This window comes from Rutilus rutilus, assembly GCF_951802725.1.
Source record: "Rutilus rutilus genome assembly, chromosome: 1".
Lineage (NCBI taxonomy): Eukaryota > Metazoa > Chordata > Actinopteri > Cypriniformes > Leuciscidae > Rutilus > Rutilus rutilus.
In genome coordinates this window covers 8,442,609-8,514,697 of record NC_140209.1, presented here as the reverse complement: position 1 = coordinate 8,514,697, position 72,089 = coordinate 8,442,609, and the positions used below count along the sequence as shown (strand labels likewise).

At 38.1% G+C, this 72,089-nt stretch overlaps 3 protein-coding genes across 6 annotated transcripts; 1 reads left to right on the top strand and 2 right to left on the bottom strand.

Annotated features, from left to right (window-relative positions):
* Positions 1–3,850: 3,850 nt before the first annotated feature.
* Positions 3,851–14,963, bottom strand: LOC311281479 (galactose-specific lectin nattectin-like). Its single transcript, XM_084394444.1, has 7 exons — positions 14,941–14,963; positions 14,776–14,856; positions 14,348–14,383; positions 12,165–12,244; positions 11,546–11,680; positions 4,246–4,357; positions 3,851–4,153 (listed from the first exon to the last, which is right to left on the bottom strand). Exons 2-7 carry the CDS (start codon positions 14,831–14,833, stop codon positions 4,095–4,097), a joined length of 480 nt encoding a protein of 159 aa, XP_084250570.1. The 5' UTR covers positions 14,834–14,856; positions 14,941–14,963; the 3' UTR covers positions 3,851–4,094.
* Positions 14,964–18,396: 3,433 nt separating this feature from the next.
* LOC311287039 (serine/threonine-protein kinase Nek1-like) lies at positions 18,397–41,198 on the top strand. 4 transcript variants are annotated; one of them, XM_084403608.1, is made up of 10 exons: positions 18,397–18,703; positions 20,106–20,190; positions 22,991–23,115; positions 24,801–24,891; positions 25,104–25,210; positions 25,847–25,930; positions 26,010–26,077; positions 26,174–26,257; positions 27,516–27,570; positions 30,143–31,724. In XM_084403608.1, the coding sequence occupies exons 2-10, from the start codon at positions 20,106–20,108 to the stop codon at positions 31,229–31,231; spliced, it is 1,788 nt and encodes a 595-aa protein (XP_084259734.1). In that variant the 5' UTR covers positions 18,397–18,703; the 3' UTR covers positions 31,232–31,724. The 4 variants fall into 4 exon arrangements, with proteins under 4 accessions (XP_084259734.1, XP_084259736.1, XP_084259737.1 ...); XM_084403610.1 differs by lacking the exon at positions 30,143–31,724 and adding an exon at positions 39,831–41,198 and having other exon boundaries at positions 18,509–18,703; XM_084403611.1 differs by lacking the exon at positions 27,516–27,570 and having other exon boundaries at positions 18,509–18,703.
* On the bottom strand, positions 40,871–68,602 carry LOC311287030 (complement C3-like). The gene is made up of 21 exons (XM_084403595.1): positions 68,397–68,602; positions 67,783–67,812; positions 67,456–67,645; positions 67,175–67,334; positions 64,989–65,059; positions 64,794–64,885; positions 64,225–64,307; positions 64,052–64,139; positions 56,963–57,065; positions 55,447–55,561; positions 54,517–54,632; positions 54,271–54,414; positions 48,982–49,197; positions 48,674–48,871; positions 47,452–47,610; positions 47,222–47,351; positions 46,289–46,366; positions 45,757–46,105; positions 45,506–45,564; positions 45,264–45,349; positions 40,871–41,886 (listed from the first exon to the last, which is right to left on the bottom strand). Exons 1-21 carry the CDS (start codon positions 68,465–68,467, stop codon positions 41,167–41,169), a joined length of 3,258 nt encoding a protein of 1,085 aa, XP_084259721.1. The 5' UTR covers positions 68,468–68,602; the 3' UTR covers positions 40,871–41,166.
* Between the last annotated feature and the right edge of the window lie 3,487 nt (positions 68,603–72,089).

Sequence of the window (72,089 nt, the reverse complement as noted above, 5' to 3'; positions counted from 1 at the left end):
TATTTTTTGGAATATTTGACAAATGTTGATATTAAAAGTTTACAGTTTGTACCTGAATCTTTGTTGTTTTTCATAGTGTGATTTTTGAGGAATTGTATTGAATCCAATTAGGGTCAATTTGACCCGAACCATACGGGGTGTGCCCAGAATTCCAACATAACACAAGGGTTAATCTCATGGCGACAGTCACCATCTGCAGTGATCTTGAAGACCACTGGATGCCATGATCTTAGTTTTATTAATGTTGAGTTTCAAGCCTACTTTTCACAGTATATATTATACAATAAACACATTTCAAATATATGAACAAATATTGGACAACACTCTTAAGTTAAAACTGAATCCTTTATTTTAAATCCGCTTTAGTATATTAGTCAATACATCAAAATAAATGTTCTTCTTTAAATCATTACTAAATTATTAAAAATGCACATTTAAGTTAAACTCAATTATATATCGTTACAAAGTGCATTTTTAAAAAGTGCACTTATGTGTGTTAAACAGTCATGAAAGTGTTTTTTTTTTTCTTTAAGGATACTTTTAATTTTAGTAATATTATATTATCTGCAAGAACCTTTTTTAGTATTATTTAAAAAGTAACTTAAAAAAAAAACATGTTATCTACACGTTTGTACATATACTTAAGCATATATGTCTCCAGCAAACAATGGAATTACAAATATGTGTATATATCCATATATGGCCATATATCAGATTTCCGTATGGGATTATTTAGGCTATTTTGTGATATTGGGGGTAACTTTCTTTGTTCTGATCAATCTTGATTTAAACTTAAACTTGATTTAAACTAAGCATCCCTCAAAATGACTAACCCTAACCCACCAAACACTAAACCTCTGTTAATTCTCAAAAAGAACATAAAGTCAGTCTGGTTAGTAATAAGTGAAGCTGGTAATGCTGTTTGTGGTGTTGTTTAATCCTCCTCTGCTGAGATCTTCACAGATTTAATGTCTTCTTTTCTCTTCAGTTGATTTCATCTTGGGCCTAGTCCACACGTACACGAGTTTTTCCTCCGTTTAAAAAAGAAAAATCTTGTCCACATGAAAACGAGCTTGCCAAACCAACAGGTGGCGATATGACCATAACCGTAAAGCCATGTTGGCCAATCAGAAGCCTGGAAAAAAGGTTATTCTGGTAGGCTTACAGCATGTTGTCATGAGCCGTGAGCGGCGTAGTTTTGCATACTGACACTTCTGTTGCCCAATATAATGAGAACTTTTCCACAGTCAAAAGTTAGCCACAATCCTGCCTCCCACTCTCCTGCCCAGACCCTACACAGGTATTTTTCCTGGAAGTCATGTGATTTACTAGAAAGAAAGAGCAGACACCTGGCATTTCAGTTACATGCAGATCCTGATCCTGTTTTTCCAGAAAATAAAAGTTGATTTAGCTTGTAGTTCAGTGTTAGATGCATTTCTTCAAGAGTCATTTGGTTCCTATCCAGACCACCTTCAGATTGAGCTGAGATATATCCATTACTGACGGCTTTGATGACATTTAGATTGTTTGCTGCTGCTGTCTTGTGTGTCGAAGTGTTTCATTCTTTTCTTAAATGTGAAGGATGAAGATACACTTGATCTTGTGTATTTTATACGATCATACTTCATATTTTCTGTCTCTTTCAGTGATCAAGAGATCCAGTCCAGTTGATCCAGTGATCCGGGTTCTTCTGATGGGCAGAAACGGCTCTGGGAAACGCAGAGGATTCTCAGAAGTACAGCGGAGGTGGAGGTGGAAGTGTACTGACAGTCGAAACCCTCTTATGAAAGATGAAGCTCCTCCTGTTAATCACACAACTCCTCAAAGAAACAGTGAGGTTAAATCTAGTTAAATCTGTGATCAATCGTATTAATAAATTCATTACAATTCACAGTACATGATTGTTTCACGGCTTTAAAACACAGGCAGAGTCCAACACTGACACTTGCTTTCTGTCCATTAATTCATTAGCTGATGATATTGTGTAGTTTGTGTTACTGATGTATAGATCAGTTGTTGTGCCTTTTGGCTCTTGATCGGTCACTAGTGTTTGAGTCAGAGAGAGATCATGGTTTTATGATTGTTAGAAATCAATACTAGCATTGTATAAAAAATTTAAAAATTATGCTGCATTTTCAGTTTAATTTGAGCCAACAGCTCTTGAGCTTCTTCCATTGTCATTTGTACACAATTTCATTATGTTCAGTTCATCTAAATTAGTAAAATGGATGTTCATCTTTTTGCGTTTAGGTTGAATCACTGAAACTGGACATTGGATATAGTTTTTGTGAAAGTGTGTCTAGATGAAAAGTAGAGCATGTTAATAAGGATGTTGTTGTGTGTTCATGTAAGAGTCACTAAATGAGTCAGCTGTGAGAATGCTAGTCATTTCTTCTTTGCTGCATTTGCATGATGGAAAAACATTATATTTAAGCATGTCAGTTTTCTGAGGGCAGTGAAAACAGTGAGTGACCCAAACCGAGAGAAAGAAGAGAGTTTTACTGCATTACTGTAATGTTCATTGCTGTTCTACACATGTGTGTCTCAAAGCTACTGACGCTGAGACACTGATCTCTGTAAAGCTGCTTTGAAACGATATGTACTGTGAAAACATTAAAGGAGAACTCCGGTCAATTTTAACATTGAGCTCATTTTTTTGTAAATTTTGAGTGCTGTCAATACAGAGAACAACGACAAAAATCGGTGTTGCCTACACCGAGTTATCCTCTTTTTAAAATTTGCACCCTGTTGACTTCAATAGGGCAAGTTTTAAACCTGCTTTTAGCCTCTTAATATCCTTGATGTGTCATTACAAGTGCACAGGTCATGTGAGTGATTCCTTCTGAGTGAACACGGGTGAATCTGACTGCAGTAGATGTGAAAGATATGAATAAAAGTGATGTTAATTCAGCCAGCGCACATACCTGTATTTACATCCTGTTTTCGGTCAAAGTCCATAGTAATCGATTGTCGAGTTCACGTGCATTGGTTTAGTACCTATGATCATGCGCGTGAACTCAAGCATTTGAGATGTAAAATTTGCTCTCATCAGAAAAGAGGACTTTGGTCCACTGTGCTTTATTAAATCCAGAGTCAACGCAGCCGTCTACCAGGACATTTTCAGAGCACTTCATGCTTCCTTCATTTTCCAGCTGGATTTGAACCTGCCCACACTGCCAAAATAACCGAAACCTGATTCAATGACCATGGTATCACTGTGTAATTACTGTGTGATTTCATATAATATTCTAATTTTCTGGGTTTTTGATTTCTTGAGTTTCATAAGCTGTAAGCCATAATCATCAAAATGATAACAAATAAAGGCTTGAAATATCTCACTTTGCATGTAATGAGTCTATATAATATATTAGTTTCACCTGTTAAGTTTCTTGAAATAAATCAACTTTTTGATGATATTCTAATTATATGACCAGCACCTGTACATGCAATGTGGAGCCAGGTGCACATTACTAACACACTATTTGTTACACTATTAACAAAAATAATATTGTGCCATTGACTTTAGTGCAGGTTTCAGTTGGTCAGTGGCTATTTTTAGTTCCTCCCCACATAGAAACATTGTGACGTCCCAGATCTGGCCCACATCTGGCACATGTGGAAAGATGATCTGGCCCACATCTGGCACATGTGGAAAGATGATCTGGCCCTCATGCAGCGTGGAATGACGGCCCTTGGGCGAACCGCTGCTGTTTTCCAGATCTGGGCCACAAGCAGGCCATAGCAATGCCACATGTCAGCCAAGAGCAAAGAAATAAACCACAACTGGACCTTATCTGAGCCACAAAACCTGTTTATTATTATTATTATTATTACTCTTAGTGCCATTTTAGGATGCCAAATTAGTTATTCTAAGTTGTGTTAGTGAGAAAAGAGAGACCGTGGAGTGATACCCAAATTATATATAAAAATGGTGTTTAACAGGCGTCAATTAACATAGCATTCACAAAAAAACAATCCAACAACCTAAATTAACCTTTTTTTAAAAGACATTTATTACCTCCATTGAACATTTCTAAAGGAAAGTAAATGAGTTAAAGGTGCTTGTTTCTTCTATTGATTCTTCACATGCTGGTTCAGTTCGCACACACAAAAAACTTTGTTACAGTACATACGTCATCATCCCAGTAGCCATCTGTTGCAAGAAAGAAAAAAAATGTTGTTTTTATCATTTGTATATTATGCAAAACTAAATAATGTTTGTTTGTGAACATTAAAAGCACTTACTTGTATATTTCATCTCAAGGCAGCGCTCATTGTACCAGTCATCATCGGGCTCGTGAGGCGACCAGTATTCAAAGTTCATTTTGGTTCCATCACTCCAGAGCCAAGTTCCCTCCTGTGAACAGAAGAGAAAAAAGAACATTGTGTTTATGTTAATTGTATCTTTATTCATCTAAAAGAAGATTCCTCATGAGCCCTAACCCCATCTCCACTTTAAAAATGTCAGAAATTATTTCAATTAAATTGCTCAATTATCTCTATCAGCCATCTATTTTACATCAAGTTTCACAATAGAAACACTCAAGTATGACATGATCATGGTGAGCGGTGCCCATCTCATGGTTGGCAATGCCCTAAACTAACTATTCCAAAAATTATAAAAGCACATCTATCTTTATGCATTGTGAAAAAAAGATTGAATGTGAATATAACTGTAAATGCCCACACAGTAACATCCCCAGTGTTAAATCATCTCTGCTCATAGCACATATGGTCCCACTCTACACAGTCTTAAGCCCTATTCAAACGGTAATTGTTTCTAATGTGGTCGTGAGGTATTTGCAACATTTACAGGGGTAAGAATCAGAATTAGAATCCAGAATGTCAGTGTTATCCGTACAGGGCTATAATCAGAGTGTAACGACTCAGACAAATCAGACACAATTATTTGTTATATGTAACAAATAATCTTTAAAACTCAATCTGGGATCTATGGTCCCATTCCCCCAACAAGGGCAAGAAGGGTCTTGGTTACCATGCCTACGATCAGATAAGTTGGTTTTATTGCTGTTAAAAATGTGGTCATGAAACAAGACAAAGACCATATAGAAGACAGAAACAGACCTTCAAAACAGACTTTGCTGCATTCATTTATAGACAAACTGATCTATAAATGAACATGCGTCCCAGAAAATTGTGTGAATGATTTACTGTCTTGTGTAGTGTCTTTTAATTCTATTATTTTTTTATACTGTGTATTTTATGATAGAACCAATGGTCAACGTAACCTCACCTATACCATGTTTGGTCTCTATAAATTGGTACTTTGAAGATCAAAATGATTGTATCAAGCAGCATCAAACAAAACTGTTTCAGACTGTTAACCATGCGAGTGTATTATGGAACCCGAAAACAAAACCGAAAGGTGTTTTTGGTGGACATTTGAATATACGCAGCGTTGTATCAAAAACTGAACAATTGGAACATTTGCTAACGGACTCAAACCTTGACTATCTGTGTCTCACTGAAACCTGGCTAACTCCTACAACTCCTTTATCTGTATTTAATATCCCGGGTTATAAGGTGTACAGACGAGACAGAAGTCAAGGGAAAGGCGGTGGGGTTTTAATTTATGTTAAGGAGAGCATTCTAAGCAAACAAATAGATATGAATGAAAACACCCTGGAGTGCATTGGGGTTAGGATTACATTGTCCCCCGAAATGTCTTTTGTTGTTTTTGCAGTTTATCGTCCACCTACTGCCACAAATGATTTTTTTAACTGTTTATCTGCAATCCTTAAACAACATGAAAGAAAAGAAGTTATACTTATGGGTGACTTCAATTTAAACTGGCTTGACAAATCACGCAGAAAAAAGCTTAAGGATGTTGCAAAAACATTTAATATGGTACAAAAGATAAATAAACCTACACGAATAACTAAATCTTCCCAAACATTATTGGATTTAATATTTACAAATACACCAGAAAGGATAACTAAAATATATAACCTTGTTACTGGCCTGTCAGATCATAATCTTACTTTAGCTGCTAGGAAACTGACTAAATCAAGGTACAGGGACCAAACCACAATGAAAGGTAATCTCACTATGTCATTTATTCCAAAGAAAGAGTTAATACAAATTGAGAATGAAATAAAGCAAACAAATTGGAGGGACACTGTTGAAAATAAATCTTGTGAGCAAGCATGCAATGAAATAATGTCAGCCCTTAAAGATATAATAGCAAGATATACAGAAACAAAAACTAGAAAACCTAGAGCTAAACATAGATTGCCTTGGTTTAATAGTAATCTCTGGCAACTAATGAAAAAAAGAGATGCCTCTTTAAAAAGGTTTTTAAAATCGGGTTTAATTACTGATCATTTAATTTATAAAAGTCTGAGAAATAAGGTTATAATGCAGCTTAGAAAGGCTAAAGCATCCTTTTTTCTTGAAATCATTAGAGAAGCAAAAGGGAATAGTAAACAACTATGGAAGACCATTGACAAATTAACTGGCAAGGATAATCCCAAGTATGAAAGCATACAGCTCAAAATAAATAATGATATTCAAAATGATAGCTTAGCTATTGCAATAGAATTTAACGATTATTTTTTTAATTCCGTGGAGAAACTGGGTCAAAATTTTACTAAAAAAACATTTAATTATTCCTTAGTCTGTGATGCTGGTTTTATTATGACACCCACAAACGATATAAAGGTTAGTAAAATACTTTCAACACTAACTAATAGCAAAGCAAAGGACATTTATGGTCTTGATACTGCTTTCTTAAAAACTCATAAAGAATCTTTGACTGTTCCTTTAACTAAAGTATTAAATAAATCTATTAAAGAAAGCATCTTTCCTAGTGCCTTAAAGCTTGCTATTGTGACCCCGGTGTATAAATCTGGTGACAAACAAGAGGTTAGCAATTACCGACCAATTAGCATCCTTCCGGTCATCTCAAAAGTCATTGAAAAGTTGGTAGTAGAACAACTAATTGCTCACCTTGAGTTTAATGGCTTTTTACACCCAATGCAATTTGGATTCAGGAAAAAACACTCAACTGAAACAGCATGCTGCTACTTCCTTGAACAAATTAAAACAAATTTAGATCAAGGTGGAGTGGTTGGAGCAGTTTTTCTTGATTTAAGCAAGGCTTTCGATACGGTTAATCATGAGATACTATTAAGCAAATTGGCACACTACAATATTTCAATAAATACACAAAACTGGTTCAAATCTTACCTGAGTGGACGACATCAGTGCGTGCGAATCAACAACACATTATCTCCCTTGAAAAGCTGTACCATGGGAGTCCCGCAAGGGTCAATCTTAGGGCCACTGCTTTTTAGTATATATATAAATGACCTTCCACTAGTATGTAATGATATTGATATAATAATGTATGCGGATGATACTGTGCTGTACACTCATGGGAAGAATGCTACAGATGTTGCTTTAAAATTAACAAATGTAATGCATAAGGTTGTTGAATGGTTACATAATTCATGTCTCACTTTGAATACTGAAAAGACGGTAACCATGTTTTTTAAAAATAGATGTAAACTGAAGGAATGTCCTGAGGTTTTAGTAAATGGGCATGCAATTAAAAATGTGGATGAATTCAAATATTTGGGTGTTACCCTGGACCCAACTCTTAGTTTTAAAAAACATGTTAAAAGATTGAGTAGTACACTAAAATTTAATCTTATAAATTACAGATATATAAGAAACTCTCTTACCATTGAGGCATCAAATACTTACTTAAGTGCAATGATTGTTCCACATTTTTTGTATTGCATGACAAGTTGGTCACAAGCGGGTAAGACAGTCTTAAGCGCACTTGAATCATTATATAAAACAGCACTTAAGATCCATGATAAAAAAACGCGTCAATATCACCACTGCAAAATAATTACTAAGTATAATATTTTAAATTTTGGAAATTTGATAATGCATTCAAATGTTTGCTTACTTTTTAAAATCATTAATAATGCTGTCGCTCCTCCTTTAAAGGTGAACTAAGTAACTTTTTTTACCTTAACTGAACAGCTTCGGAGTCATTGGAATGGTTATAATACTTATTTCGGGTTGAATGGTGGTCGTTTCGCACCCCCCTGGTGCCCGTGAGCGGAAAAATACGCACTTGCAACTTTGGGGCGGCGGGCCGCCGGCCGCCGCGTCAGGAAGTCTCGCGTGATATCAGGTCTCGCGATGTAAACAACTGCTTTACGGCCAAAAGAAATCTGCTAAAATGCTGTCATTATTGCGCTCCCTCACGCTGTCCGAACCCGAATGAAGAAGACGTTTTAAAGAATCTTTAAAGAGTCCCATCTGCTTTGATGTCGTTGATCTACTAGCCTCTGGTGTCTGAGAATCACCAACGAGTTTTTACAACAGTGTTGTCAAATATCTATTCCGAAGCTGTGGGGGGAGCTCTAGAGAGAAACCTGCGAGCAAAAAGCGAGAATACAGCGAAGAAATCCCGAAGCTACTGAGTGCTGCTTTAAAAAAATTTATTACGCTCAACTCAGAAAAAAAAAGAGCTACTCGGTCAGCCACTAGAGGAGAGTGCAATATTCCCAATCGCAAAACTTCATTTGGCAAAACAACTTTTTCTTTTGTGGCCATAACTCAGTGGAATACTCTTCCTACACACCTTATTACATGTACAAATCCTCTAACCTTTTCGAGTTTGACAAAGGCATGGTTACTGTCACAACAAAATTGTACACATTTATGAAGTGTGTGTGTGTGTGTGTGTGTGTTTTGGTTTAAGGAAGGGGGAACAATTGAGCATATGATAGTTTTAATTGGAAATTAAGTGTGACTGTAGTTGTAAAATTGTATATTTGAATGTTTTGTATTTTACTTTTATGAAATTTTGTCTTATTGTCTTATTGATCTGTCAAGGGACTACGGGCGGAAAATAGCACTTGTGCTATAACCTGGCACAATGCATCTCTCCTTGTTTTGATACAAGGTTAATGTTATTTTGTGCATTGTCCCTGTTTAAATAAAATTAATCTGAATCTGAATTGTGTACATGATATGTTGATAGCTGCGCAACATATTAGCATTACAATAATCTTTACACCAATCCAGCTGCACATGCAAATGAGCACGCTTAGAACAAAGATTCATAAATCCACCACAGAGGAATTTTCCCGCTTGGAAATTCCACCCTTCTCATTGGTCAAGCAAACCCGGAGAGGTGGGGCCTTTCTCATGCTTAATTAGAGACAAATTCACAGTGACCCGCTCTCTCTTCTTCTGGCCTTCACTGCTGCTTCTTCGGGTTGATGTCTGTGGGGACCCCCACCATGGGCCGTGACCACAGCCTGCTATGCCTTCACTCTCCCAACAGAGTCAGACTGTATTTTCTTCAATCCAACTCAGAAGAAAACTGAAACTTTACCATCACTGAACGGGCAACCATCAACTCTTCCGACTTCCTCACTCCTTGGTTGCCTGAGTGGCCTCTCCGGCCCATGGCCGACAGGACACAATCTGCATGTGCTCAGCCATGTGCTCATGGAGAGACAGAAAACCTTCAACCAGAACAGAGTCAAACAAACCACTCAAGTTCACCAACTTTTCTTCATTCAATGGCGAAGAAATCGATTGAGACTCATGGAACCATCGAAATGTTTCCGCTGTAAAGGCCATGCAGGTATACATTTAATGAGGTACTCTAAAAAAATGATAAGCTGATGGTTATTTTCTTTTCATCAGATCTTTCCCATAGTTCCATTTCCTGCTTCTGGTTATGTTTGTGAATTAGTTAATAAAACTTGTGCACAATACGTATTTGGTTCTGATTCTCTGCTTGCAACAGAGTTTACTTTACGATTTAGATTTAGACTACAGGGTCTTAGTAGTACTGTATAGTAAGAAAGACATTTTCCTTCCCCGGAAATGAATAGAATTAATAAACAATTAATGTTAAGTGTTCACGGGATAGACAGGTGGGTTGATTGTAATTGTAATTTTACTACATTAAGTTGTAATTCTATTAACTGATCCAAATATTCATAATCAATTATAACAAGTTATGATTTATTATTAATATTTATTCGAGCTAACTCGTTGCAAGAGTTAAAGTTAATGAGATAATAAAGTGATTAATTAAGTGATGATTGGGCATTAGTGATGAACACCTGCTGTTAACAAGCAGAATCAGTGAAGGAAAAAGAAACACAAGAACTACAACTGACTTCAGCCACAGCTTTAGATGAAATCAACTGAAGATACAAGAAGACATTGAGTCTGTGAAGATCTCAGCAGAGGATGATTAAACAACTCCACAAACATCAAAAATCTGCATGATCTCCACACAAATCTAAATTTAGATTTTTTTTTAATTATGGGGAAAAATCTTCAGTTGTTTTTGTTTCTGCCAACAAATGATGTTTTAGTAAACGCTATTCACCTTATTTTTAACGGAAATACGGACACAGCAAGTTGACGTTTCTTTTGTGCGAGACTTCCGGTCAGGCACTTCCAGTCACTCACTTTTCACCTTAGCGGTTAATCAAACAAGTCTTCGTAACAACTAACTCATCGTTATGGCTTCGAGGAAGACCGGGATTGTTTGTGCAGTTAGAGGTTGTCATAATAACTGGTACAAAAGAAAGGTTAAAAGCTTTAAATTTGAATAAACCACCGAAGCGACCGTATGTTTGTTCTTTTCATTTCGTGAACACAAGACCTGATCTATCAAATAGATGTTTTAGTAATGAAAATTATATAAAAAAAACTTGAGCTCAAACTTGACTTTTGACCACTATTTTTCAGTTACTGTACTCTGCCTTTGTATTGTCAGCAAAAAGTGAGAATTCATGCCAAGGCAAAAGGCAGTAACTTCCACATTATTTGGTTGCTGATCACCATTAACAAAAGCATAAGTAACACCTATAAAATCTAGTGATCATGGCATTTATTTTATATGATTTACAATTATTTATAACCATCTACTTATTGCTATCCTCTGCTTTGGTTGCATTCTGATGGCATTGACAATGACAAAATACCTCTAGATGCATATCCAGGGTTGGCTCGACCGGGCGGGGCTGAAGGCGCCGGCGAAGTTTTGGCACTCTGCCAGCTAGATGCATGAGTGTTTCAACCCCGAACTGGGTGAGGCGGGGCTTTAGTTCTTTGTTGTATTCATCTGCTATGGCATGTGTAACATTTTTCTGTCAAAATACTCTGCATAATCCTTCGCGATCGATATAGTTAGTTAGCCCAGTGAAGCAAGGAAACGGAAGTGCCGCACAAAAAACGGAAACTGGACCCATATTTACTTCCACGTTCGAAAATAAGGTGGATAACAAAGACCACAGACTCGCATGAAAAGCCAAGAGTCAAACTGGCCAACTAGCAAACACTGATCACCATCATGAGAACTTCTGCTGACGTCTGACAGAAATAAAGTCAGTCTGGTCAGTAATAGTCTGGTTTATATAAATAGAACAACCGGCTGAATGTACATTATTCCTTACTTAGCAGTGTTGACTTAACACTGGGGATTTTGCTGTGCAGTAGTACAAAAAGCATAATCAAAATAATATTTGCATACTTGAAGAGCATCATGACCTCCGATCCAGGCACGAGTTACGCTCGGAGCTCCGTATCTAACCAACTTCTGTAGAAAAACGTACTCTTCTTTGCTGTGTGCAGAAGCAAGGTTCCCATCCAAGTCCAAACAAAATTTCTGTAGAGACATAAGCAAACATAAATGTATACAATTAATGTATAGCTTTAAATTAATATTCCAAAATCTGTGACACGCCTTTAATTAACACTGAAATAATTTTTACTCATGTAGTATATTTTTTGCCTTATTCTGTCTTTAGAGGTGAGACTACTTTTCTATAAAAGGTTCTTGTTATATGGTACATAAGATTAGATATAACTTCACATATACTAAGTTTAAAATATATTTAGTGATCCTCTCATGACAATATGAAATGTGTCGTGTCTGTATTCTTATCACAGTGATGTTTGTTCGCCCCCAGAACTCCATTGTAATTTCTTTACTGTGGACATATTTTTGTTTTTAAACTGAGGAACAAGTTGAAATTATTTTCCTGCAATAATTAACAGGTGGCACAGATGTTTACAGAGCTTAAGTTGTATTTAACCAAGAATATACTTATATGATTTGTATGTCATATTACAAGCTGAATGTATCATACCTCTGCATCAATCCATGTTAGACGGTCATAAAAAACCTTGAAGCATCTGCATCCATAGGCAGCCCACCCGTTCATACACGCTGTTAAATGGAAGTTTTATTTGTTTATTTTTTTGTTTGTTTAGTTTTTCATTAATGACCATTTATGCAATTAAATAACTTTCATTTAAAGGTACACAAATCAGACAAATCAGAGCCCATGTTGGTTCTTGTTGTTTTACGATCTCTGTCTCGTTCTCTTTTCTCCAGCAGACTCTCCTCCGTTCACCACTACCTAACCTCTGCCACTAACTAACCTCTGCCACTAACTAACCTCTGCCACTACCTAACCTCTGCCACTGACTAACCTCTGCCACTGACTAACCTCTGCCACTAACTAACCTCTGCCACTGACTAACCTCTGCCACTAACTAACCTCTGCCACTACCTAACCTCTGCCACTACCTAACCTCTGCCACTACCTAACCTCTGCCACTAACTAACCCTGCCGCTAACTAACCTCTGCCACTACCTAACCTCTGCCACTACCTAACCTCTGCCACTGACTAACCTCTGCCACTACCTAACCTCTGCCACTAACTAACCCTGCCGCTAACTAACCACTAACTTACCTCTGCCACTAACTAACCTCTGCCACTGACTAACCTCTGCCACTAACTAACCTCTGCCACTACCTAACCTCTGCCACTAACTAACCTCTGCCACTACCTAACCTCTGCCACTAACTAACCCTGCCGCTAACTAACCACTAACTTACTTCTGCCACTGACTAACCTCTGCCACTAACTTACCACTACCTAACCTCTGCCACTGACTAACCTCTGCCACCAACTAACTACTGACTTAACTCTGCCACTAACTAACCACTACCTAACCTCTGCAACTGACTGACCTCTGCCACTAACTAACCTCTGCCACTGACTAACCTCTGCCACTAACTAACCTCTGCCACTACCTAACCTCTGCCACTACCTAACCTCTGCCACTGACTAACCTCTGCCACTACCTAACCTCTGCCACTAACTAACCCTGCCACTAACTAACCACTAACTTACCTCTGCCACTAACTAACCTCTGCCACTGACTAACCTCTGCCACTAACTAACCTCTGCCACTACCTAACCTCTGCCACTAACTAACCTCTGCCACTACCTAACCTCTGCCACTAACTAACCTCTGCCACTACCTAACCTCTGCCACTGACTAACCTCTGCCACTAACTAACCTCTGCCACTACCTAACCTCTGCCACTACCTAACCTCTGCCACTGACTAACTTCTGCCACTGACTAACCTCTGCCACTACCTAACCTCTGCCACTAACTAACCTCTGACACTACCTAACCGCTACCACTAACTAACTACTGACTTAACTCTGCCACTAATTAACAACTACCTAACCTCTGCCACTGACTAACCACTAGCTAATCTCTGCCACTAATTAACCACTAACTAACATCTGCCACTAATTAACCTCTGCCACTAAGTAACCTCTGCCACTGACATGAATGAAGAATGAGCATGTGAATCTCAATAAAGGTGACATGGTTCATGCCGCAATGCATTCTGGGTGCATCTTACAAAACTCATCAGTGGCTCCCGAAATGCATTGCGTCATAAAGCATGTCACAGTCATTGAGATTCATGTGCTGATTCTTGAATTTTGAGTGTCTCAATGAAAAATATTTGAAATGTAGGCCTATAGTTTTTTTTTTTAATATACAGATTGTTTTATTTAAATACTGTTGAACGTCATTCTGTTGAAATATTAATATAATCAATTATATGAAAATTATAACACATATGAAGGTCTAGAAGAGATCACCTGATCAGAGCACTACATGATGATTTTATAGTTATCGTCATCATCAAGTAGTTGACATCATCTGATCACATTTTCTCTTATTGTTCCTGCCATAACACACAGTTCCAGCAGACAGAGAAAAACTAGCATTAAAACACCAAGACTCAAACTGACCAACTAAAGCAAACACTGATCACCATAATGGCGACACCAAACTTGAAAAAAACTGGGGGGGAAAACGTGCATTGAAAATCATATGGAGAGATCACTGTGAGATCAACGTGTTGACTGGTTAAGGTAGAGAAATGCAAAGGTTTTGGACTTTTGGACTGTACTTTACACACACACTGACAAGAGAAGTAGAAACTACAGAAACCTTACCGCGACAACGTTCATTTCCAATAGGCTTCGTTTCCACTTAAAAAGAAAGAAATACTACATTATTAAAACAGAACTGCTAGTAGCAGCAGCAGTAGTAGTGGAAGTACTATACTATTACTACTACTACTACTACTACTACTACTACCAATAATAATAATATACTACGGATTAACACATACATTTGCTGATGTTTTTGTTGTCAAAATAATATTAATACAAATACATTTATAACAATCTATAACTTTAGCTGATATAATTGTATACATGTTGTTTTTATTGTCTTACTGTTATGATAATAATTAAGAAACAAACTTTATTTTAGGGTACATACTATATTAGACCATTTCTGATTAGTCATTACAGAGTCCCAGGTGTGCTATAGTAGTAAAATATCAGTTATGATGTGAAACGTGGAATAATGCTCTTACCTGAAACATTCAAAGCTGCGAGAAGACCGAGAGATAGATAGACAATCCAGACCGCCATTGTTTCTCAAACAATACTGAACTCTGCACAGAATTTAAAACAGAATTATACATAAATAATTATTAAAAAGGTTAAATGGTTCAATTATGCATTTTCATTACACAAACCAGTTCAGTAGATCAATGTCGATGTCTGGATATTGCGTTGTGCAGCCCCCGTTTATCTTTATATACTGGAGGAGAGTTAGTTTATCATCACCTGCTCATGTTCTCACATCCTGTTCAAACACTGTGTTTCTACTTGACCCATTTCTACACAGTAAGGGTACATTTACACGACAAGTTTTTCCTTTGAGTTTTCTGCATGTAGACGACACCATTGTCAAAACGATCCCCATTCATACGAATCCACAAAAACGACTAAAAACCCTTTATTCTGCTGCCAGGCCAGTAGATGGCGATGAAACACTACAGACTGAACACGTAATATGCGTCATTGTCTGCAGAGATTTTCATTTTTGTTTTCAAAAGCTTGCACTTCGAAAAAAATAAAAACATAAACTAAAACATAAAAATAAAACATTTTCTGGCACCCAAACTGTCTCTGCAAGCATGTAAAAAAATATCAGATTCTGCTGGAAGGGGATCTTAAAATAATATTACTGGCCCTTAATCTGCATGTTTCCACCCACCGCGCCGCCATTACAGTGTAACCAGTTCTAACGTTCAAGCAAAGCAAGCAAACTGTTCCATCGATGCTGCACAGATGAGCACTGAACACTATGGGACCAGAAAATGTCACAGCTGTCTTATAAAGACCTCAGGGAACTGTGTCAACTTGTGTAAAAGTTACACAGGACTGTACATGCAACTGCAAGTGATGAGATTAATCAATGTAACTCCACAACAACTAAATGTTTCCACTATCCATTCAGAAAAGTCCATGTGCATCTAAAAGTTAACCGTCTGTAAGGCTGCAGTCGCTACTGGTTATTCATGAGATTGTGGATCTACAAACACGAATAGATAAAGTCCTAAAAATTGTACTTGAAAGTGTATTTTGGATGTTTTTTTTTTAGTTCGTTTTTTACCAGTCCGAGCTGAAAAGACTAAAAGCGCAAAATCTCGATCAGGTTTGACAGGTGCGTGAAAAAACTGTTTTTGCCTGTAAATTCTCACAAATGTGACAGCTTTGAGTAAACAGAACGTGAGAAAGACCTAATGAGCAGTTGCTGGAATCAACATTACCTTGAATATGTCAGAGTCACCTCGAATGAACGGAGGATTGTTGCTGCCGTCAGCAAATTCAGTACAAACTACAACCTGTTATAGTAAACGCATGAATAAATCATTCACATTCACCTCATCTAAAGTGTAAACTATTCATCACACCTAAACGTGTTTATATCAATCACAGCTCTTCTTTATTAATAATTTATAAACTGCATTTTTTTTTTAACTGATAATTTATTTACAATATATAAATTTAAAGATAATATATATTTATCTATAGATTAATACACAGTCCTGTGCAAAAGTCTTAGGCCACCACAGATTTGTTGTTTTTAACAATGTTTTAATGGCCATCCACATTTATTTGTCTCTTTATAAAAATACAAACAGAAAATACAGGAAATAGGTACACAAAATGTACAAAATGGCTAATGATTGCGTCATAACCACGTGACTCTCTGGAAATTACCGTATAGACAGGAGGAGAAGCTCGCAGTCAATGGGGGGACGTGGAGGCATAAAGTCCGAAAAAATAAGGGAGAAGCCCATAGAGAGTCATGACGTTTCTCCTGCTCCTAGCTCATGGACAGCTCCTACTCACACTCTCCGTCTCTGCAAGATTCAGTTTTCTCTTGGCACAGCTACTAGAAGACTTACAACGGTCAGACAGGTTGTTCACGTCACATCTACGTCGTCAAGCTCAGTTTGAGTCTGCGCAGTACGCTCGGCCATCAGGAAGTGAGTGCTTTTAATTGACTTGACTTTTCTCCGTTGAAGTCTATGGGGTCGCTGTGTCCATTTCTTATACTGTCTATGGTTCAAATTCGACAGCAAATTCAACATTTGACATCCAGGAAGTGCAGGAATATCAGTAGATTGCCGATTGATGATCTCCATCTGCTGTTAGTCCTCCTCACCAGCAGGGGGCGTCATGTGTGAAGTTAAACCAGCTTTAGCCGAGCTGCTTATGTATGAAGGTAAAAGAGTAGCAAAACTCAAGAGCATGTAGATGTGAATTTGAGAACTTGTACAATACATATTTGTACTTATACATGAAAATTTACACTCACAGCTACAATGTGAAAACCTGTAAAATACAAATCTGAAGTTGAAAGTTGAGATTTGCACTCGCAGACAACAGTCACAAACCTGTATTCTGAATTTGAAGCTGCAGACAAGTAGTCAGATGTGTAAAATGACAGACACAAACTTGTAGCACATAGTTGCACTTATTCTTTCACTCACATTCGCAGCTGGCCTGAAATGGATACAAACGCTGTATTCTGCTGCCAGGCCAGTAGATGGCGATGAAACTCAATAGAGTCCAAACACAGAGTTAAGCTCAACCTTGATGGTTTAATTTCTGTGGGTTTTGATAATATCTGTAACTACTGCACTGATTAACCTTAATTATTATAGATGAAACACAATTTATCAGTTTAGTGGTATGACAGTCATAAATCAAGTTGAGACAGGTCATTCAAGAATAAAATATCAATCAAGATATACATTTTTTGTTCAAATGAAACAGTTTGAAAAAAGCGAATTTAATAATTTAATAAATAGTTTTCATTTGCCCTTTTCTGTATCTCTTTTCTTGAACCTAGACTGGTTTGTCCCTTATATTTTATGTGAACATTAAACATGGAATATCAGAATGAAACATGGAAAATAAACATTTGATTAAAATAATTGATCAGATGGAGTGTTTAATGTTACATTCGTGATTTATATTGGTTGTTACCTCTTTTCTTTAACAATTCTTTATATTGCTGTTATCCTTAGGCTTAGTCTTTATTCTTTTTATTTTTTTTATTATTAACCAAACCACTTTAGTAGGCTATTATACAGAAATTACATAGGCCTATTAATACACATAAAAAAAATAAAAAATAAAAAATATATATATATATATATATATATATATATTAAATAAACATGCCAAAGTGTACAAACCATTGATTCAATAGTTAAATAACTGCTTAGTCTTCATTCAAGCCTCATATTTTCAGTAGGACATACGTCAACACACTAAAGGGCAGTTGATGATGTTCTCCCAAACCAGTTTAGCACAAAACCCTGATCTGTCATCACTTTCTGGAAAGATCTGTCCCGATACATTACTGTTAAACTTGTTGCTGATTTTTCTTTGTTGTGGAAAGATGTACTGTTTGGTTTCCATGTTAATAAAAGTAAAAAACAGAAAGAAAATATGTATTCTTTGCCGGGAAAAACACACATTAATCATCAGATGCACCTGAACGAGGTTGCCAATGTTTGCTGATTCATGAAGTTCAGGAAGTCACGTGATTCTGGCGAACGGGTGGAAAAGCGATAGCCTAATATAATGCTGCATAATGCGATAAAATGACAGTGGAAGCTTTAAGAGTGAGACAAAAGAAACATTACTGGCAGTGTTGACTGGTTTTGCTGCACAGATCTATAAGTGATTTTCTTCTTCAAGTAGCTTATAATAAGAGGACTTGGCAACTCTGGAGACATCGAGAGAAGGAAGTTATACTATAAGAGAAAGAGAAGTATTTTATATGCTTCAACACTACAGAGGATAGTTTTTATCGTCGCGCTGTAAAGAAAACATTCGCCTGTTTTTCTCAAGCTTCACCTTCATCTCATCCTTCATTAGTTCACTACATTTAACACAAGAGGTTCGATCAGGACTGAGACAACAACAACAGGGGTATGTAGTGATATCAATATCCTAACTGTACGAGTGTGTGTGTGTGTACAGTGTACAACTCGATCTGCAGCCTAATCATAGTTTCATAAATGTCCAAAACGAAATAAAACAATGTCTTTAAGTCTTTGTTTTGAAAACTAACAAAATTCTGAATACTGTAACATTTGTCCAAGTGACCACTGTACTTTCTTTCTTTCGTTCTTTCTTTAGAAGAATAGAGGACGCGTGATTGAGACATATGCGCGACTATAGGCTGTTATTTACCTTTGTGTTTTGGATTTTGAGATTTAATTAATATACTAATTTATGAAAGTTAGGCTAATTGTATGTTCGCTGGTTGTAACTAAAATTCTCGATAAAGTCTTTAAAACACCTGACTTAAAGAAATAAAGAAAGTAATAAAGAAAAATAATAGCGTTTAAAGTTAAACTATGCCAGTTTTTCTGGAAATCGAACAATAAATGTTGCTTAAGTGTGAATGATCGCTGTTTATTGCTACATATTCTCTGTGATCAGACTTATATTTTGGTGTAGGAAGGAGAAAAATGAATAAACATTAATATTTAAAAGCATTAGTGATTTGGTCATATAACATTTCCTGTTTTAGTCCCAGTCTCCCAGATATTATTGACTCGTTTCCACAGGGATATTTGATTGGCTGCTGTGCCAATATATAATACTCAGCCTTTGTTGAAACAGCAACTATAGATTTCAAAAGACAATGATATTCACATATTTGTATTCTGCACAACTTATTTACATATTATGTGATTTATTTTATTTTATTTTTTCTTAGTTGTGTACATTTTAGGACTTATATGAAAGAGACCTGTTCCCCATATAATTGTTGCTATATAAACTGCAAAAATGTTGAAGCTCAATATTTCAAACCTTATTATTCCACGGTTACAATATAAAAAAAATACATTAATCTGTTCAAGTCCAATCACTTACTATCTTTTTTATGCAACTTCTATGCACATTTTATTTCACTGTACTTAATAGTACATATATATAGGAGAGCGGGACACAACCTAACACTTTTTTGACTCTGAAGTTTGTGTAAATTCACTTTGGTTTCAGAGAATTACAGCATGCCAGAAATGAAGACCTAATGTGTGTTTGTGTGTGTGTGTGTGTGTGTGTACTAGTGTTTCCACCCGTAGCTAATTTCTAAAGGGTTAACCTGAATGCTTCTACATTCCCTCTTATGCATTTTCAAGATTTCCAGGAGGACAAAAAAACACTTCAAGTTTTGTCCATTTAATAACAAGATATGACAGAATTAATATTCATAAGGAGATCTCACAGTTGCATTATATGATGAACACTAAAATACTTCTGTCAGTAATCTTTGAAATGCTTCATCCTTCATTAATATTCAGCATGTTTTCCCCTAAAGATGGATGAGTATCACAGACTCTCAGATGCCAGTGCTGTCAGCAGTTCCTCAGATCACAGCATGAACGTTTCTCCTGGCGTGATCAGTGAGTACAAATATCACACACACAATATGAGCATATTGCAGAATAATCATCAAATCATTCTTAGAAACCACAATCTGATGGCAAACACAAATAATCACACATTGAAAACACAAATAATCAGATTTGGAGTGACAGTGTGAACGAATAGTTAATTGTCTCTTATTAGTAAACTAGGCCCCATAAACACAAAAAACAAACCCCACAAATACACTAACTAGATAATTATACAGGAAAATATAATAGTAATAGTATTTTATGTAGATTACATTTAATAGGGTTAGTTCACCTAACAATGAACGTTTTGTCATTAATTACTATTCCTCGTGTCGTTCCCACACCTCCGTTCATCTTCTGAACACAAATGAAGATGTTTTTAATGAAATCTGAGAGTTTCTGTCCCTCCATTGACAGTTTACGCAACTACCACTTTCAATATCCAGAACGATATGAAAGACTTCATTAATGTAATCCATGGGACTTTTTTTATGTTTTATGAAGCAACGTGAGTGCTTTGTTTGCACAAAAAAAAGATAATTTACCACTTTTTTTTTACAAAATCATATTATCCAAAGTGTGTTCACTCAACAATGTCATCTCTCTCATGAACACTCGCGCATGTGCATGTGCAGATCGATATTTTCTTAAAGGGGTGGTATAATGCCCCTTTCACAAGGTGTAAAATAAGTCTCTGATGTCCCCAGAGTGTGTGTGTGAAGTTTTAGCTCAAATACCCCACAGATATTTTTATATAGCATGTTAAAGTTGTCACTTTTTGAGGGTGAGCAAAAACGCACTGTTTGTGTCTGTTCCTTTAAATGCAAATGAGCTGCTGCTCCCGGCACAGGGGGCGGAGCTTCAAGAGCTGGTGTCCTTTTATCTCACACACACATGCACTGAACAACTTTTAGCCTTTTATGTTTAAACCAGATTCAGACAATGATGGAGAGAGTTGATGAATTTATGTTGCTTATGTGTAGTTATCTTCTAGTCATTGATTAGCATATTATGTCAAGATAATCTATAAACTGTGTTCAGGGGGCGGGGTTTATGTAAATTTTAGGGTTGGTGATGTCACTAACCCGGGAGGAATGTTGTGTAGTCTCTACCAGCCGTTTGTTGTAGTCCTTAAAGGGGTCATATAATGCCATTTTTATACAAGCTAATATGATTCTTTAGGGTCTAAATTAAAAGTTTGTAATATACTTTAATTAAAAATTCTCATTAGTATTGTAAGAAAACACAAATTTTACCTGGTCAAAAACAGCTCTGTTTTCAGCACGCCGTTTCAGTGCATGTCTCTTTAAATGATAATGAGCTTTGCTCACCCCGCCCCTCTGTTCTGTGGGGCGTTTTGACACAACACACGTGGAGTGTTGCCTTGACAACAGTTGTGGGTATGAAGAATGGCAGTGGGAGTCTCTGAGGACACTGTGCAACCGTATCAATTTGAACCGGAGTTGGAAAACAGGACGTTTCTGAATGGTTGGTTAACGTAATGTCACTTTGATCTATCTTTGTATGTACTGGCAGGGTAGAGTAGTGAGATATGAACGCTATGTGTTTACTGATGTATACGTTAGTTCATTAACAGATTGATGTTACAGCTAATGGTCATGAAAAACCTTTTTCCAGTAAATGTAGGCTTGTCCGTGATGCGTAACGTTATCTATGCAGTGTTAGGTACAACTGTCAGCGCTGAAGCACTAAAGAAGTTTTACTGATCTGTTTAAAAAATAAGCAGTCTGTGAGACAATGACAGTCATTAAGCACATAAACAACACATACTCAGACAGGAGCTAATACCTTTTTCAATGTTCTCGTTTATAAAGCAGTCTGGTGAAATGATTCGAATGAAACGCTGCTGTCAATCAACAATCGTGGGAGGGGCGTCCAATCTAATGACATCGTCACACGGTCAGACGGCTCCATTTGAGACGGGGGAAAACATATAAGGAGATAAAAAAAACACTGGATGGATTTTTTTATCATTTTATGATGGTTGTGAACAGGCACTGCCAACACACATTTCAGTACAATCAACTTGTAAAAGTGCATGTACCATTATATGACCCCTTTAAAAAGCGTTTTCTTTAAAAGCAAATATCTCCCTTTGCTTTGGACTTTGAGCGCTGTAACTTTGCAGATGTTGTTTATGCTCAAACAGCAACATTACACACTAACTAAAGTTAGAAAAGTGAAATCATAATCAACCACCCCTTTAAATAAAGTGTTAAATTATTTTTTTTGCGCATACAAGGCACTAGCGTCACTTCATAAAGTAGAGGTTAAAGCACTGGAGTCACATGGGTTACTTTAATGATGTCTATCCTATCGTTCTGGATATTGAAAGTGGTAGTTGCGTAAACTGTCAATGGAGGGACAGAAACTCTCAGATTTCATTAAAAACATCTTCATTTGTGTTCAGAAGATGAACGGAGGTGTGGGAACGACACGAGGAAGAGTAATTAATGACAAAACGTTCATTGTTAGGTGAACTAACCCTATTAAATGTAATCTACATAAAATACTATTACTATTATATGTATTACATACTATATTATATATACTATTATAGTATTAGACATTTTGTAAAAGGTGTTTTTTGCATGTTTGGACAGAGTTTTCATTGCATTCACACAGTTCTGAGAGTCAGTTTGTGGTGTTTTGAGCACTTCACAGAAAAAAGGGTCATGTTTGCGGAGCAAATGGTTCAGCTGATTCAACGTTTGTAAAAGCTTTGTTTCTCGTATCTCTAGTGCTTACAGTATTTTGTAGAAATGACTGTAAATCTGGATTATAGAAGTGCTAAAAGAACATGGATACACCATTGAGGAAGAGCTTGGACGAGGGGCTTCAGGAATGGCGTTTCTGGTGAAAGACGCAGACGGAGATCTTTATGTGGTCAAACAGATGAACTCCAGAGATGTAAGGTCTTACTTGAGTATTGACCACAGAAGTGACAGCTTTTTTGGTAACACTTTATATTACGACCCGCAAACAACTGCGTAAGTAAACCGAAACTACGGTGTACGTTTCTGTAATTATAGTGTACTTCCGTGTAGGTATAAGGGAACAATATGTTAAGTTTTGGGTAATAAAGGGGTAACAAGCAGATATACAACCTGCAAAGAACTTCGTAAGTAAACCGAAATTACGGTGTATGTTTCTGTAATTATAGTGTACTTCCGTGTAGGTATAAGGGAACAATATGTTAAGTTTTGGGTAATAAAGGTGTACAACCAGATATACAAGCAAATTATTTATAATGTAATTATTTTAAAACTAACAGGTACCTATTCTGTATATATTCCAGGCAAAAATTGTACGTCTGTTGTATATAAAAGTTTTTATCACATTTCTGGAAAAATATGTTCTTGTGCCTATATATATATATAGGGCTGTATGTAAGCACAGTATGATACAAATTTAATCTGAAACAATTTTATAAACTGCTGATTTCGAAAAACATTGGCAATGCTATTTATTGGCTTTTCTTACTAAACTACTTAACGTTTAGCCAAAAAAAAAAAAAAATTCTGCTATGACTTTAATTTAGAACGTACCATGTAGTACTTACCTTATCACATTGTATTGCAATGACACATAAATGTCAGGGCAAATATACTGTGTAATTAAAAGGTTTTTTTTATTTATTTTTTATAAGAGTAGCCTACCTTTCTCTGTAATTACTGTGCAAATAGTGTTGTTTCGTATTGTTACATAGTAAGTAGTGTTTGTTACCCATTTCAACTGTGAATTTACAGGGTAAGTGTAACTCCTGCGGGCTGTAAATTAAAGTGGAGCTTGTTACCCCCTTGTTCTGTGTATTTACAGGGTAAGTGTAACGCCTGCGGGCTGTAAATTAAAGTGGAGCTTGTTACCCCCTTGTTCTGTGTAGTTACAGGGTAAGTATAACTCCTGCGGGCTGTAAATTAAAGTGGAGCTTGTTACCCCCTTGTTCTGTGTAGTTACAGGGTAAGTGTAACTCCTGCGGGCTGTAAATTAAAGTGGTGCTTGTTACCCCCTTGTTCTGTGTATTTACAGGGTAAGTGTAACGCCTGCGGGCTGTAAATTAAAGTGGAGCTTGTTACCCCCTTGTTCTGTGTAGTTACAGGGTAAGTGTAACTCCTGCGGGCTGTAAATTAAAGTGGCGCTTGTTGCCAGAAATGTGAAAAACTTTTATATACAACAGACGTACAATTTTTGCCTGGAATATATACAGAATAGGCACCTGTTAGTTTTAAAATAATTACATTATAAATAATTTGCTTGTATATCTGGTTGTACACCTTTATTACCCAAAACTTAACATATTGTTCCCTTATACCTACACGGAAGTACACTATAATTACAGAAACATACACCGTAATTTCGGTTTACTTACGAAGTTCTTTGCAGGTTGTATATCTGCTTGTTACCCCTTTATTACCCAAAACTTAACATATTGTTCCCTTATACCTACACGGAAGTACACTATAATTACAGAAACGTACACCGTAATTTTGGTTTACTTACGCAGTTGTTTGCGGGTCGTAATATAAAGTGTTACCACTTTTTCTTTCAATAACAGTGTCGCTTCAATGGAAGGTTTTTCTTCTTCTTTCTTTCAGGGGGAGGAACTGGATTCTGTAAAAAATGAAGTCGAGATCCTGAAAACGCTGCAGTTTGGATATATTGTTACTTATGTGGATTCATTTGAAGGTTTTTTTTCTTTGTACACTAATGCTACTTTGTTGCAAATTAAAAATGTGGTCATTTTTTGTTGTGTTTCTGAAAAATTAAGTAGAAGTATTTACCATGATAGAAGGATAACAGTTAACTGAACAAAAACATCAGTGTAGCTTTCAGAAAATAAAGCTATTTTAATACAGTTAGAGTTAAATCATTCTCTGACTGGATGTTCATTTATGTAGATAAAGAAGCGGGACGCATTTATATTGTGATGGAGTATTGTGAAGGAGGAGACCTTTCAAGAATCATGGGAAAACAGAAAGATGAAAGTTTTTTTGAAGAAAAACAGGTGCGTTTCTATTCTATTCTCTATCCTTTAAACCACTCTCACATAAAACATGATTTAGTATGTTATGACCCAAAAAATACAATCCTTGTGGGGACATTATACACACATACAATACACACATACAGTACACACACACAAATATTGAGTTTTCATGTTTTATGAAGACATAGACATAATGGTTTTTATACTGTACAAACTGTATATTCTATATACCCAACATACACACACACACACACACACACTAACCCGACCCTTAAATCTACCCATCACACACACACACACACACACACACACACACACTCTAATCCAACCCCTAAACCTACCCATAACACACACACAAATCCAACCCCTAAACCTACCCATCACACACACACACACACACACTGACCCGACCCCTAAACCTACCATCACACAAAACTCATTCTGTATGATTTATAGGCTTTCCTCATGAAGAATGTGAAGAATCCCCCCCAAAAAATGTCCCCACTAGGTCAAAATTGATTGGTATTACTATACTTGTGGGGACATTTGGTCCCCCATAACGTAGGGATTACCAGGACCAAACACACACACACACACACACACACACACACACACCCACACACACACATTCACTGACTTTCTCCATGTGTGTAGATCCTCGACTGGCTGGTTCAGATTTGTCTGGCTCTGCAGTATCTACACGAGAAGAACATTCTTCATAGAGATATTAAACCTCAGGTATGCACTGATAAAGCTCAATAAATCACATCACAAAGTCAAATCTGGCAGACTTATGAGATTTCTGTTGTCATTGTAGAATGTCTTCCTGACTGAAGATGGTTACATCAGTCTAGGAGATTTTGGAAGCTCAAAAGCATTGGAAAGGTAAAGAAAAAAAACATTAATGGGAACTAGTGATGGATCAAAACCTGAAGTCCTGGACTGTTACAGGTTTGAGTTTACATTGTTTTTCCTTTGCAGAGCTGATGAATATGCTAATTCAGTTGTGGGGACAAACCTCTACATCAGCCCAGAAGTTCATCGGAAGAAATATAATTCCAAGAGGTAAGCTTTTGGATAACTGAATGTATAAACAATATTGATATGTTCAGCATTATAAAAAGGTAATCAAAATTACATTTCCTTGATGCTTTATCCTTGATCGGTGCTTGCAAAAGTATCAACCTTTCTTTATTATGACCTTCATCAGGCATTTTTGTCCTTTCTCCTACACACTTATCCATTACCTGCAGTTGTGCGAGGTTTCACTAAAACTATTAAGTTCATTGTGTTATAGACTAAATTAATTTAGAAGATTTTGCACGATTTCTTCAGGTAGATTCCATTAAAGAAACCAAAGCCCTATTAAGATGGTAATTGATTCTCATGGGGTCGTAAGTTATTTTCAACATTTACAGGGTTATTCAGTGATTTTTTTATTGCCTCAGAATTCAGAATGTCAGTGTTTTTCTCCCATCATCCGTGTAAAAAATGCCGTCCGAATCCACATCTCTGAGTTTACAAGAAGAGATCACATGACAATTCACAGTTTAAATCCTTTTTGATCACTGCCGATCACCGTACGGACGATAACTGTTGAGCTTCACTGTAATTTGCATGTTTTAAATATGTACTTTTTAATTCTCCTCATTAAAACACATTTGAAATGCTGGAAAGTATTTATAAGAACAATATTTCATCACCGCTCCACCTCAGCGAACTAAAAGGAGAAAGAGAAAATAGCACTTAAACATTTGAAATGGGCCGATATTGTGACAGCAATACAATTTTAAAATATGTAGCTATTATATACAACATTAAAAATACAAACCAAGCAGCTTTATTTTTACCTCATGTAAATAAGAGGCTTCAATAACTTGTTTCTGCTGATTCCCATATTTTTAAAATGACATCCTTTTGAGATAACATGCAAGACAGCAAACCATTTCAAATATAGCTTCCTACATTATTATACTATTATTAAATTAAATATGAATCTATTCATATTCATTTATTTACAGCAGACAAGCATGCGACTGACCACAGTGGGTTCATAGGATCATAAAACTCGCTCCTCCACCGTCAATAAATTGCCATATGTTTTATATATATAACATATGAATGCATATGTTTTATCACTGAGGTGTTTTTACAGACGTCCACATGAGAAACCATTACTGTCCGAATAGGGCTCAATCCTTATAATAAAAAAAAAATTATACTAACAATACTACACATTATATTTTTAAGTCGATAGCATATAACATGTTTTACAGTGTACACATACTTCTTGATTTTCATTGTCATGCATCGGCTGTTTTAGTGACATATGGTCATTGGGATGGTTGCTCCATGATCTCTGCATGCTTGATTTGTGGGTGAGTATTTATTTATTTTTTTCCCAAAAAACACCATATTACTGTCACACTTTCAGTCTAATGATGATGATGAAATGCCAAAAGGATCAAATAATAAAACATTTATTAAATAACTCAAAACGTGAAATCCAAACAATGAGCAAACACCACAAAACAGTGTGTTGTGCACAAATACAGGATCCTCAACAGATCAAACTGAGGAACAAAACTCAAAGAGATAACGAATTACAGGACTATCAGGTGTGATGATTGAATCAGTGTCCATGACAACAGATTGTGGCGAGTTCTTAAAACAAATGAGACGTGACTGATGAGACAAAGTCAGTGAAAATTAAACTAAAGCGCATAACCGTGACAGAACGACCCCCTCTTGGCTGAGGCTGAGGAGGTGGTTCCGGAGGTGGACGGAGGACTGGTGAAGAGGAAGCTCTGGTGGAAGGAACCAGGATGGCGATGATGGGCCAATAGGGCCGAGCAACACATGGTTCAGGTAACCAAGGCATAGCTGCAGCAAAGAATGTCCGAGGTGGTAAAATGTGGAAGGTTCTTGAGTCCGTGGCGCAGGCAGGGTGAGGGTTGACCAAGGTGGAGCCGTAGGGAGGGAGGAGCAAATGCAGAGCTGTAGGGATGAGGGAGCCTGGTAAAGCCTGAGGGACGAGGGAGCCTGCTGAAGCCTGAGGGAGGGTGGAGCCAAGGTGGAGCCGTAGGGACGAGGGAGCTTGGTGGAGCCTTAGGGAGGGAGGAGCCAAGGCGGAGCCGTAGGGACAAGGGAGCCTGGTGAAGCCTGAGGGAGGGTGCAGCCAAGGTGGAGCCGTAGGGATGAGGGAGCCTGGTCGAGCCTGAGGGAGGGTGGAGCCAATGTGGAGTCGTAGGGACAAGGGAGCCTGGTGGAGCCTGAGGGAGGGAGGAGCCAAGGTGGAGTCGTAGGGACGAGGGAGCCTGGTGGAGCCTGAGGGAAGGTGGAGCCAAGGTGGAGCCGTAGGGACGAGGGAGCTTGGTGGAGCCTTAATGAGGGAGGAGCCAAGGCGGAGTCGTAGGGACGAGGGAGCCTGGTGGAGCCTTAAGGAGGGAGGAGCCAAGGCGGAGTCGTAGGGACGAGGGAGCCTGGTGGAGCCTGAGGGAAGGTGGAGCCAAGGTGAAGCCGTAGGGACGAGGGAGCTTGGTGGAGCCTTAGGGAGGGAGGAGCCAAGGCGGAGCCGTAGGGACAAGGGAGCCTGGTGAAGCCTGAGGGAGGGTGCAGCCAAGGTGGAGCCGTAGGGATGAGGGAGCCTGGTCGAGCCTGAGGGAGGGTGGAGCCAATGTGGAGTCGTAGGGACGAGGGAGCCTGGTGGAGCCTGAGGGAAGGTGGAGCCAAGGTGGAGCCGTAGGGACGAGGGAGCTTGGTGGAGCCTTAAGGAGGGAGGAGCCAAGGCGGAGTCGTAGGGACAAGGGAGCCTGGTGGAGCCTGAGGGAGGGAGGAGCCAAGGTGGAGTCGTAGGGATGAGGGAGCCTGGTCGAGCCTGAGGGAGGGTGGAGCCAATGTGGAGTCGTAGGGACGAGGGAGCCTGGTGGAGCCTGAGGGAAGGTGGAGCCAAGGTGGAGGCCGTAGGGACGAGGGAGCTTGGTGGAGCCTTAAGGAGGGAGGAGCCAAGGCGGAGTCGTAGGGACAAGGGAGCCTGGTGGAGCCTGAGGGAGGGAGGAGCCAAGGTGGAGTCGTAGGGACGAGGGAGCCTGGTGGAGCCTGAGGGAAGGTGGAGCCAAGGTGGAGCCGTAGGGACGAGGAAGCTTGGTGGAGCCTTAAGGAGGGAGGAGCCAAGGCGGAGTCGTAGGGACGAGGGAGCCTGGTGGAGCCTTAAGGAGGGAGGAGCCAAGGCGGAGTCGTAGGGACGAGGGAGCCTGGTGGAGCCTGAGGGAAGGTGGAGCCAATGTGGAGCCGTAGGGACGAGGGAGCTTGGTGGAGCCTTAAGGAGGGAGGAGCCAAGGTGGAGTCGTAGGGACAAGGGAGCCTGGTGGAGCCTGAGGGAGGGAGGAGCCAAGGTGGAACCGTAGGGACGAGGGAGCCTGGTGGAGCCTGAGGGAGGGTGGAGCCAAGGTGGAGCCGTAGGGACGAGGGAGCTTGGTGGAGCCTTAGGGAGGGAGGAGCCAAGGCGGAGCCGTAGGGACAAGGGAGCCTGGTGAAACCTGAGGGAGGGAGGAGCCAAGGTGGAACCATAGGGACGAAGGAGCCTGGTGGAGCCCGAGGGAGGGAGGGAGGAGCCAAGGCGGAGCCGTAGGGACTACAGGCTGATAGGGGAGGTGGAGTGCTGGGACCAGCAGCCGGAGGATCCACTTTCTTGGGTGAAGCTGGCAACCGCAACACCAGAGACTCATCCACAAAGGACTTTGTGTAAATTGCCCCTGAGTCTGAAGTTGTGTTTTGTACTCTTGCCAGATAAGATTACTTTGTCTTTATTAATTTGCTTCCATGGTTTTTGATTTACCCTCATGTGTCACACCTGTGTCTAGATCAGGAGTGTTACTTTCCTTTTTTTTTTCTTCAACCCCTACTGACACTAACCAGATTCTTATTTTATTTAATTTTTTTCCTCCACAGGCAGATGGCATGCAGCGTCACATAATTCACGCTGTCAGCATGGCAGGAAACCTCCCTCACATCTCAGAGAGATACTCAGAGGAACTACGGGAATTAATCAGACAAATGCTCAGCCGTGACCCTAAAGACAGACCTTCAGCTGAAGAGATTCTAGCGAAACCATTCCTGACAGATGCAGTAGACCGAAACAGCAGAACACCAGAGGCACTGCTACAGAGTTTCATGAAGTCCATCAGCGCTTTCGATAAGGCCTACAGCAAGCACTATAAAGACATTGAGGACTTAGTTAGTGAGTGGGGAAGAATAACGGATTTGATGGAGTCTGCGCATTACAGCGCCACAGCGGGGAGTCTGTCAGGGTCAGTGATCGGAGCAGCTGGAGGAATCACTGCATTAGTTGGTTTAATTTTGGCTCCATTCACTCTTGGGGCGTCTCTGATTGTTACCGGTGTTGGTGTTGGAGTAGGAGTTGCAGGTGGAGTAACAGGTGCTGCATCCACCATTACTAATACTGTACAACAAAAATCATTCAGAGAGAGCCTTGAACAAATTCAGCAGAAGTATAAATCTGTAAGCGAACCAATTCTCACACCACTGAACACACTGAGAAAGGTACTGAGAAAAATCACAAAGTTCAGTGTTTTTTTCGCCAACTCGACTTTTGACAATGTACAAATATCATGCAATTTAGACAAAATAAATGTTTTAAACAAAACAAATGCCACACAACTCATGAATTTAGGTCTGTTGGCAAACATTAGCAGAATTGCTACTCAGACTGCAAGAGTAGGACGAGTTGTGGCAGAAGCAGTCTCAGGAGTGTTAAGCGGACTACTAGTCATCCTTGATGTCGCCTTCATAGTGATGGATTCTGTAGACATTCACCAGATGAGACAGGGAAAAGTAGATGATCCAGAAAAGGTCAAATCCAGTGTCCTCAAATCCATTGCAGAGATGAGGAGAACACATAATGAGCTTTGCAATGTCCAGAAGGAAATACAAAAAACAAGAGAGGAACTAAAAGACTATATAGAATTGGCCAGGTTTGACAGGGAATTAGACAATGATTTAAATTGTTTAAACATATAGATATGATTCCAGTCAGAGAATCGGGTAACATCCTACTGATTTATACACGAGCATGAGTTTTTATACATGAGTTTTTGTATAACCAATCTAAATATTTAATATGTTGCTCCAAAACAACCAGACTCCATGTGTGTAGGTTGAGTTTTTGTTATTATATCAAGTCAAATCACCTTTATTTATATAGCTCTGTTTTCCAGTTCAGTTCTCATATAATGGTGTCAATGCAGGAGATCAATAATATTGTTGAATATTAAGTGTCCCCAACTAAGCAAGCCAAAAGTCAAAGGCGACAGTGGCAAGGAACCAAAACTCCATCAGGTGACAGAATGGAGAAAAAAACTAGATATCAGATACTATATATCCATTATACACATGTGTTTTCTATTAAATAGAGGTGTAGGTTTGATTATGAAGTAGCATTTATGAATTACTATTTGTTTTATATGTACTAATTGGTGTGTGTTTATAATTAAATAAACTAATGTCAAACCTGTCCAAGGTAATCTTTGCTATACACAAAATATGAGAATATTCTTATAAGCAAGTGTTTTTAAGTTCAAAGAAAAATAAATAATGGACATAGTGTGTTGTTGTTGTTGTTCAGTCTCCCAGCCGTGCCCGACTCTTTGCAACCCCATGATGTACAGCATGCCAGGCCTCCCTGTCTTCAACTATCTCCTCGAGTCTGCTCATGTTCATTGCATCAATGACACTATCTAACAATCTCATCCTCTGCCTTACCCTTCTCCTCCAGCCTTCAATCAATCCCAGCATCAGGGTGTTTTCTAATGAGTCCTCATTATGTGGCCGAAGTATTGAGTTTGAGCTTTAGCATTAGTATCTGTCCTTCCAGTGAACAGTCAGGGCTGATTTCCTTTAGGACTGACTGATTTAATCTCCTTGCAGTCCAAGCGACTCTCAAGAGTCTTCTCCAACACCACAGTTCGAAAGCATCAATTCTTTGCGCTCAGCCTTCCTTATGATCCAGCTCTCACATGCAGCCATACGGTGCTACTGGGAAAACCATAGCTTTGACTATCCGAACCTTTGTCGGCAAGTTGATGTCTCTGGTTTTTAATGTTATCTAGATTTGTCAGTGTCACTTTATTTATAAAGCACTATTTAAAACAACAACTGTTGAGCAATGTGCTGTACATCACATAGACATAAACACAATTAAAACAAATTACAGACAATAAACAGATGACATGCCACTGTATCATCGATTAAAAGCTATTTCTAACAAATAAGCCTTCAGTTTTGATTTCAAATTTCCCACAGTACTCGCAGTCCTAATACTAACCGGCAGACTATTCCACAATGTCAAAGCGCCCGGTCACCTCTTAGGTTTAATTTAGTCATTGGAACCACTAATAGTCCATGATTTGGATCTCAGAGATTTATAGACCATTAAAAGGACTTTCAAAATCTACTCTATAGTGGACCGGCAACCAGTGTAATAGGCGTGCTTTCCAAAATCAGAATTAAGCAAGATTGTTCCTTACTACTTCATAGGAGACTCCTTAGGAGTCTGAAATACCAAAATCGCCCAGTTCCAGATCTTCAATGGATACACCATGCGTTAACACAAGATCGAGTGTGTGGCCCTGGAAATGAATGGGGCCTTTCACTCACTGAATTAAATCAAAGGAGTCAGTAAGACTAATAAATTCATTTACAAATGTGTTTGACGGGCTGCACACATGAATGTTGAAATCTCCAAGAATTATTACTTTATCAAAGTTTGATATAATGTCCCCAAGAAAATTCACAAATTAATTTAGAAAAATCTTTGTGTGCTTTAGGAGGGCGATAAAGCACAACAGTGTCCATTTCAAGTTTTAGCAGTTGTAATTTCGAAACTGTTAAAATCATCATGAGTTACAAATGAGTAACACACTATGAGCATTCTAGTAACTACTATTAACTAACAATAAACTCTGATTAACGAATTAGTAAGTAATAACGCTCAGTTGAATGTGGTATTTCACTATTAGCTAATCAATAACTCTTTTTTTTTTCATACATTCCAGAGAACTACTATATACAGGTTCATAAATAACACGAATACTGCATAATTTATAATAAAGGTTAATGGTAATGACTCAGGTGTTACTAAATCTTTCTAAAGGAACTACTAATTATTTGGATCAGTATCTAAAGTGAAAAACATGATAACTACCTAATATTGACTGAAGTCGTAAGTTTTTGAGATTTTTGTAAGATTTTGAATAGTAATTCAGCGACTAAAAATTCTGTATTTATGAATTTTTAAGTAATTTTGGCAATGCCAATTTGTAAAGAAAGACTGCATGCCTGCGCACATATCAACATCACATATATATATATTCAAATGTACATACCTATAGACTGAACACGTAGCTACTGTCAAGTGCATTAAAGCTACTGACGCCAAGATCTCTGTAAAGCTGCTTTGAAACGATATGTACTGTGAAAACATTAAAAACATGACTTGTAAATAAGTCTACCTTTTTATCTCTTCACATTCACACTGTTTTAAAGAATTCCTAAAACTGATTCAGGTTTTACTTCATCTAGACGAGACAGTATTTCATAAGTTTGTTCCCAGAAAGCAATAGCCGTCATTTCACCGTCTCTGTGAACTATAGACCCGATATAGTCCGGCTATGTGCAACCCACTTTCAGCCAAAATAACACTGAATCTGGTTACATGCCATTTTTTGCAAAATAACTTGCGAGATGTATGATATTCCATCATGTAGGCACAGTCAACTGTGATTACAAGGTGTTTGGTTTCATTTCTTTGACATGTTCTGTGTGTAGGCTGTGCATAGCCACGATTTAGCTCGTAGTCAGACCGGCTATTTGTAGCCCATTATAGTCGAAACTGATTAATTGTAGTTTTTTTGGCCAGGCAGCGCATGAGATGGTTGATATCCCATTATGTTCGCATTGGTAATAATATCTACAAGGTGCAAGTGTCATTTCATGACATGGTCGATCTGTAGATTTAGCTCTGAATTAGACGGGCCATGTGCATTCTGCTTTTTGCCCACCCGGCAAAATCGAGGCAATCAGTGGTCAACTTTTAACGGCTTGGCAATAGCCCTGATTTAGACCAGCGATTAGTATAGCCAAAATAGTCTTAAAATTGTTTACATGTTTTCACGCAGCTTCATGTGTGCTGTCACACATAACATTCATACACAATCTACGATATTATTTGAATGTCTTTCATTTTAAATTAAATAAAAATGCAATTACATTTCTCAACCGCTAGATGGCAACAGCCCTACTGAGACATGACTACTGGCAACGCGAGACTTGATAATTATGTAGGCTAGAGATCACTGTTCTCGCGATCACGCGATACACATTTCCACCATTTTGAAACATTTTAAAGGAGACGGAGCATTGCATTCACTTATCTGTCGGTCGAAGAGAACAGGTAAAAGACATTTCTACTTTTGTCAAGTATCCGTGTTTTTGTTTTGACGTGCTCATTTTTTTATCTAAATTGATTCAAGATTCAAAATGTTTTTATTTGTCACACACTCATACAAGATGCGCAGTGAAATGTTTTTGTGACATGTACTGTACTTCTGTGCTCAATTGAAGTAAAAATAAAAAATAAAAATAATGCAGTGTAAGTCAAATAAAATACAATAGAATACAATAAATACGATAAAATACAATAAAGGTTTTAGCGGAAGTTATAATTAAGTTATAATTAAGTTATGATTATGGCTAATTTACATGTGCAATAGTAATGAAATCAATGTGCAATAGTTATGAATGAAGAATATTATTATAGATATAAGTTAGAACTAGATCGACAGGCAGATGTACAAATGTTAAAGGGTTAGTTCACCCAAAAATGAACATTCTGTCAGTAATTTCTCACCCTCATGTTGTTCCAACCCCGTAAGACCTTCGTTCATCTTCGGAACACAAATTAAGTTATTTTTGATTAAATCTGAGAGCTGTCTCACTCCTCCATAGGCTTCTAAGGGACTGAAACTTGCTGGCCCAGAAAAGTTATTAAAGAGATCGTTAATATAGTCCAAGTGGCTACAGTGGCTCAATCTTAAGTTTATAAAGCGACGAGAATACTTTTTGTGCCCAAAAACAAACAAAAATAACGACTTTATTCCACTATTCATTTCCTTCTCTCTGTGCCTCGAGTGAGTTCACGTAGTGTGTTTGCCCAGCGCGTTCATCAGTTGATCAGATTTAATCAAAAATATCTTAATTTGTGTTCAGAAGATGAACGAAGGTCTTACGGGGTTGGAACAACATGAGGGTGAGAAATTACTGACAGAATGTTCATTTTTTAAAGGTCAATATGGCTAAAAGTGTTGTTAAAGTGTTGAAAGTGTGTTAAAAGTTAAAGTGTTCAGAGTGCAGAGTTCAGGGCTCTGATTGCCGCAGGGAAAAAACTGTTCCTCATCCTCTCTGTGCGTGTTTCATGACAGCGCAGGCGTCTGTCTGACCTGAGGGTTACAAACAGTTTGTGGCAGGGGTGATGGGGATCCTTGATAATCCTTCTGGCCCTGTTGGTACAGTTTTTTACCATTTTAAATACTTTATTTTTACAGATAAAGTATTTGTTGTTGTTGGAATCATGATATTTTAGCGGGTACAGTGAACTGTAACCCGTTTCCATGTGCCCTTAAAATCGAATGATCTGAATTCAAAGGGGTAAACATAAAACGTGCAACCTGTTATGGGGTAAGAAGACCCAACAGCGAACCACAGTCAATGAGTCTTTAATAATGTCAAATAAGGATGCCACCAGTAACAGAAATATTCTTGCAGAAAATGAACAACAGAAACAGCCGGAATCTGGGCCAAAAATCTCCAACAGAAAAGTTCCACTTAGGAAAAGCGTGGGCGGCTGACAGCAAGGATGAGAGGGCACGGCGGCGGCTAGCTTCTGGTCACTCGGGAAACACACGGAGGTTGGTCAGCCGGAAACTGTAGCAGTTCAGGCAGCATAGTAGTGATGTTACGTATGACACTGAAGCTTCGATGCACGTATCACACAAGCGACACAATTTGTAGTGAAGCCCCGTATCGGGGTGTGTATTGGTTTACTAGAGTCACGTGATCGATGACAAACGAAGCCTCACTTTCTGTCCAATCACGTGCGCGTTTCGCTTTTGGTGTCAAAAGGCTTGAACCCCAGATCGTATTTAACGAGTCATTGTTGCCTCAGTCTGGTTGATGGGTTTGCGAGGAGAGTGCTGTACTCTGAAAGTTAATCAATATATTACATTTAAATAAACAAAATGTAGGTTATTTTTCACTACTTAGGCTATTCTTTTTTTTTGTTGTTGTGTCTTTTTTTTTTTTTTTTAATCTTTGCACTTTTTGGTGATTTTAGGTAATTTGGTGTTGGTATTTGTGTTCTGGGTGGGATTGGGGGGGAAGGGATATGGTGTTGGTGTTTGGTGAAGGGTTTGTATTTAGAGCAATGGCAACAGCCAAAAATAATAAATATAATTAAAAACTTTATCACCTTTCTGTCATTCCTACAGTTACATAAGCACATTTAATAACAGATGATCCTATCAGACAATGTCCTTATTCATTGTGTGTAGAGAGAGAGAGAGAGAGAGAGAGAGAGAGAGAGAGAGAGAGGGCCTACATTGAGTCATATAAGCTTATATTTTATTGTCACACTTTAATGAGAAAATGAATTTATTTAATGAACAAATCAAACACAAACATGTAAGGCTTTTATTTTTACACATAACACTGAAACTATGGAGTGTGTTGTGGTTGCTTCATCTGAGCTTCTAACACAGGATTCTGGCTGCTTTATTTTAAATAAGCACCAGATGGCGCTGTTCTCGCCGCTGTTCTCGACACTCTCGAAGCTTTGAATCTTTTCCCGGAACAGTCAGGGGAAAGCCTCGGGGCCCGTCCACACGGAGACGCGTTTCGCTGTATACGTATAAAATTTTTATCGTATTGGCGTTTCGTCCACACGGATCCGGCGTTTTGGGAGACTGAAACCGCTATTTTTTGAAACCGGGTCCCAAAGTGGATAAATCTGAAAACGACACCCTTGCGGTTTCGTGTGTACAGCCAATCCGTATATTTTGTGAAACGATGATGTCATCACATCACGTGTCGTCTGTATCACGAGTAACAGCAACAACAATAATGGCGGACTTATATGATTGTATTCGTGCTGCAGAAGCTACTAAGCCTACTAGCTTTATTACAGCAAAATCTATTGCTTCTCTGCAACTGTGGTGAGCAAAAAGCGATAATCTTTGTCTTCTTCTTCTTGGTTCGTATACAGCGCGCAAGGTTATGCGCATGCTCAAAGTCTTCTTCTCCGTGTATAGTGTATCTCTGTGGCAGAATTACAGCGCCCCATACTGGTCTGGCATATATACTACACCGTTTTCAGTCGGTTTCAGTGGTTTCGTGTGTACGCAGATATTTCTTGAGACGACGCCGTGTTTACGGAATTTTTTTTTAGAACGAGAAAAAAAAAAAAAATCGGATCGGGAACGCACCGGCTTCGTGTGGACGTGGCCTCAGTGATTCATGAGGCTTCATTTCCCCATCCCTACAGCATAGATACTGAATAGATACAGAGAGATGATTAAGTACAAATAACACAGTAGGCCTACTTGCAGCTTGATGATTCCCGACAGGATTCAACAGGACAGGACAAGCTGATTGAGGTTAAACGGTGAAGCTCCTTTCATCGGGGTTAATAAACAATCTGACACAGAGACAAGGAAAGAGAGGAAAGAAGTAGCAAGCGTAATCAGAGAAAAGAGAGAACAGGTGCGGGGAATCCGGCGAAGCAGAAGGAAACAAGGAACAGCTGGAAAGGAGATAGTATGTGATTGAGTGTGTGCGTAAAGTGGGTGAATGAAAGTGCGTGTGTAATATCATGTGTGTCCAGGAGAGGGAGGAAAAGGAGAGGAAGAGACAGGATCATGACACAACCTATTATAATGTGTTATGAAAGCCACACATATATTTTACTCTTTTCTTTAGATCATTATGATATGAAAATAGGACTTTTTCACTTGGCAAGTTTATTTGTAGGCCTATAGCACATTTCAACAGCAAGGCAATATAAAAATACAATCTAAAATAAAAAAATACAGCTAAACAGTTGGCCTGGTTGAATCAGCCGGCACAGACTGGGGGAGGGCCACAAACCCGTGTGGGTACAGATTGCAAAAACTGAAGGCGCGGTTTACAAACCTGAGAGCGCGGATTAGGAACTCGTGGCTACGGTTTATTAATCCGTGGGCACGATTTGTTAAACCGAGGGAACAGTTTAGAATTTGTGAGTATAATATAGGCTATGTGACTTGTGGTGTTATCTCGACAAAGCTGTATGCATCATGGTAGTAGTCATTGTCATTTTCGGGTGTGACATGTCCCTACCAAATGCAACTCTCATGAATTGAATTAATTAATTATATAAAATCATTATCCAGAAGTTAAAAATATATAGCTTACATCAGCAGTTGATGCTGTGCTTTTGCGACATATTTTTCTCATGATACAGCCATGGGTAAGCATTTTAATGTTTCTGCTTTGAGTCTTAAATCGCACAAATCTCATTTTTAGTTAAAAAAAAAATTCTAACAAAAATCTAAACAAATCTGATTACACCGTAACCTAGATCACGCAGATGTTGGTATCGCGCATCTTATTTTGTTCACAATGACAGTTAAATGCAGTAGCATTCAAAGATCTGCCTCTGCTTAAAAACACTGATTGAACCAACTAATAACTAATATAGGCTTGTCTGTTGTAGTCCTTATCCACAGATAAGGCTTAAATTAGTCCCAGACTAACATGCATGTTTTAACTGAAAGCAACTTGCACTGAGATATCTTAAATTAAGTTAGATAGAGACTTGATATATTTTGTCTCAAGATGCACACCAGTACTGTTTTTTTTTTCTTCTTTTTTTCAAAAGGCACGTTTATAAAAGCTACTGACATTAAGGCTTAATCTTGGTTTAGTCTAAGCCCTGTCTGTGAATCAGGCCATTAATTTGTTCCACCACTCTACAGGCAGGACCAACCTACTGTCGTAAGTTGATGACCGGTTATTCGTCAGCAAAGGGAATTCGAGCCGCAGAAAGTTGTGTTGGACGAGCCCTCCGGACAATACATCGACCATGATATACGCAAATGAAATGCAGAAATCAAATTTCGCATTTTTGTAAAACGGAAAAAAAAGTTGAATGTCAATTATTTGATTTTCAATTAAATAAGCATTGTATATAAGGAAAATAAGTATGTAATTACTTTTCAACAGTATAAAAATGAATTACGAGTTAAAAAAGGTAAAAGGAATGGACGCAAAAGTACACGGACCATTACGGTTGAGCTGTACGGCTGAAGATATTTTGGTTATTTGTTTATAAGTTTATGTTTCTTTAATTTGAGTTTGCTTATGGTTTGGTTTTTGTTATTTGTGATTTGATTTATGCAGACCCGGGTAGAACATAGTATTTGGTCCCTTCCCTGAACTGCATTTAAATTATACTTTATATTGTTGAATTATTGAGTTTGCTCATACATATCTCTGCTCTATTTTAATACCTCTCTCTTGTTTTGGACAGGATCTGGGGACCGGGGCAGACGAGTGACCTTCTCTGGGTGGTGGTGTGTCCTTCACCGTGTGTCTTGCTCTTCACTGACATTAGTCGGTGTGTGTGCTAGTGTGTGTGCACTGTGATTGTAGTGATTTCTCTATTTAAGGGTCATTATTCTGTCTGAGACTGCCCCTGTTGGTAAGCCCCGGTTCCTTAGTCAGTGGTAATTGAACCTTTCAATGAGATGAGTGTGGCTGCATGTTAATGCCCTTTTTTTATCAACTTGGTTATTGTAGCAATATGTTTGTTGAGCACGGGCATAATTAGTGCTAAAACCCTTGCTTTGTCACATTTACATTTAGCCTTATAGGAACATTATTTGAAATGAGAAAACATCCTTAAAACATTCTTTGAACATTACATTCAAATGTTTTCTTTAAAACATTAACCAAACTTGTAGGGAATGTTAGCCAAAGTTCTGAGAACGTTTCCCTGCTAGCTGGGTTGATGCATGAACCCATAACTTGTCTTGTAAAGTGTTACTTTTTCTTTGTCAAGTTACACATTAACAGGTTAAGAGAAATCAAACTCAAAAAGTAGTTCACACTTTTTTACGCTCCAAAACCATAAATTCTATCCGTTTCCACGGTCAAAAGACTGTCTAGCACCAACCCTTCCTTCTTCTTCAAAGCTAAAGCTAAATAATACAAAATATACATGTATCAAAAAAACAATCATTCTTAATATAAGGAAAATATTACAAAATGATGAATGTAGTTATTGCTCTAACACACATAATATATTAAAGCATCTTTATGTAAAACCAGAAATCAGGGGGTAAGGCGGATATGACATTATTGATAGGCGACGCTATGAAACAGGACATTACACTGGTTACAATTGCTGATTTCTCTGGATTTAAACATTGTTGGAAACATTTGGGATAATGTAAGTAAAAGTCAACAAAATATATAACATTTTTCTATTGGGTTTTGGATATTTTAATGCAAAAAATCAGCAATGGTGAACATTAGCATGCAAAAAAATGAAACAGAATGGTCTTGTATGGGATGAAAGTAAGTTGTTTTAATTTTAATGAAACAACACATTTTTTTTTTTTTTTGGGAATATTTGATATTGGTAATATGTATTATGCTGCATTGATATAGAAGAGTTTGCTACAAAGAAAACCCTTATGAAATTGTTCAGTAATGTGAAACAAGTACAAAAACGTATATAAAATCAATAACTATTTCATTATGTTGAAAGTGCTGTATGTTTTCTGACAAATACATTTATTTTGTGTGTAACTGATGTACATACAAAGCACTTTGTTCAGCTGAGTGCAAAACGTTGGACTTCTTTATGGCCTTGGGAATAAAGAACAGTTCAGGTAACTTGTATATCCAATGCTTTTCAAAGTGTAGACGGTTTCACACTGGAGATCTTTCTGAGCTCTTTTTGACTTGACATCAGTGACATTAAACATCTCATACGGAGGAATCAGCACCTCTTTCTCATGAGGAAGCTTAGAATATTTTGACACATTTGCACCGTAACAAGTGTAGATGTCAAAACAAGATACATTTCCAAAATTCTTTCTGTTACGATCAAGAGAAGAGGATGCAAATGAGCCAAAACGAACTGCTGTGTTCAGTACATTAAATTTAACATTTGTACCGCGATAAGTCCGAAAACATTCATTTTGTGTTTCCTTTAGAATCTGTATCGCCTCAGTTAACAGAAAGTGAAGTGAATACCATTCGTATTCATCGATTGTGTAGTTTTGTTTACCATGACGAGTATCATTATTGAAAACTAAATAGACTTTTCTGTCTGTGTACACATAAATGGCAATTGAATGATTCCTTGTCAGGTTTTGTTCTGGCGGCTTACAGTTCTTTTCACCAGCTTGCCAAGCTCCTTTAAAATCAGATTTAGAGATAGCGAGTTCCTTCTTCAGATATTTTGTTTCCACCTGGTGTCCCATGTCGTCTGCACAGCCATCATATTTATCATCAACAGAATCCAGAGCCATATCCAGTGGAAATATCTGTTCTTCAATAGCAGCAGTTCTGTGATCCTGCAGCAACAGGAATCAATCATCAGTATTCATGTCTGTAATATTCATACCAGAACACAAGCTCAGAGTGAAATCTAGTACAGAGGTCTCCGTCCGTTTTGTGAGCGTGGGCTACCTCAAGGGATATAATAATCTAAAGGGCTACTTGTTTGTTATACTCAACCATATTTAATTTATAATAAATGTAACAAGGTGGTGCTGGGGGGGGGATCAGCAGAAAAATTACGCAGACTGGCGCTAGACAGTGCATTTGTGTTCATAGCTCTTAAAAGAGAATTTAAATAATATAAAAATAGATTATTTTATTGAAACATATCCTCAAAAGTAGGAGACGATGGAAAAAGAGATCGAGACGAATGAGAAAAGTTAGAAACGCATATGAAAGACTGAAACAATCTAGATTAAGGCCAAACCAAATGAAAAGTTTATTTTATTTTCCTCTATCACTTACTTTTTCCTTGGTGAGTACCATTTTTGCTATTATATATGTATAAAGTGGTTTTGAAATATGGAGAGTTATCATTTGAACTGTTATGTGAAAGGTAATCTAATCTATATTTTCATGATAACTGTGTAAATAATGTTTAAAATGGTAAATGTAAAGTGGTAGAATGGAGTATATTAGAGTTGAATTGCGTAGAATGGAATATAAAAGGGAAGAAATGGGAAAATGGAGTAGACTGGAGCATAAAGGGATCTACTTGATAAAAAGATATAAAAAGAACAATCATCTTGCTGAACTGGTAGGACAAAATACACTCACCCTGAACTGTGCTATTTTGTTTCTTTTGTTTTGTCTTCTCGGGATTCTCCTGAATCCCTTTCTATTGAGAGAACTGAAAATGAACTGAAACTGAACAAAAACATTCAGCGACATCTGGACATTGAATCTGATTCCTGAACATGTTTTATTTATTCTGGAAACTGATTTTGAACTGTGAATCTGGTTTTGAGACTTGATTTTGAAATCTAAATTTCCAAATTAAACTGTGGTTTCAATTGTGAACTGAACTACTGTTTATTATTGCTTTTTATTTGTGTTTATTCATATTCTTTTATTTGTCAAAAGATTCAATTAATTTATTTTTCTCAATAACAATACATTTAATTTCCTAGTAATTAACATTTACCTTTGCGTCTGAGTTGCTTTCTTTCTTTAGTTTCTGTTATAAATTCCCTATACTCCAGTGAGTCGAACCCACCTTCTGTAATCTGGTCCTAGACATAAATAGATCACATGTACCCAAGTTATTACGCCATAAACGGGGAGCTGCGGGTTACAGAAGGTAAGATGGAGAAGGGGAGGGGGATTGTAAAGCGACTTCCAATTGTGCTCCTTTAAGGTATGGTTATTCATTTTGTGGTTTGTGTTTGTTTATTTGTTATTTGGATGTGACTGATATTCATGAAAAATATAACTTTTTGTTTTAGTATGTTGGATTTTAATTGCCAGTCGTTGTTCTCTTTTGTTTTGTTTTGTTTCTTATGTTTGTTTTTGTTTTAAGTGACAATTGTGAAACTATGACTGCTCCCTTATTTTTTATTTTTATAAATTAATTTCCTAGCCAGCTCTGTGTGTGTTTTTTGTTTGTTTCTTGGTTTTGTTTAATGCATTGGTCGGTTTGTAGCTGGCTATAGTGGAATTGTTTTCTTTTTTTTAATGCATTTAATTTAAGGGGCTTTATTAAGCAGCTGGGGTAGCTACCCACTGTTGTCGGTGGAGAAAATTTTATAGAGCCCTTACAGGTTTTGTGGTTTGATTTGTGTGGTTACACTAATTGTGAATGTGTATCACACATCAAAGCTGTAACGGTCACCAGCTGGAGTGCACTTGAGAGCCACCAGAGGGCACTCCACACCAGACTATCATGTTTCACTCACAAACTACATTTCCCATCATTCTCTGCCTGGACTCATCAGCACTCGTTATCACATTCACCTGTGTCTCATTATCTATGTTCTCTCATTTACTCTCTGCAAAGTTTTGTATGTTGTTGCACTGCATTTCCGAGCGTTCTCCCTGGTTTTATGTCTCTTGGTTTATTGGATTTCTTGCTTATTCTGTGGATTGCTTTTTTGCCTCTGACCCCTGCCTGTTTTGATTGTTTGTTTGTTTGGACGGCCTACCTGTGTTTTGACCTATTGCCTGTAATTAAGATTTTTCCTATAAAAAAAAAAAAAAATCTGATTTATAAAACCTTTAATTAAAGCTGCATTTGGATCTCACCTTCGAGTCTCGGAGTAGTTTGTGACAGAAAACTTCACGCCCAAACATAGATCCAACAGCCGAATAAGACCCAGAACTACCATGGACCCAGTAATCCGTCTCTTCCGCCTCAGCCAAGGTAACCGCCCGATAGAGGAATATGTTGAAGAGTTTTGTGAGCTCTGCCATGGGGTGGATTTAAACGATGAGGTCTTGGTGGGCTTGAGGACATGTTAGAGTACCTCATGCCTGACAACACCCCTCAATATATTGACCTCCCCCTTCGGATAAGCGGTTTGTCCTTTACTGTGGGCTTTGTGAATCAGGGGTCTCACAATCTCACAGCATCCCCTCAGCCTGAGCTTCTCCACATCAACCCTGCCGAGTTTTTTGGATTTCTTGCCTGTTCTGTGGATTACTCTTTTGCCTCTGACCCCTGCCTGTTTTGTTTGTTTGTTTGGACGGCCTATCTGTGTTTGACCTATTGCCTGTATATTGGATTACCTGTCTGGATTGACCCTTAATTAAAGCTGCATTTGGCTCTCAACCTTCGTGTCTCGGAGCAGTTCGTGACAGAAGCGAAGTGATGCATTTATAATAACTAGCTTCCAGCCAAACAATCATACGGATTCCACATACGGACTACAGTGAAAAAAAAATAATCAACACATTATGCTGGGTTAAATAAACAACCCAATTTGCTGGGTAAAATTAAAATTAAACCGAAACCCAACATAGGTTGTTTTTAATCCAGTGTTTTTTACAGTGCAGGGTAAAAAAAAAAGAAAAAAAAAAAAGTTTGTTTTACTAAAGTAAATCCATGAGTTGTGGAGTGAATGTCTTCTAACTGGTTTGTTCTTAGAACAATGTTTCTCCTGTTTTTCGCATCAATAAATTGAGAATGTCAGTACTGTTTAATCTGGTGTAAAACCAATTTATATCAGAGTCATATAAGGGTTTGTAGTAGAGATAGAGAATTCTGCGCTGAATTCAGATGCTTCTCACTAGACTGCGCAGCTCTGTTTAACAATGGTCATGTGATCTGCAGTGACCCGTACTTTAACGCAGCTGATCTGGGTGTGATCACTGTTGTGTACGTGCAGGTGAGATACCTTCCCATCTAAGTGCGTGATCTGATGCTAGAACAAGTTGAGCAGTCAAGGAAACTTGCCTTCAGGTTTTCATCCTTGTAGTTGTGGACCCCAGCTTTGATTTGCCCGCGTTCATTTCTGGACACTGAGTGAGGCAAGCGCATGTCTATGAAGAACGCACACACATTATACGGTTCAGCTACACAGAAACCTGCCAGACATCATGCTGTTTAGTTGTGCAAAAACCAGAGATATTATAATTATGCAGTCGCTGCCAAGACCAACAACAGATGGACAGACAAGCAAGAACAGGGCTGTTTACCTGTCCCCCACTGAGTGATACTGTCTGGAAGAACGGAGTCCACTGGAAGTACAGCCCGCCTGCAATAAATGTATGAAGAGTCACTCCCGACACAGACTATTACAAAATTACCTCTACACTAGGTGTGTTTACATGCATTCATTTTCATCAATCTGAATAAATACATATTCTGAAATTTATATTTATATGAACCTTAAATTTTGCAATCCATTTGTGTGCATGTAAAGATGGCTACTTAGTCAAACTCTTACCTGTCTGCTATGCTGGGCAGTCTGATGTCAGTCATCGGCCACTGCTTAGAGAACTTGTGCATGCCAGCTAAATCATCTTCTTCTTCCTCCATTGAGCCCGGTAACAAATCCATAAACATAGGGCAAGTTTCTATTCTTCCTTCTAGAAGCCAGGTCACAACACCAGTATCCACCCCTCTGTACTCCACACAGCAGTGGAGGAAGGCTAACCTGCAGCACACGTCCTCTGTGATGTAACGACGAGAGTGACGATAGCGATGCAAGCGATGCAAGCAGGAATAGTGAATGGAAATCCCCCTCATGCCGTGCACACAACACCTCTCCACGGACGTGCCAGAATAGATCTTCCCTGGGAGATAAGAACACACCGGTAAATGTTTGTCAGTTGTGTGAGACTACTGACTTTATTCTTCATAGGGATTTTGTACATGTTTGTACTATAAAACTAAATCCTGCTCTCATGAACAGATACATTTAGTTGTGTTTTATGCATTCCTGATTTTGAGATGTTGTGAAGATTATTCTGACTCACCCAACGTCTCTCTTTTTTCCAAATGTATTGCTCTTCGCTTTAAAGATCTTTTCCTCCTAGATTTTTTTGAGCAATGATCTGTTCCATAAAACCAAAAGAAAGCTTAAACATCAGAAAAGAAGACTCGCTCATCCTTCTCTTGGTTAGACTGAGTGAAGAAAAAATATTTTTAGTCAAGTCAAGTCAAGTGAGTTTTATTGTCATTCCGCTTCATGACCACTGTTCTACATACTTATACATAGATATGGTAAAAACCTACACATATCTAACTATTGTATTTGTGATGCATTTTTTAATTAATCATAAACTAACATTTAATTTTCTTGCAGGATTACCAATTACATGCTTTTAAAACCTTGAATGTCCCCAAACACTCAGTCAGTCAGTGTGTGTTAGTGAATCATGTCCGCATATAACAAAAGGGGAAATTAAACTAGACAGATATCTAAATTTATACAGTAACTCATGACCTTGAGTAAGTGAAGTAAATTAAGAAATCCAGAGTTTGCTTTTACCTAGTAACAGAAGCATTTGCTGAATTTTGCATTTGAGGAACCAATCATATAGTATTTTTGCTGGCGGGATTCTCTCTGAAATTGGTCTGAGATCCTCCAGCCATGATTAAAGCATATTCAAAGGCATTGTCTAGAGTCTGTTTAGTTATTTCTGCACAGCATGTTAGTGGAGCACTAGAGATCAAGTGTTAGTGTTCATAGGGGTTGAGACATTGACCGACTCAGCCAACGTCGATTAGGAGACATGCTAGAGGATACATATTATTGAACGTCATTCAGGAGGCGTTTAGGGGCGTCAATTACGAGATGAACCAGGTAGACTGAAGTCAGGTGCATAGGGGAAAAATCTACTACAATACATATACCTAATCTATTTATTTTTAAAGTTAACAGAGAAAGAATGCTGTGTGTGAAGCACCTGATCCAGAGTCAGTGGATCCTCCTGTGCTGGAATCAAACATCAGTCCTGCGTCGCTGAAAACACCCATATTATTCCGACCTCCTCCTGCGGTGCAGCCCATGTCACCCTGACCCAACGCCTCCCACACCTGAATAAAGGAGTCATGAGTATCCATAAATCTCCTAGAGACAACCAGCAGTTGTCTATATTGTCTTGCATTTATGAAGAGTAATGTATATTGTAATGACCTTTCTCTGCGTCAGGCGGTTTTTACTCAGCAGAAAGATGGCATTATCCACAGCCACCAGGCTAACCTTTGCTCCTGTGTCACCCTTTACTTGAAATTTAAAGCTGCTTCCTGGTGAGTATGAATTCAGTTTTTCTCCCTCCACTGGTCCTAAACTGAGCTAACGATCACAATTATATATAGATGAATAATATTTGTGCAAGTACAAATAATTATACCACTATATGGTTATCAAGTAACACTGTTTTACTAGATACTGTACTTCACAAAATACTGTGCAATGGTCTCAAACTCAGTTCCTGGAGGGCCACAGCCCTGAGGTGTTTACTTCCAACTCACACATGCTTAGAAGCTTCTAGTAATCCTGAAGACCTTGATTAGCTGGATCAAGTGTGTTTGATTAGGGTTGGTGCTGTGGCTTCTCCAGGGGCCTCATTTATACTAGATTTATTTTTATTTTTTTATTAAATTTTTATAAAGATTTATAAAAGTACGCCAGAACCTGCACAAAATTCCCTTTATAAATCACAGCCAGTGGAAGATTGTGCGCACATGCATCTCCACCATATGTGGAGCTTACAAAGCCTTATTTTACTATGCATGTCCTCATCTGCATATCATTTGCATATGCATATTCATCCACGTGATGATACCATGTTTAACGGTACAAGACATTAGGAAAATGGGAGATATGGATGTGTGTCACATTACATTGCTAAACATCATTTGGTAGCCTATCCATGCCTTGTTTTTGAATAAATAAATCAAATAGTATAAAATACATTTCAGAGAAAGTTTTTCTAAATCTTTTCCACTGGCCAAATAAAAAATGTTTTAATTGCTTTATATTTTATTATATTTATTATATATTTGTATGGCTCAGAATTTGCTTACAGGGGTGAACATTCTCTTGTCAAGTTTGTTTTTATAAATCACAACTTCACAACCGTCAGAAGTGGAGTATGCCTGTTTTGTGCGATGCAATGGTTATAAATTAGATTCGTGGAACTGAGTTTGTGTCAATTGGTGCTAGCGTGCAGCAGTCGGCTTCCAAAAGTAAAAAGTTTCATGATTTTTATTTTTTTCATAAAAGATTTATGAAATACAAATACTTCCAGAATCAGCGCTGTTAAAAAATAAATAACTTGTGGGCACTATTGCACTCTATAATGAGTAGACTATATGTATTCTTCATAGTAGTTTTTAGTTTAAAATGTACTTACTGTGCCTACATACTGGTTCTCCACATCCACAAACACGGAGTCTGCCACCACTTCTGCACGTGGTCGCCATGGCAACATATAGTACGCCACCAGCCTGAATGAAGGCAACATCTCTGTGGTAACTAGTAATGGAATATTTGTGTCAGTCTGGCATACATCTACCCTGGCAGCTGTTATTATTTTCCCTTTGTTCAAAACCTAGACAGGAAGAAGTAAGGAAAAGAGAGCACTGTTTATGTAAAGATTACTGTATTGCAGTCATAGCAATAGTATATGGTATAACGCTTCCCAATATTACCAACACTCACGGCGTATGTCAGCTGCTTCACAAGCTTTCTGTGTTCTGGTGAGGCTGTTTTGATGTACAATTTGATGTTAAGACTGCTGCCTACCGCCACTTGGTTGGCGCCCACTGAGATGTGCAGGTAGTTCTTACTGTAGCCATCAAAACCTAAATATGGCTCCAGAGACATCTCCTGGACAGCCTGCTTTTCTGCATTCACACCAGGAAGTGCTGTTTTTACCTACAGATGTACAGACATGTTAAGCAAAATAAGACACACATATGCACTTTTACAGTTCTTAATTTTCAGCTGTGGTTCCACAAAACCTGTCTGCGACATCCATGGAATCTTTCCACAAGGTTCTTTACATTACAGCATTTAAATGTAAGTATTATGTTTTCATTTACTCAAATAGCTAGCGAAACCAGAGTTAGTTTCTTATAAACTTCTTAACTCCTTCGTCACCATTGCGTGGCTATATTTATCAGGTAGTTTTAGGCAAAACGTGTGGTAATAACGTTATTAGTTTAACGACCTATTTGTAATATTTGCACTTGTGTATTATAAGAAATATCACTCACCCAATAAAGCCCAAAACAATTAGAAAAGCAGTAGATGGGCAATGGGGTTTCACTTTTATGTGTTTTTGTAGTGCTGTCATGCAAGCTATGTGGTTTTAACCAAATTTTAGTATACAGAAATATGATTTCTTAAGTATTTTGTATGCATGTCTTGATGTGTCATATTTTGCAGTGTTAACAATGCACTTAAGATTGCTCCTCTGTGTTAAGTACCCTTTTCTGCTTTTTTAGAACAATTCAGGAAAAAATGGGTGTATATATATATATATATATATATATATATATATATATATATATATATATATATATACAGTGCTATGCATAAGTTTAGACACCCATACTAAAGTTGACTAAAAAGAGGAATAAAAAATCATCTTTTGGAAACTGAACTAAATGCCTTAATTTAAAAAATTAGGAAAAATCCAACCTTTAAGGACACCAATTTTCTTTGTGAATGAATAATGTATCGTAAATAAATAAATGTTCTTCCTTAAAATACAGACTGCATAAGTTTGGACACCCCTATGTTAAATTCCCATAGATGCAGGCAGATTTTTATTTTTAAGTATTTTTTTTATTTATTTTTTTAGGATACTATGCATCCTGATAAAGTTCCCTTGGCCTTTGGAATTAAAATAGCCCCACATCATCACATAGCCTTCACCATACCTAGAGATTGGCATGGTTTTATTTCAGTTAGCCTAATAGCTAGTTTGATTTGCATTGAGAGATGATCTTATGGAAAGTACCCCATGCCAATCTCTAGGTATGGTGAAGGCTATGTGATGATGTGGGGCTATTTTAATTCCAAAGGCCAAGGGAACTTTATCAGGATGCATAGTATCCTGGATCCATGAAGTAACTGGCCTTTAAAAATAAAAATCTGCCTGCCTCTATGGGAATTTAACATAGGGGTGTCCAAACTTATGCACCATGTATTTTATGGAAGAACATTTATTTATTTACGATACATTATTCATTCACAAAGAAAATTGGTGTCCTTAAAGGTTGGATTTTTCCTAATTTTTTAAATTAAGGCATTAAATTCAATTTCCAAAAGATGATTTTTTATTCCTTTTTTTAGTCAACTTTAGTATGGGTGTCTAAACTTATGCATAACACTGTGTATATATATATATATATATATATATATATATATATATATATAAAAAAATATATAAAGAAAATGAATACACACATCTTTGCTGAAATGTATGGTCCTGTTGTTGTTAACAAGCCATGGTTCATTTGCTTTTCCTTTAGGATTACAAGTGTCCTGGGACAGGAGAGGGTGTGAGTGGGAAACCCACTGCTGAAACTTGGCCCTGGTTTGTCCTCATGGATGAAGTGTTGGGACAGATGCATTGCACCAACCCCCCTGTCCTCATCCCATCAATCACTGAGGACACACCAGGGCCGAGTTCAGTAGTGGGTGCCCACGGTGAGGAGGAGCCAGGGGCAGCAGCACCAGCACCACCAGTAGCAGCACTAGCACTAGCACCCACACCAGCAGAAGCACCACCACCAGCACGAAGGCGGCGAGACAGGATGAGTTTTTGGACTTGATCAGAGAAGAAATGCAACTAGAGAGGGAGGCAGAGGCGAGGAGAGCACAGGAGAGTTGGGAGAGGATGGACAGGCTGTTTTCTTTTCTTGAGAGAATGATTGAAAAATATAAATATGAGCTGAGCTGCTGGACCGGGATGGGCTGCCCCTGGTAAGGCCTCCTGCTGGTGGGACATCATCTGGGACGGTCTCCAGAGTGTTTAAGTGCATATTTCCACTATCCACTAAGTTGTCTACCATCAGGTTTGCAGGGCTGATTCAATTGACGGCTTTCTGAAAAAAGTACTTTTAATAACTACTGCATTTATATTAGGCTACTACTGCATTACTGCGTAGGCTATGTTGCATTTTACTTCTGTATATTTTCAATATACAGTAATATCTGGTTGTTACATTATATACTTTTGTGTAGTTTAATGTAATCATATTGTGATGTGAGGGAAAAAAGTACTTCAGTAGGTTACTTCACATTTGTAAGTGAATACTTAACGAAATATTCAGTTCCGAAAATTAAAGTAACAAAATGTAGGCTTATTGTCACAATATTAACAAATTGTTGCTAACTACAGCAGCGTCCCATATCAAAGGGCGCATCTGACGCGCTCGGACCGGTCTAGCCTACGAAGGATTGTTCTTGTCGCCTGGCAACCGTGACAGCTGCAGATGACGAGCGGGAGAAATACTGGACTTTTTATAATAAATTGGGTTTTATATTCACAGGGCTAAACCGAAAATACACGACCTGGCAGTGCCGGGGCTAAAAAATCCTCACCATGTCCTCCAGTAAAATATAAAACATAAAAATGACAATAGCCAATTCTGGCTCCATAGCCGTTTACTCCGTTATCAAAATGAATGATCAGGATAGCAGCTGTCCTCTCGCACTGTTGCTTGGCGCCAGGAGTGGTGATCGGGAACACCTGGTTGCACAATTAGGAAATCCTAGGAAGGCTACATGGTGCGTCCTTCAGAGGACGCATAGGCTGCATCCTTGAAGTCTGCGTCCTTCGAAGGATGCAGCCTTCACTTTGGGACACAGCTAATATGTCAGTGGTGTCCTATCTAAATCATCAGGGCGCCCTCTATGAGGTCTCTGTGAGTCGATATGCAAGAGGTTCGGCCCAGTGGAAGTGGAACTGTTTGCATCTCAAGAGACAACACACCGTCCACTGTGGTTTTCTCTCAAGCATCTAGCCCCACCGATATGCATTTCCCCCATCGCTCTGCTCCTGGGAGTTCTGGAGAGGGTCCGTCATGACAGGGTCAGTCTACTGCTATTAGCCCCGTTGTGGCTGGCCTGAGTATGGTTCTCAGACATGAAATCGGTCCTGGATGGCCCTCCATGGGTAATACCCATCAGGCGGGACCTGCTGTTGCAGGCAGAGGGCTCAGTATTTCACCCTCGGCCAGAGCTATGGAAACTCTGGGCTCCTGAGGGATCACAGTACCTAGAAGCTGGCCTGTCAGCAGAAGTAATCGAGACCATACTCAGCTCTAGAAATCTCTCCACATGGAAATTGTCTAAAATTAGAATGTGTTCACCATTTGGTGTAGAGAGCGCAGTGTGGACCCAGTTAAGGTGTACGTGGCTGCCATTGCGGCTTTCGACACTCCTCTGGGTGATGGCCCAGTGGGAAGACAGGCCATCAGCTGGCCGTACATTTCCCCCATGGGGCTTGGAGGATGAGATCTGCGACTCGGACCAGACTTCCTACATGGGACCTGGCAGTGGTTCTCGAAGGGCGAGTCGAAGCCCCCTTCAAACCTTTCCCTTAGCTATCACTTCTCTAAAAGAGTAGTAGATCTTCAGGCTCTCTCTATATCTCATGAGTGCCTGGAGTTTACTCCTGGAAGGGTTAAGGCTATCCTGCATGCCAGGCCTGATTATGGGCTAAGGTGCCTTCTAATACGGCATGGCCTACGGTTCTGCAGGCTTTTCATTCTCCACCTCACATGACTGCGGAAGATGAGAGACTTCATCTGCTCTGCCCTGTCAGAGCTCTCAATATTTATGTTCAGAAGTCTTCTCATTGACGGAAGTCAGACCAGTTGCTTATGTGTTTCGGGTCACCCAAGAAGGGGCTTCCCACTTCTAAACAGTACATCAGCAACTGGAAAGTTCAGGCTATTTCCCTGGCCTGTCAGGTGTGCAATTTGCCTTCATTGTTGGCCGTGAGGGCTCACTCAACCAGTAGCATGGCATCCTCTAGAGCCCTCCTTTCAGGGCCCCTTTCCAGGAGGTATGTGATGTGGCTGGCTGAGCCACGCTGCACATGTTCAACAAGGTTTTACAGTCTGGACCTCCCTTCTACGGCGGGTGCATGAGTGCTCTCTTCCTAAGTTGTTCTCTCGAAAAGGGAACGTCTCGGGTTACGACTGTAACCCTTGACACTGCGTCCCTTTGCCACGCCTCCCCCTGCATGGGAGCGACTTGCTTCATCACAGAAGCTAACTCTGTTGTGTTTTGTTCTGTGACCAATCATATACAATGTAAAACAGTATATTAATCCATGTGCATTATCATCAACCATATACAGCAAGTGTATTAATCCTGGGGCATTTCATTTTATTTCTGTCGAACAACATGTGCAATATAGGCATAGTCTACAATGTGCAATATTACTTATTTACCTATTACTTTTATAATGTGTAGTTATTTTATTTAGGAAGTGTATTTGTGTATCTATTTTAATCGAGAAGTTTACTTGTACATAGCGTTTTTCGTACTTTCCTTTACCTTTTAACAAAAGCTGACTCTAAAAAACCCACAATAATTCAAATGCACCTGTACTATACTGTACTTGCTTCATCACAGAAGCTAACTCTGTTGTGTGTCGGCATCCTTTTTTAGCTTCCTTGTATGCAAATGGAAATAAAATTGTAATTTTTTTTTTTTTTTACTTTTAAAACTTTTTATATTGGAAAAAAGGTTCTTTAGATTATTAAAATATTCTTTAATCTAAGAAGAAGTGCTCTTTTAAGAACTGTTCACCTAAAGGTTCTTTGTAGAACCAAAAATGGTTCTTCTGTGGCATCACTGTGAATAACCCCTTTCGGAACGTGTTTTTTAAGGGTGTATACTAGTCCTGTCCCAAATGCCAGTGTGGAGTCATGGACTTTAACTTAATACCTAACTTTGAATGAGTTTCTATGGTGTTCAATGTACCTTCAACAGTTGATTCTTGTTTTCGTCAGGCATGTTGATGGAGACCCTGATAGTGCCTCTGTGTGTGTTGATTGATTTTTGAAGGAAGTTGAGTTTAACAGGGATATCTGGGGCTGGAGATCCATCCTGGTTACTCACTCTAACCTGAGCAAAAAAATAAAAAAAATAATAATCCTCCTCTAATAATTCACTGATCGAATAATGCTAACATAGATCAATCAGTAAATGTCAGAGTATCAAACTTACCACTATGCCTAACGGCAGGCCAGGTTTGAAATACTTGGGTGTGTCACTTAAGGAGAGCACGTAGGGTGACATTACTATTTTAATGCCGGATTTCTCTGCTTCTACTAGGTCACCACCTGAGAAGAAAGTCTTAAGATGTTACAAAAACATAACCCAAACCAATAAACAAATAACGCCATGAGTGGGCCTTGTGGCCAGTGTTGTGCTGAAAAAAGCACCCCCGCATTTGAAAAGAGTCGCCTTAAACTGAAAATCAGATAAATATCAATTGACACTAATCATAAGCATTCTTATTCTGAATCTCATTTTGTTCTCATTAAAGTCCAGATATAATTAAAAAAGTGTCTTGGAATATTGTTTAGCAGGTTAATTGAGGACTAGACAAGCTAGCAGCAAACTTTTTGTACATTTTTCTAAACACAGAGGGCAGAGACTGCAGTGCTGTTTAAATTCACTAGATGTTCTCAGCACATTAAATATTACTGTTTGTCTGGATTAGTTCAGCCTACAAAAGAAGCTTGTTAAAAGTGGCATGTTGATATACTGTAAAAATGTATCAGCATAAAACTCACACACTTAAATGGAACCAATGTAATGGAACAAACTACTCAATCCAATAACTGCAAATTCTGGTTGAAAAGACGGGTGCAGTAATACTATGTTTTGCATTAGATGTAGTATAGTATATGTATAGTGTATTATGTAGTACATATAGTGTGCAGGTGCGTTTCACGACAAGCCAGTCTGGCAGGAAATGCCCCCCTGATACCTCCCACTAGGAAAGTGTCGCACGCGACGGGGGCTTTTTCGGCACAACACTGGACTACTTCAGTCCCTGTGATTTAAAATTATAAGAATGATCCTCATGCTAGTTTTCTAAATATGCAATACATAATTTTAGCCTCATATCAAGGGTAATGATTTGCCCACCTGAGCTGGTCATTACTGATGCTTTGACATACACAGAATGCCCCAGTAGACTGTTTGAATTTGGATAGATCTTCTTTATCTCTTCCATAGTCAAACTAACGCTTCCTCCATTCAGCTGAAAATAAACAGGTGAATCTGAAGTACCAAATAATCAGTGGTGGGCCGTCAGGGCCAGCAAGGCCTTCTCTGATGGCCTAAACACTATAAGAATCACTGACTTGCACTTTAATATATATTTTTTTTCATGAATGAGTATTATTCCTAATAGTCCATTCTCTTAATTTCATAGCTTTTCTCTTGGTTGCGTTGCTACCAGTAGTGTATATTTATTTTAGGGCTTTTATCCAATCATGTCTCGCCAGGGTCAAAGAAATCTGCCTTGAGGCCTTCAGAATCGATAGTGCGGGCGCCTGTTGCTTAAAATGAAAGGCAATGGAACCGTTGCTTTAACCAATCAGATAATCAGTCAGATTTAATCAGCCAGTCAGATTTTGATTTGACTGCATCAGGGCCATCTAGCAGACGTACAATAATGTCGGCATTTTCACATCCTTTGATTGGATGGTCAGAGCGCTAGCAATCTAGCATCTGTAGCGAACTTCATGAACTAAAATATATTCCTGTAGATTTAATAATTTTAAGAGAGCATAGGTCAGCTGTACACATCGTCATGTTTTGCGGTGAATGTCCCTGTGTCCACTGCTTCTTTCGAGCAGACACTGAGTCTCAGCCCTAAAGCGAAATAAAACTTATGCCAGAAATATGACGGGACAGACTTGACTTTCAGCATTAGCCTCGATAGAAAAGACTTATTGTTGGAACTGAAATGCACAGATAACCTGTACAACAGAGTAATTGAAGTCAAAAGAGGAGACCCAAGGTCTAGCTAGGACCAAGGAGCAGGACCGGAGCACACAACGTTTTAAGTAATTTTTATTGTTACAAAACGACTAACGTTTTGACGCCCATGCATCTACTTCAGAGGTAATTGAAGTATTTTTGAGGAAAGAAATTAGGATGTTTTTTTTGTAAAAAATAAGTAGGTTCGGTGAGTATAATGCTTTTTTTTTTTTTTTTTCTGCTGTGAATATGATTTTCTTCTTATTTTTTCTTGTAAATTTATGATCGATTTTTTTTTTTCAAACATTCAAACTATTGTAACGTATGACAAGAGACTATTATGACCCTTGAACGATAAGACAAGGGAGGCTCTGTTTCTGAACTTATAATCAGAACACAAGAACCACTGTACATTAACGCATAAGCCGAACTCACTCGCTCGTTTCTCTCTACCCGGCCTGTTCTGAACTCACCACATTAACCTAACTGACGGTGCAAAATAAAAACTGCAATTTCACAACAATTATAGAGAGTCTGTGTGCTGCTACACTATTAAAAGTGATTAATTCTGGTAGGACACCACTGAAGGCCTAGGTGTGAAATGCACGGGACCCACCACTGCAAATAATACATTACTTTTCTTTGTTATACTCACACCTCTCACTCTTTCACTTACATCTTTCAGTTGCTTCATAGAAGTGATTCTCCTTTTCTGACCATTCTTTTCAATACCAAACAGCACATTTGCAACACCTCGCACTTGTTCACCATAAAGATACCTGAGAAGAAGACATGACTGATTATTTTTAAGTTTTGAAGGTTTTCATTTACATGTTAAACTATCTCACCATGCTGTCTGTAGTGAAGGGCTACCTGAAGCAGTTAGAGCTCGGATTGCAGTGAACCAGGTCTTTCGGTCAGAACAACACAAAGGGAAGTATCAATTTGAACTGGTTTATTGTCAGAAGAATGAGTATGTTTATTTTGGCATTAAAGTTTTGTTTATTGTTCGCTGGTCCCCGCCTCATTCTTGCCACTTCTTTGAACTGTAATAGCAATATAGCTCATTACAGTTAATGTAAACATGCTTATTCAAACTTTAAATACAGCCCGCTTTTAAATTGCTTTTAATACAAACTCCCACCAGGAGAGGTCTCCAGTTTTCAACCAATCCCAGTATTTATTACAGCATAGTAGGATGTGCACACTAAATGCTTCACTAAATTTAGCAAAAATAAATAAAAAATTGGCAATCAAACTCATGTTTCCAGTCAAGATGGTAAACAGAATATATTTTTACCAAGTTTAATTCGACATCCATATGTTTGTTTCTGTCACAAGTTGTGTTGTTTAACTGTATTGTATTTAAATATACTATTTTTGAAGTGTTGGTGCTTAATGTAACACTATCTAGTGTAAATGATAAGTCATGTTTAAGATTTGTGCTGGCTACTGTATACAGGCCACCAAACAGACTTGATCAAAGAATTTGCTAATTTTCTATCAGAGTTAGTACTGGCTGCAGATAAAGTACTAATTGTTGGTGATTTTAATATACATGCAGATAACGAAAAAGATGCATTGGGATTGGCATTTAAAGACACTCTGAACTCTATTGGAGTTAGACAACATGTGCCGGGAACCATCATTGTCGTAATCATACTCTAGATCTAATATTATCACACGGAATCAATGTTGATGCCGTTGAAATTCTGCAGCAAAGCGATGACATCTCAGATCATTATCTAGTCTCGTGTAATTTGCATTTAGCCAAGGCTGCAAAGCCGACTCCGTGTTACAAATATGTTAGACCTATCACTTCTGCCACTAAAGATTGCTTTATTAATAATCTTCCTGATCAGTTTCATCATCTCAGCATCCCAGATAGCTTAGAAGTACTTGATATTGCAACAGAAACGTTTAACTCTCTCTTTTCCAGCACTTTAGACACAGTTGCTCCATTGCGCTTAAAGAAGATTAAAGAAAATAGTCCAACGCCGTGGTACAACGAGCACACTCGGGCCCTTAAGAGAGCAGCCAGAAAAATGGAGCGCAACTGGAAGAAAACAAAACAAGAGGTATTTCGCATTCATGGAAAGAGAGCTTGATTGCATACAGAGAGGCTTTAAAAGCTGCTAGATCTGCTTATTTTTCAACCCTATTAGAAGAAAATAAACATAATCCTAGGTGTTTATTTGAAACAATGGCTAAACTAATGAAAAATAAAGCTTCAAGCCCAGAAGTTTCCAAGCAACACAGCAGTAATGACTTTATGAACTTCTTCACTTATAAGATTGATAATATCAGGGACAAAATTATAACTATGCAACCGTCTACTACAGTATCGCATCAGGCAGTGCATTGTAGTCTCCCGGAGGAAAACTTTGATTCATTCATTGCTATAGAAGAGGAAGAATTTACTAAACTCATTAATTCATCTAAATCGACAACATGTATGTTAGACCCTATACCGACTAAGCTACTGAAAGAGATGCTTCCAGAGGTCATAGATCCTCTTCTTAATATCATTAATTCATCTTTGTCATTAGGATATGTACCAAAAACATTTAAGCTGGCTATGATTGTATGATTGGCAACTTGATCGTACAGAATTAGTCAATTACAGGTCGATCTCGAATCTACCTTTTCTGTCAAAGATACTAGAAAAGGCAGTATCCTCACAACTATGTTCCTTTTTAGAAAGAAATGATATCTGCGAGGATTTCCAGTCAGGATTTAGACCGTACCATAGTACTGAGACTCCTCTCATTAGAGTCACAAATGATTTGCTCTTATCATCCGACCGTGGTTGTATCTCTCTATTAGTGTTACTCGATCTTAGTGCTGCATTTGACATTATCGACCATAACATTCTTTTAAATAGATTAGAACATTATGTTGGCATTACGGGAAATGCACTAGCATGGTTTAAATCATACTTATCTGACCGTTATCAGTTTGTAGCAGTAAATGATGAGATGTCTCTTCGATCACAAGTTCAGTATGGCGTACTACAAGGCTCAGTACTAGGACCGCTGCTGTTCACTCTGTACATGCTACCATTAGGAGATATCATTAGGAAACATGGCATTAGTTTTCACTGTTATGCTGATGATACTCAGCTCTATATTTCTTTTCGCTCTGACAAAACTTACCAATTCACAAAATTAACGGAATGTATAGGTGATATAAAAAATTGGATGACTAGTAATTTCCCACTACTTAACTCTGAAAAAACAGAGATTCTAACAGAGATTATTGGACAAAAAACTTCCTCACGTAATAACCTAGAATACCGTCTAACACTTGATGGCTGCTCTGTTAAGTCTTCGTCGTCGGTTAGGAACCTGGGTGTGCTCTTTGATACCAATCTTTCATTTGAAAGTCACGTGTCTAGTATCTGTAAAACCGCATTTTTCCATCTTAAAAATATATCTAAATTACGTCATATGCTCTCAATGAAAAATGCAGAACAATTAGTTCATGCGCTCATGACCTCAAGGCTAGATTATTGTAATGCTCTACTGGGTGGTTGCCCTGCACGCTTAATAAACAAACTACAGCTAGTTCAAAACACAGCAGCTCGAGTTCTTACCAGAACCAGGAAGTATGACCATATTAGCCCTGTTCCGTCGACACTGCATTGGCTCCCTATTAAACATCATATAAATTTTAAAATATTGCTGATTACTTACAAAGTACTAAATGGTTTAGCTCCGCAATACTTGAGCGAGCTCTTAACGCATTATAGTCCTTCACGTCTATTGCAATCTCAAAATTCCAGCCAGCTGATAATACATTTCCTATTTAGCACTAAAACTTTGGAACATTCTTCCTACCATTGTCCGGGAAGCAGACACACTCTCTCAGTTCAAAGCCAGATTAAAGACACATCTCTTTGACCTAGCATTCACATAACACATTATAGACTTCTATAATTCAATGTTAGGCTGCATAGATTAGGTCAGCCGGAACCGGGAACACTTCCCATAAATCCTGATGTACTCGTTACGCCATAAGAATGGCATCTACGCTAATATTAGTCTCTCTGTTTATCCCAGGGGTTTTCCGGCAGCCCGCCGGATCCAGGCCGTATCCAGATCTGATGTAGGACCTGTGATTGGACGCGACGACAGCACAGTCCTGAAATGTCAACTAAGCTTTTCCCTGTGAAGGCCTCCCTCCCCTTCCTTTACCTATCTACAGATAAAGCGGTGTCAGGATAATTCCGGTTCGGGAAGCGATAAAGATTCTGTATTATTAATTTTAAGGCCAGACAAGTAGTTTGTTGAGGGTTGATTTGTAGGCAAGGACTACACGCCTGCTCACATATATTCAAATGCGCATACCTATAGACTGAACTCGTAATGTGCATGTGCACGCCACTGGACTCCAGGCTTCTGCGTGATGATTGGAGGGTCTTTTCAAAGGCTGCATCTCCTTTTGATTGACAGCGATTTCATACAATATAAAGTCGCTGAAGCTATTCGAGCTATTCGTAATAATTAAAAAGAATTATTAAAATAATAAAAAATATATATTATTATTATTACTATTATTATTGTTATTAGTAGTAGTAGTAGTAGTATTATACTTTATTATATCCCTTATGTGCTGTTGGGGATGTTTTCATCCACTACGGGGTATTTTTTAGTCTAAATTTGGCCATAACTTTCTCTGTGTTTCAGCAAATGGAATGAATTTTGGTGACAAATCTTATTTTGACACATATTTTGGGAAAATGCTTTGAAATTTTTCAAAAACTCAAAAGTACACTGTGGGCAAATTTACTACCCTTTCGTTATGTTTGTGGCTGAAAACAGCCACTACTTTAAACTGCTGTAAAAATATAGCAGATAAATATTTTTTTCAATTTTTTTTGCATAAATCTATCAATCAACCTCAGTCCTGCTCAAAAATACTAAATGTTTAAAAAAAAAATCAGGATTTTAACTCTTTAATTGCCAAATTCGTAAATTATGTCACTGATTTGGGAAAAAAAACACACAAAATGACTCATTTTCAATATAAAATGTGATTGTGGACTGGATTTTTTTTTACCTTTTATCACAGTCTTGGACATGTCAAAGATTAGAAACAACATTGGTTTTGATGCATTGTTAGTTTTTGTGCAGCATCAGATTTTAACTTTTTCTCCCTCATTTACTGTTCGTGGCTGTTTTTGCCCCATTGACTTCCATTATAACCACAATTTTTGATTGCAAAGCCATGACACCATATAATCATGCATTTTTGATTGTTGGTGGTTTTCCCTGTTGGGAAGAGGTAAAATTTGTAATTTTTACTGTTGATAACCAGGTGGCACCATTAACCCTTTAGATAGGCCTGTGCAAAAAAAAGCTTAGTTTCTGGCTTTTACATGGAGTTATATGCAGTTTATATGGATTATAATAGCATAATAAAGTGTGTGTGTGTGTGTGTGTGTGTGTGTGTGTGTGTGTGTGTGTACTCACCTTGATGCGTCTGAGATAATCAAAATATGCACCTCAGCTCTCAGAACTACATGGAGTAAACAAAAACAAAGTAAGTGTATTTATGCATCTGCTGCCTTTTGATGGTGAGAAATGCAGACTAAACAAATACAAAGCATGTGGATTTAAATGCGTGCATGCAAGCCTGCTGGTCATTTGATGGTGAGAAGAGCAGCAAGCAACATGAGAAAGGGCTTGACTTGTAGTGAAGTTTCAGAGATGATTATGCAGCCTGACCCCTCCAGCGAGCTGCAGGATGTATCGTCTTCTCCCTCTGACACCACAGACTCAGGAGAGTCAGATCCTGATTTGGATGTGGCACCCTCATCATCCTCTCTAGCTTCCACTGAAGGCGAGGAGGATTCGGAGGATCCTGGATCTGGGTGGATTGGGAGAAACGGCGAAGTGTGGTTTTCCACTAACGCGGAGACAACTCTCTTTCTTCAGCCTGCCAGAGGCGGGACTCCAGGGCCGACGCGCTATGCCATCACAAGGGTCCAGAACATGGATTCCGTGTTCAATCTGTTTTTTACGGAGGAGATGATTGACCTCATTGTCAGCATGACTTGCGTCAACACATACATGTTTGTACAGTCAAACAAACATGTATGACTATGCCTTGTGATGGCATAGCGCGTCGGCCCTGGAGTCACGCCTCTGGCAGGCTGAAGAAAGGGAGTTGTCTCCGCGTTAGTGGAAAACCACACTTCGCCGTTTCTCCCAATCCACCCAGATCCAGGATCCTCCGAATCCTCCTCGCCTTCAGTGGAAGCTAGAGAGGATGATGAGGGTGCCACATCCAAATCAGGATCTGACTCTCCTGAGTCTGTGGTGTCAGAGGGAGAAGACGATACATCCTGCAGCTCGCTGGAGGGGTCAGGCTGCATAATCATCTCTGAAACTTCACTACAAGTCAAGCCCTTTCTCATGTTGCTTGCTGCTCTTCTCACCATCAAATGACCAGCAGGCTTGCATGCACGCGTTTAAATCCACATGCTTTGTGTTTGTTTAGTCTGCATTTCTCACCATCAAAAGGCAGCAGATGCATAAATACACTTACTTTGTTTTTGTTTACTCCATGTAGTTCTGAGAGCTGAGGTGCATATTTTGATTATCTCAGACGCATCAAGGTGAGTACACACACACACACACACACACACACACACACACACACACACACACACACACACTTTATTATGCTATTATAATCCATATAAACTGCATATAACTCCATGTAAAAGCCAGAAACTAAGCTTTTTTTTGCACAGGCCTATCTAAAGGGTTAATGGTGCCACCTGGTTATCAACAGTAAAAATTACAAATTTTACCTCTTCCCAACAGGGAAAACCACCAACAATCAAAAATGCATGATTATATGGTGTCATGGCTTTGCAATAAAAAAATGTGGTTATAATGGAAGTCAATGGGGCAAAAACAGCCACGAACAGTAAATGAGGGAGAAAAAGTTAAAATCTGATGCTGCGCAAAAACTAGCAATGCATCAAAACCAGTGTTGTTTCTAATCTTTGACATGTCCAAGACTGTGATAAAAGGTTAAAAAAAATCCAGTCTACAATCACATTTTATATTGAAAATTAGTCATTTTGTGTGTTTTTTTTTCCAAATCAGTGACATCATTTACAAATTTGGCAATTAAAGAGTTAAAATCCTGATTTTTTTTTAAACATTTAGTATTTTTGAGCAGGACTGAGGTTGATTAATAGATTTATGCAAAAAAATTTGAAAAAAATATTTATCTGATACATTTTTACAGCAGTTTAAAGTAGTGGCTGTTTTCAGCCACAAACATAACGAAAGGTTGTAAATTTAAACAATGCACAAGGGATATTATTAATTATACCTTTATTATATTATTATATTCATACAATTATACCTAACTCTGCTGGCCATTGAGAGGACACTGGTCAAGTCACTGGAAAAGACGCCTAGTTGGTATGAAATTTTCTTGAAAAGTAACGTAGAATTTACGTATAAATAAATGGACAATTTTTATGATGTAGGCTGAAAATGAGCTTCCCCTCTTTGAAAGACCAGCAGCGCCACTGCCTCTTTGTGAGTACTTCTATGTTATATATACAGTTTACTGGTGGCATAGCAGTTTTATAACAACTGTGCTGTTTCACTTCAGAAAGTAGCTTATCGAGGTCAAGGCCCAATAATTACATTTAGAACTGATGTCACATCCATTTGAAAATGCTTGTATTTCAGGTGAGTGTCGAGTAACAGTAAAAGCGGTTGTAATTGACACGCACCTGGCTCTGACTTCTACTTCCAACTTTTCCTCATGTAGGCTAAAGTAGGGTTTCTTTGGCGTTAAAGTGATGTTGAATGCCGGGAGAACTTGGGATCAAGGATAAATAGGGTTATTCAAGCCATGCATGCCAGCAGCTGAATGTCTGCACCATGAATAATGTAAATAACTTACCATATTTCTTTACTTCAAACACCACGCTGAATGGGTTTTCTTCAACATCATCAAACTTTGCAACAACTTTCCATTTTCCCTCTCTATGAATTAAAAATATATATATATTTAATTCCAGAATTGGTGTACAGTAGATAGAATGTCAAATGAAAGAATATATATTTTTAGTACTTCTCAGAATTAGCTTCACACATTAAATGTTTACAAGACAGAATAATAACAACTTATACAAATAATCTTGTTCAAAAGTGTACATGCGCTTGATTCTTAATGCGAGTATTAGTAGACTGTTAGAGTTCGGGTTAATAGAAGTTGACATATAGTTGGAAACTAACTTACATCTGTTATGGAGCATCAAAATAAAATAAATACATCAAAAGGAGTTAGCATATATTAATACTGTATATTAATATATTAATACAGACATATTAATACTTTACTCATATAATGAGAGTTAGTTGGCATGTAATTTCAAAGTTACTTACAGTCAACATAATTTCTAAAGGGGACCATCAAAATAAAGTGTTACCAAAAATGAAAACACAAATCTAATGGTTTTCTTTGCATACTTGTTCACAGTAGTGAGATTGTAGCTTTCAGAGAGAATCCCATTGCCTGCACTGGCATTGGAGCTGATGTGCACTACAACACCATCTGGGTTCTGATTGTTCCATGGAGGAATATATTAAAAAGTATAAATAATGAAATAGAATTATGCAATGAAATGAAGCTAATTTTACGATTTTAAGATTTAAGATATTTACCTGAATCTCAAGAGTTATGTTGCTGTTGAAAGCTTGGAATTCATGATTGGATACAAAAACCCTGTAATGAACTGAGAGATTCAGAGACAGAAAGTGAGAAGTAATAGTGATACAGATTTGTAATTTAACAAGCACTGTGCTTACTGACACAAATTTCACGATTCAATTAGATTTCAATTCAGGAGTTTTTGATTAGAATCAATTTGATTTGATAAATATTAATTGGGGCCTTGTCAAATTCGTTTGGGTTTTGTTTGTGTTCATGTCTTTTATTTCTTCTTCTTCTTCTTCTTCTTCTTCTTCTTCTTCTTCTTCTTCTTCTTCTTCTGGTGTTGGTTCAAACCAACGAAAAAGGTGCATTACCGCCACCTACTGATATGTCTTTTATTTTGTAATGTGCCTTAGTCATGTTCCCTGCTTCCTGTTTGCCCTTGTGAATGTGTCATGTTCTGATTGGTTGTTTTAATCATGCGTCACATTCTCATTGGTTCATTGCTTTCAGGTGTTTCTTGTTAAGTCTGTGTAAAGCAAGACGCTGATTTCACGCAGCCGTTATTTTGAAATCGAAAGCGAGGCTCCGGTGGGAAGAAAACCGGAAGTGTCTCCTTTAATCACAGGAGAGTCGTGAATGCGATTGCGTATTGTTGTGTTTAATGATGTTGTGTCAATTCTAAAACTGTACATACATTTCTTTTATACTTTAGACTATATACAGTGAAATTCATTTATAAATAATTGTTTTTTTTTTTATATAATTCAGAAAGTAAAAAAAGAAGCAGGAATGAACTATATACATATCCTATATTGATTATTAACATCCAATAGTGTAAATCGCAGCAGCAGCTTCAGGTTGGTAGTCCAAAGGCATTGTTGTTTATCTTTACTTCCGGGGTTTTTCCCACCGGAGCCTCACTTTCGATTTCAAAATGGCGGCTGCGTGAAATCAGCGTATTGTGGAAGAAATTTGATCTTTAAGATGTGTGTGACCATCATATGACAGTAAAAGAGCACACACAAACCTTATTCTAATATGGAATTGTATTGGAATGGTAAAGAGTGTTGGTCGTGACAGGAGGGCCTATTGGAACTATTGGAAATGTTTGTCTCTTATTCAGTGATAGAAATGTGTTTGCTACCACACTCTCATTTTTCATTGTTCCTTTGTCTAGCTTTGTTTCCTGTAACTAGTGATGGTGAAATTAAGCGTAAAATGGTTCATTACTCAAAGCTTTTCAACAAGGTGCACACTAACGACATCTTGTGGTCAAAAGGTGGAAAATCTGCCTTTATGTCCCAGATGACCTAGCCATTATTTGGTTGATTTATAATAAATCAGTTTGTGCTACAAAAATCATAAGGCAATACAAGTATTTTGTCTATATAAATTAAGGTTTCCCACGTCATTGAACTTATGCAATATGAATAAATTAGTCAATAAATGAGAAAATACTATAATATTTACTATAGTAAACTATAGTAAATTGTAGTATACTGTATAGTATTTACAACACTTTAAAGAATGCTACAGCATACTGTAGTGTTAACTATAGTGAACCCATAAACTGTAATAAATACTGTAGTATACTTTAGTTTTTACTACAGTGAACTGTAGTGCATTGCAGTATAATATACCCTATAGAAAACTTAGTAAAGTATTGGGTAAAGTAATTTGTATATATTACTATAGTTGTTACAACAACTACAGAATTACCACAACAAATTAATTCAAGTACTTTACTATAGTATGGTTCAAAAACACTATAGTATTTAGTATAAATAATTATAGTATTTGTTCATGTGGTTCATGTCAAGTTTTTATGAATCTGCTTCGATCAGCACATGGATGCAGCCTTATTTATACTGTATTTATAATACAGTTTTTGCCTAAGTTCATTTCACATTGTGGAATGATCAGTTGAAGTGTTTGTGAACTGGGAATTAAAACACATAACTACACGTTTAATATTCTTGGTTTCATATCAAAAGTAACAAAGCACAAAGCAATTTGCAATTTATTAGATAGGAGGCGCAATATCCTTTGTTCATTCATCAGCTGGAAACAGCATAGACTGAAATATCTATTCTTGGGATTTAAGCATTCAGCTCTTCAAAATGATAACTGAATAAAATCGAGAAATCTATCATTTTAACCCAGCTCTAGAGTGCTTAGTATTAATGCAGCTGACCTGTGTCTCCAGGGTTGTAAAGCGGTTTATCAGTTTGAAGGAAGATGTATCCAGACCGAAACGACACCGTGATTATTTTCTCAGCTTTGTGGAAACTCCCAAATTCTGCAACCAGTCTCACAGATTTGTCCGAATCTTTTTTCAACAGGATTGGATTGATCTTATGAAAAGAAAAGAAAAAAATATTTTATATGCCAATTACTTATCTCAAAGCTTTACCTGATTTACATTTCTAGTTTTTACACACACAAACAATAATACACTTGGTCTTCTGAGCCAACCTCAATGGTTTTGAGATCACTATAGTAGTTGTCTGAATTGAGGATGGCAGAATCCCGCGTCAGGACGGATTTCTTCCCGAATGTATAGACAATGATTTTGACTGTGATTGGCTCGGACAGGCTGTGCGCCTCTAGAAAGATATTCAGTTTGGTTCCAAGTCTCAGTCTTGCTGGAACTAGCATGATAAACCTGACAGAGAATAGTTTCATTAAAAGTACTTATCAGCTTTGCATAAAGTAAAAATGCATGCATACTGGATCACTTGCGATCTGCTTTATGGTTTTGTATGTGTTAACACTGACCAGACTGGAAAGTTATGTACTTACTCTGGTGCCGAGTCAAGAGCTTGATTGCCACTGTAAACACAAACAAAATACTTAATATTCTATTGTATTTAAAGGGTTAGTTCATCCAAAAAAAGTAATTTATTCACCCCTTTTTATCATTTATCATGTCGTTTCAAACCTATAAGACATGCCAAAAATATATGTTTAATGACACATCAGATATTTTTGCTATCCACCCAAAACTTTGACGTTCATAAAAATATTGTACAAGTAAACTATATTATTTGAGCAGTTTAATCCAAGTCTTCAGAAGAGCAGATCATTTCAAATATTACAAACAGATTTAATTTACACTGTAAAAGTTAATTTGCATTTTTTTTATATATATATTTTACAAAACAAAACTTTAGTCTTTCTATTTAATAATTTAATGTTTAATTCAATGTGTCACGTGCTGTTGCAAGTTTTTACCTTTTTATGTATTTTTTTTTAATTAATCATGGGCTTCTGTTGCTCTTCTAAACTACTGAAACTAGTTACCCAAGATTGTCCTCATCTGTCTTGATGTTATTTGATTCATAAGTGGAAAAAATAAAATAATAATAATAATTCACAACCTAAATGTTAAACAGTATATTTAAAATTCAACTTACTGACTTTGAGAAGAAACCTGGTAATTGGATACCAACAGTATCCACAAAAGCGGTGGAATAAGCAGCCTCATCCTGCTGGACTGGTGACTCACAAAATGAGAATGTGGCAACAGTGGGAAAGCTGAAATAAGAAACTTCTCTCATCCTTCTAAAGCAAAAAAAAAAAATATATATATATTTCGGAAAAAAACTCACTCTTGGCCTCTGATTGGTGAGGAGACCACATAGAAAGCAGTAGTGCTGTCAAGATTCGAGTAGTTGAGTTGAATTTTTTTTTTTTTTTTTTCATCAAATCAATTTACAATCCATGACTATTAACCGAAAAAAAAACAGAAAAAAAAAAAACAGAAGTGCTGCGTCCCACAGACGAGAATCTATGCATTGCATTATTAGAATGCATGACTGTCACACTCACACACATTAGATGGACTTTGTTTTCAGTTTGCACTGTCTTACCTTTGGTTAGTTTGTCATTTATACAGTCATTTATATAAATCATTTATATAGCACTTTTAAAAATATAGATTGTTTCAAAGCAGCTTTACAGTGATAATAGGAAATGTAAGTCACAGAGATTGATTTGGCTTTACAGCAGCTCTAGAATAAAGTTACTGTCTAGCTAAAGTTAGTTTCGATTAATGTCATGGATGTTAATTTGATTCGTCATTCTGTTCAGCTGTGTGTGATTAATGACCTTGTTTCCCAGATAGCATGGGGACATTGATACAATGTTGAGTTTTGATCCAAAACTTCATTTTTGTTGAGATTGACATTTAAATGTTTAAAGTGTGTTGGATCAGCATTGATATTTTGATGAAAGCCAACAGCACACATGGGTTGAGACAGTGACATTGAACTAACAGTGATTTGTGGTTGATTAGCACAAGATCAGGCAGGTATCTCTGCAGAACACTAGTGGGTGTTTTTCTATCAATGGGGCGTTTTCAAGCCACAATGGCCATTTTCAACCACTTTACCTGATTTGCTCTAATCCACTGGGGACTTGATTTAGGGGTGGGGTGGTTTAGCAAGTCTGTTGAAAAATGGTTGAAAAACATTTATTGTAGTTTGAAATTGGCCACTGCTTGATAAACTCCCATTTTGGTTTTGCATGTGCACTTCTCAGTAGTGTAATGCTTCCTCATTAGAGATAAAACATACAGTAGGTGCATCCTATACAGAAGTCTTGTTTGTTGAAGCACCTGACATAATTACATGACTTCTCACAGTTTCAAACAATGGTGCATCTACCTTATTTCTCTGTTCCTTTGTTTTGCGTGCTTATTTGCATTTGATTTGTGTTGTTACTCACTGTAATTAGATAGATTAAAAAGTTATTAAAGTGTTTGAATAAAGCATCCATTGTTATATCCATATATATATATATCGGTGGAATAAGCAGCCTCATCCAGAGATTGTTTTGGCTTTATAGAACCTCTAGAATAAAGTTACTGTCCAGCTAAAGCTCGTTCGAATCGTCTAATAGAGATCTATCCCCGGTGTGAATTTCAGGTGTTTTAGTGGAGTTTTCGCCGAGATATGAGCGATAAACCACCGGGAGTGATTCAAAATCACGGCCCCCATCAGTGCCATATCCCGGTGAACTTTCGCTCCTAACTCGGCACTTTCTGATTTGAGTGATCCATCAAGCTAGTCTAACCTGTGAATTCTTGGTAAAAAAAAAGAAAAAGTACAGTTACATTCTGGGCTTTTGCCATGCATTTTACTCTTGATGGAGTGGTAGAGGTGCGCTCAGAGCAAGAGTGAAAAGTTGCTCAGACTTTTAAAAAACCCACTCCGAGCTCCATTTAAAATCACTCAGCTCACATACTCTGGTTTAAAAAGTGGGAGGGCGCATTTCAAGTCGCTTTCGAATTGCGGCAGCATTCGTCACGCCACGGTGATGCATTCGGCCTTCAAATGCGACCTTCGAAGGGTACAGAGTTGAATTGGGACAGCCTTCGTCGCGTCCACGGTGACACAATCAGTCTTTAAATGTGTCCTTTAAAGGATGCAGCCTTTGAATTGGCACACAGCTATTGATTATACACTGAGTTGTTGTCGACAGCATAATTACCTGACCTGGGACTTGATGATATCCTGTGCCTTATCACTGCTTAGTCAGGTAATCACTGAATCACAATAACAAAAAACATCTTGTGTTTATTAAGAAAGTGACTGACATGGCTATTTTGTGATATTTAAAGAGATTAAGGTCTACATAAGGTGAATCTGCAGCTTCAAAGGGATAGTTCAGCTTGAAATGAAAATTATGTCATCATTTATTCCCCCTCAAGTTGTTCCAAACCTGTATGAATTTCTTTCTTCTGCTGCACACAAACAGAGATTGAGTGAAGAATGTTGGTAACCAGTGTCACGATTTGGTCTTGTCTTGGTCATGTTTCATGTCATTGTCATGTTTCCATGTCTGTCATGTGATTCCCTGTTTGTCATGTGATCCTGCCATGTGTCTTGTCATTTTTTAATTGTCTGATTATTGTTCACCGGTGTCCTTTGTCTTGTCATTAGTCTGTGTATTTAAGCCCTCATGTTTGCCATGTGTCTTTGTCAAGTATTTTTTCCTGTAGTCTGCTGTCGTGTAAGTTCATGTTCATGCTTTGGTTTTGTTTTCATGCCATGAGATGAGAGACTACACACAGTGCTAACTAGAATTGAAAAAGCTGGCATCACACTGAACTTGGAGAAGTGTGAGTTGAGCGGACGTGAGGTCAAGTTTCTGGGTCATATAGTTTCAGAAAGTGGGGTGAGACCTGATCCAGACAAGACTAGAGTGGTGCTGGAGATGAAAGAGCGATCCAACATCAATGAAGTTCGCAGCTCCCTAGGAATGGTAAACCAATTAGGTAAATTCATACCATGTCTTGCAGAGAAGGACAGGGCGTTGAGGGACCTTCTTTCAAAAAGAAACCACTGGTGTTGGGGTGGAGCTCAGCAAAAGGCCTTCAACGAACTCAAACATGAGCTTCCATCCCCATCTGTACTAGCTTTGTATAACCCGAACCAAGAACTGAAACTGTCATCTATGTCATGGGGTGCATGCCTTCCAGCACTAACTATTTGGCTGAACTCAGAGAACAGCTGAAAATGGACCCCACCTGTTCTGAGGTGATGAAACAATGCCAGTCAGGATGGCCAGACCTCAGCCACATAACAGGAGAGGTAAGGAAATTCTGGCCTGAAAGAGCAGTTCTCACAGTCCATGATGGTCTTCTATTAAAAGGCTCCCGGCTGGTGATACCTGCAGCCATGCGTAGTATAGTCCTGGAGAAGTTGCACGAAGGGCACCAGGGGGTTGCTAGATGTAGACTACATGCTCGAGATTCAGTGTGGTGGCCGGGTCTAAGTGGACAGATAAATGAGCTTGTTCAAAATTGCACAACATGTATTAAAGAACGAATCAATCCAACCAAGGTTTTAACCCTTTAAAACCGGCTGTGTCGTCATCGACACATACCAGCAAGCTGTATTAATTTTACCGTAACTCTTCAACTGTTTGCACTATCAAAACCATTCAAATTGTCCCTGACAGTAGACAACATGCACTTTTCGGCAATATACAGCTTATTACGGTAATTTCATGCTTTCCGTCTGCAAATGACAGCAGCGCAGGATGGAAGGATTTGAACAGAGAGATACGACGCACGGCAGGCTAGAGTGTTTTGGATTGCATAA

Excerpts from the sequence above, each read along its gene's own strand:
- LOC311281479 (XM_084394444.1), bottom strand. The coding sequence starts at position 14,833 with ATGGCGGTCTGGATTGTCTATCTATCTCTCGGTCTTCTCGCAGCTTTG. Across the intron at positions 14,384-14,775 it reads CGCAGCTTTGAATGTTTCAG|TGGAAACGAAGCCTATTGGA; the intron begins GTAAGAGCATTA and ends TTTCTTTTTAAG. Across the intron at positions 4,154-4,245 it reads CCTTGAGATGAAATATACAA|ATGGCTACTGGGATGATGAC; the intron begins GTAAGTGCTTTT and ends TTCTTGCAACAG.
- LOC311287030 (XM_084403595.1), bottom strand. The coding sequence starts at position 68,467 with ATGAGGCTGCTTATTCCACCGCTTTTGTGGATACTGTTGGTATCCAAT. Across the intron at positions 67,646-67,782 it reads GCTCTTGACTCGGCACCAGA|GTTTATCATGCTAGTTCCAG; the intron begins GTAAGTACATAA and ends ATTCTCTGTCAG. Across the intron at positions 64,886-64,988 it reads ACATAACTCTTGAGATTCAG|AACCCAGATGGTGTTGTAGT; the intron begins GTAAATATCTTA and ends TGGAACAATCAG.
- LOC311287039 (XM_084403608.1), top strand. The coding sequence starts at position 20,106 with ATGGATGAGTATCACAGACTCTCAGATGCCAGTGCTGTCAGCAGTTCC. Across the intron at positions 25,931-26,009 it reads ATAGAGATATTAAACCTCAG|AATGTCTTCCTGACTGAAGA; the intron begins GTATGCACTGAT and ends TTGTCATTGTAG. Across the intron at positions 27,571-30,142 it reads TCTGCATGCTTGATTTGTGG|GCAGATGGCATGCAGCGTCA; the intron begins GTGAGTATTTAT and ends TTTCCTCCACAG.